Raw genomic sequence first — 60,948 nt, 5'->3', positions numbered from 1 at the left:
TCCTTTCCTGCAGAGATAGAGCTGCTCCACTCTACATTTAATGAGCAAAGTCAATGACCAGTCTCATACAGGCAAAGAGCACATTACTGAGCCTGCCAAGGAAGACAGGCTCACTGGTGGAACAGCCAGGTGCTCCAAGCAGCTACTGGAACAGGGACACAGATACAACAGAATCACACAAGGCCAAAGAAGAGCTGTTACATGACAGAAGCAACCTGTGCAGGGCCTACTGGGGTAACGGTGGGCTCTCAGGAACAAGCCCACAAAACCCTCTCTGCAACCAGCCACCTCCAAAAGCAGTAAGTTCTCTACACTACTTGTCCCCAAGATGCTTCCAAATAAGATCCAGGACACACCTTTGCTTTTTGTTTTTTCATTTATTGTTCAGTACGGGACACAGGTGAGGTAAGACATCTCACAAGGGTTGAAGCTGACAGGTTCCTTGCTGATGGAACTTTAGGCTGCAAGAGACTGTGCTTCCTTTTTCCTTCCTGCAGCACCAGTGGCCCCCTCCCCCTGCAGGGCTGCAGGGCAAGGGAGAGATACTGGCCAGGTGGGCTGTGGGCTTTTAACAGGTCAACGTGAAACTGAGGATTCAGCTCCAAGAGAAGACTGTCAAGACTGCTGAGACAGACTCCTGCTAACAGGACTCCAACATGGTGAGGGTGGTTAGCAGAACATCTAGAACAATGACTGTGAGGGGGAAAGCCTCAAGGGAGGCGTCCGTACTGAGAAATGTGCAATGAAAGGTCCCTTCTTGCTTCCATTTCTTAACCACAAGGGACAGCTCCTCATGGGGTGCCTTCAGTGTTCGGCATTGATAATATCCACAAACTCTGGCTTGAGAGAAGCTCCACCAACAAGGAAGCCATCCACATCGTGCTGAGAGGCCAGCTCCTTACAGTTGCTGCCAGTGACAGAACCTAAGGAGGGAGCAGTGTTTAAAGGTCAGATGTGCCAGCTCTAGGAAAATGGAGCCAGGGCAATGGCAGGACTGCTAAGGTACCAGCCACCTCTTGCAGACAGCATGACTGTCTCCCATTCATCCAAGAAAGCTACCCAAACAAGTTAGAATGTGATTTTTATGCTCTAAAAGTCAAGAGTTTCCTTGCCAGAGAGAGAATGATGTACCACTGCAGCAACAGGTAGAGAAACTAAGCACTTCCTGCCCTGGAAAGTCACTCCAGACTCACCTCCATAGATAATCCTAGTTGACTGAGCAACAGCATCAGACACGTGGCTTTTCAGCCACCCCCGCAGCTTCTCATGAACTTCCTGAGCCTGCAATACAAGAGTCACACTGAGGCCTGAGCCATTCTGCACACAGCTCCTTTCCAAAGATGAGGGAACAGTGAGATGTTCCCTAAGTCAGTAAGAATCTCCAGGAAATTCTCAGTAAGGAAACCTCAGGAAGGTTTCCTGAGGGGGAAGGGTCAGTTGGTCATTTAATCAGCCACCTCTCCTGCTCGTACCTGTTGGGGAGTTGCAGTTTTACCAGTTCCAATGGCCCAAACTGGCTCATAGGCAAGAACCACTTTACTCCAGTCCTTCACATTATCTAGGGAGGAGAGAGAAGGTAGAGGTGAGCACAATACCCCCAATACTGGGAAGAGCAGAGCTGGAAAAGTGCTTAAAAAAAAACCCAAACCAACCATTTCTCTTTCGTCTTACCAGCAATAGCCTTGGTCTGTTCAAAAACCACCTTCTCTGTTATGCCAGCTTCTCTCTCATCCAGCTTCTCTCCAATGCAGGCAATGACTCCAAGGCCCTCAGCCAGAGCATGAGCCACCTTCTGCCCAATCAACTGGGAACGGAGAAGAAACAAGAATAGGTAGGAGGTCTGGTTTAATTGCTTACTTTTCCAGTCTTTGCAGACCTATCTGAGCTGGACCATGTCTCCATTCTATGAGGCCACTCACCTCATCAGACTCTCCAAAAACATGCCTTCGCTCTGAGTGACCTAGGATGACCCATGCAGCTCCAATATCCTTGATCATTGCTGGGCTGGGGAGAAAGGAGGTGACTCACTGGAGGAAATTTACGTCCCAGAGGCATCTTGACTTTACTCTCTGGAGCTCACCTGATCTCTCCTGTGAAAGCTCCCTTTGGTACCTTGTAGCAGTTCTGTGCTGCCACTCCAATCTTTGCATCCAGCTTCTGACGGGCAAAGTCAAGGTAGATGGCAGGGGCTCCACAAACCACCTCTGCAAAGCAAAGCACATAGCTACCCTTGTGACAGGCAAAGGACAGAAAATGTACCCAGCCACTGATCCCAAACCTGAGCGCCAAGAGGTCATCCCTCTCTCCTAGGAAGGCACGGCGTGCCCCTCCTCACTGACATTTGGGGAGCCCTCTGCCATAGGGCAATCCCTGCTATCCGATGACTCAACTGCAGAGAAGAGAGCCTTTTCCGGGGGCTGGACAGGCGATACCAGGCCGACGGCCAGGTCACAGGGGTCGCTTGGAAAGGTGAGAATCCCACCGTGCAGCCCGGGCCTGGCCTGGCCGAAGCGGGAGAGCCGCACCGCGTTGTGCCTGGGGCCGTACCCGGGCAGGGCGGCGGGCCAGGGGCAGGGGCGGCTCCGGCGCTCCCAGACCCCGCTCCCGGGGCGGGGATGGGGGCGCGGGTCCCCGGGACCGCGGGCTCTCCGGGATGGGCCGGGAGCGCCGCGGGAACCCGGATCCCGTTTCGCGGGTATATTTAGCGCCGCTGCCGGGGGTTATATTTAGGCCCCCGCCGCCCTCTGACATTTGCCGCTCCCCCGCGCGGGCCCGGGCCCGGTCCCCGGCTCCGCAGGGCCGTGTGCGACGTGCGCTACGTGCGGGCCGCGCCCTCACCGGTGTCGGCGGAGAGCTTGGCGCCATTCAGCGTGTGGATGAGCTCGCCCAGGCTCTTCTTGTCGCCGTTCATCTTCCAGTTGCCCCCCACGAAGAACTTCCTGGGCGCCATGGCGGGAAGCAGCAGAAGCGAGGCCGAACCGGAGGAGAGGCGAAGGTCAGCGGCGGCAGCGCGCGCGGAGACCGGTGCCCCTTTTATAGCCCGGCGGCGCCGAGGCCCCGCCCCCCGCGCGCCCCGCCCCCCGCACAGCCCCGCCCCCGCCCCACCCGCGCTCCCCTCAGCCAGGCGGGGCGCAGACAGGAGCCGGTGGGTATTTCCACTTTTATTTTGTCCCTCGTGTATTTTGGCATGTCAAGGGCACACAAGGGGAAGCGCTGCTCGTGGCCCGCCTTGCTGCCCGCCCCACGCCCCCGCCCGACAGGGCCGGCAGGAGGAACCCCCCCATTAACAAGCCACACGTACACACAAGCCCCCTCCTCTCCTCCCGGACAGCGAGGAGGTGGCACCGTCCCACCAAGCAGCGAAGCACTAGGGCTGTGTGTCACGGGGGTGGGGACAGTGAGGACATTTCCTATAGAAAGAGATATTCCCAACCCCCCGAACCCCTTCACTCATGTCCACGGGGGCTCCAGCCCCCAGTCGATTAGTCAGTGAACTTTTGACTCTGCCTGTGTCTCCACAGAGAGGCCGTGAAGGGACTGGGGAAAGGAGCAGGGAAGAGAGGGACCCTGCTCCCACCCTCACTGCTCCCACCCCTTTCCCCCCCACACCTGCAGCCCACTCCCCCCAGCACACACAGCAAGAGGATGTTCTAGCTGGGAATCCGCTGATAGAAGTAGATGTAGCCCAGGTCCTTGGGGGGCTTCTCAGAAGCACAGACTTTCTGGTCGTTGTAGATCACCCACCTAAAACAGGCACAAGAGGAGCTCAGGAATGCCATTCCATGGTTAAGACACAACTCAATTGCACTCACATGCTCTCAGCCCCAACCCCCCAAGACCTCTGAAGAAACGGGAAGATGGGGATTTAAAGCAGTACCTCAGTTCCCTTACACTGTGGAAATCCTTACCTGCCATCTTTCTTGATGTGACAAACATAATGTCCACACATTGTTGAAGTGCCCATGTGGCTGATGAAGGCAAACAGCTGATATTCTTCAGAGAAGGAGGGAAGACAGGATTGTCAGGGAAAGAGGAAAGATGTCTTACTCCCTAACACCCTGTGCAAAGCCTTCTCTAGAGAAGGATCCCTGAAGGAAGCTCTGCTGGGTAATAATTTAGAACTGGATTCCCATCAAGCGTGACTGTGTCTTAAGGCCAAACATAGAGAGAAATGGGAGATGCTAACTTCCATTTAGCCTTCTCTCTTCCAACTATTTATTTGGGTGTGGGTGCTGGATGGGCAAGGCATGGATTCTACCTCCTTATGTCACTCAGCAGCCAAACACCTCTGGCACAAATTGTGTGCACAGACTGGAACTGCTTTTTTCAGTAGTAACCAAAAGAGCAAAAAAGCCTCCCAGAACCACTGGATAAAAACAGTACAGCCCTTCCTTCCTTTCACTTGATGGCACTTCCCCAACCTCTCTCTTACTGGCTTCCAGGTAACATCCAGCCAGAAGGGTCTAGACTACTGCCATTCCTTCCCCCTTCCTCCCTGCTTCCACCTCTACAACCAGACCAGCTATGCAATAGCTGCTGCTGCTAAAACCTGCAGTACTGCATGGATCAGGAATGACAAAGTCATATTGAGTTTGCACCCCAAAATCCACATTCCTGTGGCTTGGAACTCACTTCCAGGCCCATCGCGCACTTTGGGACCCACAGGGACGGATTCAGAGATGGACTCGGCTGCCGAGCGCCCCTCTGAGATATCCATAGCAGCTTCTGCATCGAGGTCATCAATGTGACTGAAGATCCAATCCACAGCACGCTCCAGACTGTTGTTCTGGAAGGAAGAAGAAGACAGTGAATTCCAGAGCTCCTGTTCCTGAAAAAATCCTTGCACTCCGATGCCACCCATGCCTCTCACCGTGGCTCGAAGCGCCTTCATTGCCTGGTCCCGGGAGAAGCCCATGGAGACAATGGTGGCTACACTGTCTTCTGAAGGAGGGTCTGGGCAGGCAATGGTTGACCCTGGTCCACTGGATCCAGGGAGAACTAATGGGTTAGCAAAGTCTGCAGCAGGAAACACAACACAGCTCAGAGTAATTCGATCTGGCCAAGAGGGTACAGCCCAAGTCCAAACTACTACAGTTTTCCACTGTGGTAGTAGGACACGAGCACAACAGCCCAGGAGCATAAGCTTCACCATGGCCATGGCCTCATACCTGGATCGTCCATATGTGACATGACCCAGTTCATGGCTGCCTCAACCCCACTATTCCCTGTGTAATACACGGCTTTGCGGCAGGCATCCATGGGAAAGCCCATTTCCACCAGCTGGATAATCACCGACTCATCCAGCATGGGTGCTGTGGGAAGACAGAAGTTAGAGCCACCCACTCCCACCCATCTCTGCTGGCTCCATTTCGTCTCGTGTCATGCAGCCTCCAAGCCACCACTTCTTGGCTTTATTTCACACCAAGTTCCATCACTCAGCTTTTCTCAGGCACCTTTCTTCTTCAGAAGAGCAGTCTCACACACAGGCAAAGAACAAAACTATTCAACCCATGAACTCAGAGCAGTGGGTGTTCTGAAAGCTCTGAACCTGACCTCCCATTGTGGTTTGTGAAAATTAAGTACCCCTACCAATTAAATCCTGTATAAATCCCATCTCTGCCTCCTCTAAATGCACCGGACACGCCACCCCCCATCTTGCATGGAACAGGAATCAACAAACCCCCTTGCATAACAGGCATGCAAGGGAGGCAGCTGGCAATCGCTGACAAAAGGACAGGGAAAGTCTGAGCAAGTGGGAAACTGCTAGCATGGGACACAAGGCAAGGAGAGCAAGGAAATGAGTCAGGCATCAGGAAGAGAGGAGGAGAATCACTAACATGTCGGAGAGGAGAAGTGAGGGGAGCAGAAGGAGTCGTCGTCCTCGTTGCCATAGAACCCCAGGCTACCTTTGGGCTCATCTGGTGTCACCAGCGGGGGTGCGATGTCTGGCATTTCTTCTTCTCCTTCCTGCAGCCCCGTTCCCTGCAGTGCAGAGATATCCAGCTCCTCTGGCATTTCAATGGAAACATCTGCAAGATATGGTCTTACTCAGCCTCTGTGCAGGGGCAGAAACAAAGGACTCGAATGGGAGATCTAGAAGGATAAGTCTCCGGGGATGTCTGCAGCAACTTTTGGGATAGTTACTTTCCTCCTATAGTAATGACCACAACATCCATATGTCCCCCAGTACCTATATGCTCTGTACTTCTCATCCTCCTTACCGAGCTTTTTGGGCACCCAGTCCAGACCAAAAGTGAACTTCTTGATCTGGATGACCAGATAATCTGGGAAAGAGGCGAACCGTGTCGTTCTGAAAGAGACACATAATATTTTTAAATACTTTATCAGCAAAGATCAAGGGTGTCTAGCTGTTCCAGGAAATCAGTGAGTAGGGCAGAGCCATGTGCTGAGCAGGCTGGGGGATACACTGGTCTGTGCAGCTCTCCTGTGCTGAGCTTAAAGCTCCTCAAACACAGAACCATTTCTAAGGCAGAAGCCCTAACAAGTTGAGATGGAATGCAAATCTTGGAGATGAGAAAAAAAATAGTACATATTTTCTACCTTTCAATCCTGTATTTTACAAGCCTGGTCAGATTTTGTTTCATTAAAGGTCTAGCCCTTAAGGAATGTAGTGGAAATAATATCTTTTATTAGACCAACAGATACACCTGCAGGAATGGACAAGCTTTGAAGCACAAGAGCACTTTTTTGGATACAAAACAGAAGCAGTGAATTTTAAGTTAACTGAATTTGATTAAACATTATTTAGTTATACAATTTGAGAAAGTGTCTGGAATTTATAAAACAGAGGGGAATGTTTCTGAAAGGAGAAGCACCTGTGAGACAGTTACTCATTACCAGGTGATAATTGCAACATGCTGTGGAGCTAAATTAAGTAACAGTAAAGCGTTTTAATAAAACTCAGTAAAAATTAAAACAAAATGTTATTTTTCAATGTGATGTTTGTTTATAGTAGCTATTGCTTAATAATGGAGTATTTGTCATAAAAGCACTTCCAACTCTTTGAGGACCTTCATTGCAAAACAACACTCAGTAGCATCACTGCAGAAAGCTGCTTACATTTATAATCTTGTCACTGCAACTTTGCAGTTGCATGTGCTACATGGCAGTGAGAGCAATTAAAGCTGTTTTTAAACCTTGCTACTAGCATTTAAGATAGCATTCTTTCAAAGAACTCAGGCATCTGTTACACTTGGTGTTCTGCTCAAATCTTAACAGTTAAAAAATGTGAAGAAATTTTAGAGATGGTGCAAGATCAGTGTCATCATACAATCAGTACTGATTCCAAAGCTAAATTTTAAATTTACAGTAAAAGCTAGTAGTTTTCTGAAATATCACTGTGTTTTTGTAGCCCCTCAGCAACTGAAATCTGATGGCTAGGACTTCACTAGCACTGCTGTTCTGCCCACTGAGGGCAACCATTCCAGCACTGATAGACTGATCCCCTCTATGCTTCAATATTCTGTGGACCCAGGGTATGGAGGACTACAAAGCTTCAGTAATGGTTCTTCCCCCAAGCCACAAGGAGTCCCCAGAGATGCAGCTATGGCCAGTTCATCACAGCTCAGCTGAAGACACTTACTTGAGAGCCACAGACTTGGCCTGCAAGGCTGTGCTCCAGAAATCATCCACCTGCTCTGGAGCTCCATAGGCCTCAAGGCAGGAGCTGAAAGGCACCTTGGCTCGCACCAGCTCAGGCAGCGGCTGCTTCTCCTCCTCTGCCTGCCTCTTCTTCTCCTCATATTCCAGCAGTTCATCTGGAGAATAAAGCACAGGAGTCAAGGATCACCTCTAGGTACCTACAAAGTGACTGGTGTAAGCTACACCCAGAGGCAGAGCAGGCCTATAGATACACGCCATCGAGAACGGAGCACAGCTTCCAGAGCACAGTTCTGCCACTGCAGTCACTCCTGTTTTGCTGCTGAATCACAGCCCAGCTTGTGGTGTCCAAGGGAAAGGCTCTAAAGGGCCATCAGCCTGATCCCACAAAAGCAGGAGAAGGATCTGGCCTCAGAAGTGGCAGAGAAGTCCCCTTCTCATTTAAGGAGTTCTGTAAGAACAGTACAATATACAAACATAGGGTTTGCTACTGTTCTGGTCTTGGCACATTACTGACCTTTGTTGAGTGCAGCATCCATGGGCACAGGCAGCTGCATAATATAGTCCACTCGCTGGGTATATTTCACCTTTTCTGTGGCCAGGCACTTCAGCTTCTCCTCCACCAGAAAACGGAAGACCTCGTTAGGGTTCTCCGAGCTGCGGCAGTTTCTCTGAAGAAGATTAGAAGGACAGACGTAACATCAGAATGGCAGAAAAAAATATCTGCTGTAACACTGATGTCACACTGCACGTGGCTGAAGAGTATTCACTTCTGTACCCAGTCCCTTAGAAAAGACAGCAAAGAGGAAACTAAAGCTGACTTCTGTACTCTAGGAAGCCATGATTTTCCTTCTCCACCCTGGCAGGTGCTAGATGGCCCATCTTCCTGTCTTCTCTCCCTCTCTCTGCTTCTCACCCTCACTCCTCATCCCTTGCTGTGGGAAGAAAATCGAGCTGGACTTTTCCATGGTAAGACAGATAGACTCAACCATTACCTCCACCATGTTGATGAAGTGCAGAAAGAATTCCTGGGCATCCTGCTGTCGGTTAGTGGAAAATTCTGGGTGCCCCTTTCCGATGAGGGACTTGAACATGCGTGGAGCAATGCCATTTTGCATACCCTGCAAATAACAGTGTGGAAGAGGAAGGTGGTCATAATTTGCCAAGCATGTGTCCTGGAATGTAACACTCTATTCTTAGCCATGCTTTTCTTCAGGTGACAGGCCTCAGAACAAGCCCCAGCACATCCTCAGAAAGGGTTCTCCCTCCTTTGCATGCACAATACCCCATGCAACACATGCATCAAGACGATGCCATATCCAATACTCACCTTCTGATCAGGCTGCTGCTCCCCATCTGCAGAAGCTGGCTTTGAATACTCCCCAGAAAGCAGTCCATGGCCCAGTTTGGCTCTGGAATGACAAAGTCACTGTTAGGATCAATGTTTCTTCAATCTCACATGCTCCAGGAGCCACATCAACCTATCCAGCTGTAACACTGCCATGGGCTGTCAGTCTCACAGGTAACAACTATCTCTGCTGCACCAGGCAAGATTATCTTATTGTGGTCTGCTCTCTGACTCCTGGAAACATCACTGCCTTCAAAGTTACCAGGGCTTTAGGGTGCCAATCTCAACCACTGCTTGCACACTGAGTAGAACATGAAGGAACAGCTGTGCTGAGCCACACAGCAGCTGCGCAACAGCCAGGCTGAGCTGCAGCCTGTGGGGGAGAACAGAGACAACAGGGCACACAGAAATTGTCTGAGCCAGAAATAGACTGCTGTGAGCAGACTGATCACGTTTTCCCAGAGGAAGATTGACTGATGAGGCACTTAATGGACAACAGTAAGTGTTCAGCGATTTCCTCCTATGCCCAGACCCTCCTGCTATTCCACTTCACTGCATCCTTCCCTATCATTATCGCCATTTGTCTGGAACCAAACCTTACTAACTCCTGCCTTTGCCCAGGCAATAATCATTCTGGCTGTCTCACCTTAATCCCCTCTCAGTGAACACCTCACTCCAGGCTGCTCAAATTTAGAATCCTCCTGTACCACTGAACTCTCTGCCCACAAATGCCACCTTCCACTCCTCTACCCAAAACCTCCACATGCTTGTTTGAGAGCAGGTGTACCACAGATTTAATGTACTTAAAATGCAACCTCCTCTCAAATCTTGTATTTCTCCTTCTGCATATTCTCCTGCACAGTACCTCTTGAGGGAAGCCTCTTTAAGCATACATAAGTTATCCACTGAGAATAAAGCTGCCTAAACCTACATATCCCCTTGCTCTTTGCCATCTCTCTCCAGTGCAGACAGCAAGCCTCTTTTAACTGTTAATGAAGACAGAAGCTGCCTTCCAGAAATCCCCCCAGTTTAACAGGCATAACACATGTAGTAGATTTCAGAGCCTCTCATGCATACAAGGTCCACTCTGTCCTCTCCACCTAGGGCATTCAGCTGAACTTCCTTGGCTTAGATCCTTAATGATCACTGAGGATCAGTGTCTCTGGTGACAGGCAAGGAAAGAGATGTGAAGCTTGAGGGAGAATCCTGGAGCAAAGTAGCACAGAGGGGATGCATCCAGGCCTCAGCCTTCCTCCTCTCACCAAAATCCTACGTACACTTGTGTGCTGAAATCCTGTGTGGGGTCAGAAGGTGCACTTTGGAATATCTTCTCCAGCTTGTCCACATACCTGCAGAGCAAAATGGAGCAATCTAAGGCATATGCAGCTTCATCTGGTAAAAATGCAGTTCTGAGCATGATGACTGCAACAGAAGCTCCCCTTTCTATGAGACTTTTGTACTGATCCCAGACTAATGGAAAGGAGTGATTAAGATCACTTACTTTCTCTGGAAGTCTGGGATACTGAACAGCACCTGCATCACAGAGTTGAGGTAGCAACTGTTGCCCAGGTTACGGATACCAGTGTACCCAGGCCCATAGAGGGGCTTGAGCTGAACGCCAGACTCCTGGATGAGCTCCCACTCCCCAATGCGCTGGTTCATGTCTATTTCCAGTTCTGTCATTGTCTTGTCTGTCTGCAGAGGGAAAGAACAGGGAAATCCTCAAAGACTCAAGGAAACATCAGAGGTGTGAAAAGTGCAAAACTCTAGAGAAACAGAGTCAAATCCATTTTGTTTTATTCTGTAAGTAGAGGAGGAAGAAACAGGAGTTGTTTCCATATATATGAATACCTGGGACAGAAAGAGGAGGGAAAAGAAATATGGGAGAAATCTGAACCATTCCCTATAAAGAAGCATGGAAACCACATACTAACAAAAAAAGCTCAGCACCTGGGAGTCTCCCTGCCCACAGTACTGACATATAACCCCAGGGAAATAAACCTGAGGGAGATGAAAGAAAGGCAAAAAAGGCAATCAAAGAAGACAGGCAGAAGAGACAACTCCCTGTGTGACAAAAATCCCCAGGGTTTCTTGACCATGAATTGTTCAGCATAGAAAGCTGGAATCCAGCTAAGACACCACAGAGCTGCTTCTCTCTTCTTTTGGGCCTATGGAGGACACCACTTCCTCCTCACCTTCTGCATCTTGAGCATGTCAATCCCAAAGTGTGCCAGGTGCTCTGCTAGGTTGGGATCCAACACCATGTCATCCTCATCATAGGAGTAGACATCTATGCAGGAAAACAGAAAAAAGAGAAACTTATAATGGCCTGTGATCTCAAATTCACAGCTGCATAAAGAAACTGCTCAGAACTGGGGGCTTTGACAAACTGAGCCATTGGGGGTTTTGCCCTTTCTCAGCAGAATAACATAGACAGAATATTGAGATTCCTCCTAAACATGTGACAAGACAACTTTGTCACCCATCAGGGTACAGAAGTACATTTACACCAGGAGTAAGGAAAGTGGGTTACTGTGTCATATACTTTTCACTGAGGATTTGAACACACAATTCTTTGTGAACACACCCCAAGACAGAAAATCACATGGCAACCTGGATAATTATTCTAAAAGCTCCCAATTACAAGGGAGAGGCTGAGGAAGGCAAGGTTCTTTTATCAGCTCGTTCTTTGCCTCACACAAGAAGCAAGTTAGAGTGGCAAAGTTGACAATGAGATGGCACTGCATGTTCCAGGTCACGAGATGGCCAACACCACCCTGATACTGCAAGAGACCTGCACCAGCCTGAGTGGAGCCTGGCACCCCTAACCCTGGGAGGCTCCCCCTTCTCACCAGCCCCGTCAGGAGTGATGGTTCCCAGTTTCACAGCCAGCGGGTAGCCGGTTTCTCGGTAGTGCTCGACCGCGTGGTTGTTGCCGCCGCTGCCATCGAAGTAGCGCCGCCCACAGAGGATGGCTCCGTCAGTCATGTTCAGCCACAGGTTCTCCTTCATGTCACACTTGCTGCACTTCCAGCCACTATGGAGGAGGAACAGAGAAAAGGAGCTCACAGGGAAAGCCTCTGGCTTCTACCTCCCAAGCCCTTGCCATTGCTGCCCACTGCAACTTCCGCTGTATGAGGATCTTGCTCCTCTTTTACTACAGAACACTGAGAATCCTGATAGACCTTAGTGTGCCACCTCCCCTGCATCTACTCTGACAAGGCACACTCTGAGACTCTTTACCACAGAGGTCTCATCTGCTGCTGCAGCCCAGCACAGGAGAAGGGCCTGGGACACAGTGACACAGCAAGCTCCAGTACTGTGCTCACCACGGCGGGATGCGGACGTCATTCTGAAGCTGGTGCAGGGAGAAAGCGTGCTTGGAAACACGTCGAACCTCCCCATCCCAAGCCTGCACCTCCTGCTTCCGGGAGGCTGAATCTGCTGTCAGGATGGCCTCAATAGCACTGGCAATCTGGAATCAGGACAGAAGGAGAGAACATGAAGGGCTGGCCTACCACAGTAAGGGCACAAGAAGCTTCCGGTGCCACAATACTGCAAATTTAGACAAGTCGCTTGAGACTTTTGGGAGCTTCAGTCACACACAAGTCAGGACTCTGTAATATAAAGCACTGTGTAAGTGCAGAACAATCCTGATGACTGCCAGCTGAGACTCCAGAGCAGGATCCCTTTTACAGGGCAGTTTCCTTCTCTGTAGCAGTACATTTCCTCACCAACAGTAAACACAGCCACCCAAACATACCCTGTCTTTGACCATGTCTGGTAGTCCCTCCAGCCCATCACGTGGAATATCCAAATGGTCTGGCAAAATTACTATTTTTACATCTTCGTCATATTCAAACTTTTCTTCTGTGATGTCAAATCCACCTTCTACACCTACAAGAAGAAAAAACATTGTGGTAACAGGTGAAACCAAAGACCTTAAAAAGCTTCTTTCCTCACAGCCTACATGAAATAAGGCACCATGACTAAGACAAAGATCTAAATCAGTGATCCACAATCTTTCTACCGCTTCTGGATCCCAGAGCTTCTGCTAACGGTGTGGACTTCACAGGAAAAATCATAAGCATAGTGAGAACAGGTTTATTTTTCCCAGCTTTTTTTACAGATGCTTAAAAACAATCTCCATAGTCTGGTTACAACCAGGAAGAAAACCCAACCTCCTCTAGAGAGGCATTGGCCAGATAAAGCACTGGTGTCCATCCTTTACCAGAATACTCAAGACAACGAATGGAGATGTGCATGAAGAGATCACCTTGGAAGCCAGGACAAAGGTCAGGTTACCAGCATCTTTAAGAAGCCTGCCTTTCTTTCTCGCCCTTTCCAGAAAGGATAGTCTAGAATACCACACTCAAGCAAGAAGAACCAGGAGCTCCTTTGGAACCAGAATATCCAGAATTGCAGAAGAAGTCTGAACTATAGTGATAGTAGTTTCTATGCCCACCTAGCTGTGCTTTCCAGAAACTGGTGCTTTCTGCACCAGAAACTGGAGAGCCATACATAAAAGATTATTTGCCAATTGTAAAGAGTCATCATGGATGCTCACCAAAACATCTGCAGTTTCTGCAGGTTCCCTCACCTACAGTTTTTGGATTATGTACTCAGAGGAAAAGCTTGGCCTTCTCTGTTCTGCAGATATGTCCCAAAAGGCAGAAGATACATGGCTTATCAGCAACCTAAACTCCCTGTGTTTTTAACCTTTATATTTGTAAAAACTGCATGTAGTGTCTGCAATAATCACAGAAACAAGTATCTGAACATCTACAGCTGCAACAAATCTCTGAAGGGAATAAAAGCTTTTGATGCTCAGTGCTTCTGCCTCAAGAATCCTGTGTGCAACACAGTTCTGATAACCACTACTGTATTTCCTTAAAACATTCTTATCAAAAATATCCAGTCGTATGCTATCTCCTGCAACTCCCTCTTTAGATACCTACAATTTTTACACTATGCACAAACTTCTACATATGAACACAATGGTTTTAGAAAACAGTCACCAGCATCATGCAAAATACCTAGATAATCCTCTTCTGTGCCTCTTCAGCACAGCCCAGAGATTTCCTGTCACCACTTCATAGAGTAAAGCAATACACAATCCCCCAGGGCATAACACAATTCCTGAACCCTAAACCAACTAAACCAGACTGGTGTGGTCCCCTCAGGTAGTTAGGTGAACCTTCTGAGGCTGCAGATGAGGAAGAGGGTCAATAGCCACCATCCTGGCCTGAGGCATGCTGCCTCCCTTTCCATGGTGGTACCTAAGCACTACACACCACAAAATCCATCAAACAACATGGAGGCACAGGAGGCAGGCACTGTCATTGGCAGGGGAAAGTGAGGTACTGAGAGATCAAGGGCCACATTCTTTTCACAAATCTTTCTAGCACTTTAAAAAAAATCTCCCATGTCAGGATCAGCTAAACCACCACAGTTCAGCTAAAACAAAGATAAAAAAACCCCATCTTCTTCTGAACTTGAGACCATTGTCTCACAGGGCTAATACTTCCTTTTATTCTCTCCTGCTCCATTCACACCACTAAGCTGTTATTTTGCCAAGCCACAGACACCACTTGTTGCAAGACCTTTGTTGAATTCAGGATGCAGAAATAACTCAAAATGCAGACCATGCCTCATCTCTCCCAAAGCAGCATAATTACACATATATATATATATATAAAAGCATTGGCTACCTGAAGAAACAGAGACTCCAGGCTCAATTTTTCTAAAATTGATCTTTGGGGTTTTACTCAGCTCACCAGCAAAACAGAGAGTAATTGACAGTCTTAATAGTGGTGCTTGTGCTCTGGCAGCAGACGAGTAACCAGAGAAAAAGTGATCCAAAATCAAGACGTTCATGGTTCAGTTTCTGGATTTCCCTCTAGTGGTCAGCTTCCAGAAAGCCAAGAACCTGTTACTGCTACAAATGTTCCTGTCCCTTCCTTTATGTGTCTCCTTAATGGCTCAGAAATTACCAGCTGAGACTGCTCCAAATAAGCAGCATCTCCACTGATTGCCATGACAGCCCTCTCAGTTGGTGAAAGACAGTAATGGAACACCAGCCTTGTTCTTTTAAAAAAAGGAAGATTTAAAATATTTTTTATGCTTTAATGCTCATATGTATTTCCTCCAGCATCAGCCTTATAAGACCTAATGAGCCAAAAATCTTAATGCATCATTTACCATTAATTTCTTTCCTGTCTATATCAATAATGCTAGTTAAATATCAGAGTAGTTTAAAAAATAGTTTATCTGCCAGGAGCTAAAAACTTACTTTTCTCGGACATATATTTTCTCAAACTTACTTCAGCTTGATGTTGAACTGTTTAAGCAACAGTTCCAGTTTGGTGATCCCCACACCAAGCTGAGCCAGACATGCAAGGTCATGGCAGAGGATAAAAAACATATTTATCCATGGAAAACAAGATGCAACTTTGGACACAGAACACCTTAATGACTGTTCTACAAGAACTGCTCATCCAAGACACACTTGAAAACATGAATTTGGCCAGGGATACTAGCCAAAAGGGACAAACCAGGCAGCTCAGGACTGGCTGAACACAAGTAGTTCAGGACATAGGTGCTTCCTTACCAATAGCCAAGCGAGTTGGTTTCTTCCTCGGGGGGTCCCCAGCACTGGAGTTGGTGTCCTCTTCCTTCTGTGGCATTGAGAAGAAAGAGGGAAATAAGAGGTAAGGGGACAGGCATGCTATGGCAAGCCTTAAGGTTGAAATCAAGCTACTCTGAAAACAGCAGGAAACTAGGCAGAAACAACAAGGGCAATCCATACAACAACTCTGCATAAGCAGAACTGAAGCATGAGTGTCCCTCAATTCACCAGGAAAAACAGCAGCTGTATCTCAGGAGAGAAAGCTCTGTATCTTATGGAGTGCACAGACACAGCCTGCCTTTTGATCTCACAGCATGTTTGAGCACACATATTTTCACTTTTTACCGGTTTACGTGTCCTTTTGAGGTGCAGGTAGACCCGCTGGCCTGTTTTCTGATAGTGCTTTTCCACATACTGCTTCCCAAAGCCCAGGAACGTGTTCATGCAGATATACAAGCCGCCATCTGACTCCTGGAAGTAAGGAGGGACAAAACTGAAGGGAGGTGGTAAGGAATGCCATTCCAGCTGCTAGGATAGGCATGGCAAACTAGTCATTATTCCTTAAGTCATGGCAACAGCTCATTTCTACATAGCAGCCACAAACAGCTAGCAAGAAATAGGGTGGCAAGCCCCAGCCTGGCTGTCCCAGAAGAACAGGTACTCCTGTCATGATGATGTATTTAAAAAGCTATTTGTGTGTTCATTTATGGCAGGTTGCTACCAAATCAGGAAGGCCTGAGTTTCCATGAGTTTATCTCGTAAAATGCCCTTAGCATGCACGGTTTACAAGTTCAGAGCACAGTACAATCATTACCAGCAGAACTGTGGCACCCTGTCCAAATGCGTGACTCCCAGTGCCATAGGGAACGCTGCCAAGCTACAGTGTGAAAGGAAGGTTAACAGACCACTGTTTACTTTGGGTGTTGTGTTCAAAAGCCTGTGAGCAGCTTGGAAATGGATACAGAATGCACCCCCACCATCCCACCAGCAGCAGGACAAGACCACATTCATTCAACAGATATGCTTTATAAATTGAAGGGGCAGGGGACCCAAATGCAGAGGCTGGAAAGGAGAAAAACCACTATAAAGCTTTCAGAAGCTGCTGGGATTAGACAGAGTGGGCAGTGCAGGGTCAGGCATCACTGTGGAGCTCGGGGAGGGAAAGAGGGTGAGGATGCCGTGTGCCACTTCCTCAAGGACCCGTATCTTCCAGCCGCAGCCCATGTCTGCTGGGCTGGGGCTCAGCCCGGACGGGAGCCACAAAGAAGCTCAAGGGGGACCTCGCCCTCCCGCTGCCTTCGCCTCCCCAGGTCCGCTCAGGCCGAGCGGGGGTAGCGCAGGAAGCGCAGAGATGCCAGCGGGGTGGAGATGGCTGGAGAAGGGACCACTGCCATCTTAATGACACAGCACGGCCTCGCCCCCCGCCTCCCGGGCCACGCCGCGCGCCGAGGCCGGAGAGGCGGCTCAGACCCGGGCAGGGCGGGACCCCCGGCCCGCCCCTCGTCGCTGAGGGCGGGCCCGGGACGCGTCCGACCCCCGCCCCCTGCCGGACAGCAAATGCTGGCGAGCCCCGCAGGAGGGTTCGGGCCAGGGGCGCTCTCTCTCTAGGGGCTGCCGGCGGGCCGGGCCGCCGCTGGCTGGGGTGAGCGCCCTGCCCACGCCCGCCCCGGCCCCAGAACTACAGTCCCCAGCGCACCGCGGGCGGGCGGGGCGCGCCGCGGGGCACGCCGGGTGCAGTAGTCCGCGAGGGCCCTGCGCGTCGCCCGGGAGCGGCCGCCGCGGCCATCAGGGAACCACAAATCCCGTGAGGCCCCGCGCGGGCGGCGCCCCGGCTGGCGGTGAAGTGGGAGCCGGCCGCGGCGGGAGTAGCCAGGGCGGGCGAGCGGGCCGGCGGCGGGGGGCGCTTACCGGCGTGTCGAAGGAGAAGGCGCACTCGTCCTTGTGGACTCGGTCGCCGGCCTTGGGCACCCGGATGGACGGCAACACCGACAGCAACGCCTCGCTCAGCTCCGCCATGACAGCGGCTCACAGCGGCACCGCCCACAGCCCCGCCCCGCCCAATCGCGGCCCTGCGCGGTCAGGCGGGCCCTGGCCAATCGGCAGCGAGGCTGAGGGCCGGACTCCCCGTGCCGACCCTCCAGCTCGCCCAATCGCAGCCGCCCTCTGGCCACCGCGGGAGGCGGTGCCGGGCTCCTTGACCAATAGCGGCGTAGAGAGGGGCGAAGGGGCGGGTCTGTCCCTGAAGATTGACAGCGGGGCGAGGCGGGACGTGACGGGCAGGGACTGCGGCGCCGACGGGCTGGCGGGGCGGGGAGGTGGGCGTGACTCGGTGAGCCCCGCCCCTGCGCAGCGACCAATGGGCGGCGGCACCGCCCGGCACGCGGGAGATTCGAACGGCGCGTTCTGCGGCGCAGGGGTGCAGTGTGGCCGCCGCCGCCATGGGGGCCTCCGGCAGCGTCCCCGCCACCCCGGGCGCGCCGCGCAACAAGCACCTAGCGCACGTCAGCGACCCCCGCTCCCCCACCGCCGGCATCCTGCGCACCCCCATCGAGGTAGGCGCCCTCCCGCCGCCGCTTCCCCCGGCGCGGCTCCGGCCCGCCGCCCCCACGGCTGCCCTCTCCGCAGGTGGTGAGCTCGCCGGCGGGCAGCCCGCAGCCCAGCCCCGCCGAGTCGCTGGCGGGCACTGACCAGGAGCGGGACCCGCGCTCGCCCACGCCCGGTATCTCCCGCACGCCCATGCGAGCCGTGTCGAGTGGTGAGTGGGGCCGCCGTGGGTGGGCGGGCTGAGGGGCGGCCTGACTCGGAGGCTCACCCGGCCCCCTCCGTCCCCGGCAGACAGCGTGGACCGCCTGGTGAAGCAGCTCAGCGAGGCCTTCGGAGCCGAAGCCGCGGCCCCGGAGCCGGCGCCGCCGGGAGCGGCGGGCCCCGCCGACGAACCGGCCCGGCGCCGCTCCCCGCCCGCCGAGAGGCCGCCCTCTCCCGGCACGGCCCGGCCCGGCCGCCCCTCCGGGCACGGCCACTCCGCGGGTAAGTGCTCGGGGTGGGCTGGCACGGCCCCGTGTGCCCGCAGCGCTGCCCGGGATGGCTCCGGGCAAGTCGGGGCTCCGGGCCCCGTCTGGCTCGGGGCCTTCTCCAGGCCTGCGCCCGCCGGAGCCGGTCCCTAGCCCGCGGTTCGGCTGCGTCCCACCGCCGGGGCACCGCTCTGGGAACCCTTGTGTTATCAAACCGAAATGGTTTTCAGCCTGTATTGAATCAAGAGGTATATGACAACTCTTCCTCTCTCTGAGATGGGTTTGTGGCTGTGGAGACCTGCCCAGAGGGACCTTCTAGTTTCTCCTTGGGAAGGGCTATGGAGCAAGGGTGGGCAGCACACCCCTGAGCTATGGCTGAGCAGTGCTGGGAGGCTGTGATACAGACTGTGCTTTAGAAAGCTCCGTGCTGAGCACTGCTCCCTGGAGGAGCAACAGGGACTGTTCAACATGGAGGGGAAAACGCTCAGGGGATATCTTATTAAGAGATAAACATACCTGAAGGAAGGCTTTAAGGAAGGGAGAGCGAGGCTCTTTTCAGTGGTGCCCAATGATGGAACCAAAGGCAAAGGGGAGAGAATGGTACAGGAAGTTCCTGAACATCAGGAAACTTTTTTTTCCACTGTGAGAGTGACCAAGCACTGGAGCAGGTTGCTCAGAGAGGTTGCAGAGTCTTTATCCTTTGAGATATCCAAGAGACACCTGAACATGGTCCTGCACAATGGGCTCTAGGTGGCCGTGCTGGAGTAGGTCATATGGAGTTCACTTCCAACATTAACCTTTCTGTGATCCCTTTGCCTCAAAGCCCTTGGGTAAGTCTTTGATAAAGGCCAGGAGGCATTTAAAATCCAGGACCTTTGAGCCTTGTCATGATGCACTATTGTGTTTCCTTTTGCCAACTAGTGAGCAAGCCCATAAGACCCAAGCCCAACAACAAATTCATGGTGACACCTGGAGGAACTGGCCGCTCTCCCCTCAGCATTCTACGAGATGATAATTCTCCCAGTGCTCCTGTCCCTCGCCAGGTAAAGCTTAATGGGTCATACTGAGGGAGGGAGATTGAGCTTAAAAAAAAAAAAAAAAGCCAAATCCTTTCATTTCTGTGTCTTGTAGGATCCCAGTTTAGAACTGTGGCCTCCTAGGCCTGTAGAGACTAGTAATTTACTAGTAATTCACAAATGTTTGTCTCTGGGTCAGTCTTGACACTAAATGTGTCTGAGTCTTGTTCAATGTGTGTCTTTGGCCTGACTGTGAAATTCCCCATTTCAGTGTATTTCTCTTCAGGCTGTAGGAAAAAGTCACTCTTGTATGTTGTCACACGAGAGTCCAAGCTGCATGACCTGAAAATAGGCTACATATTCTGTTGAGAATTAACTAACCTTCAATTAACTTGTGTTTTACACTCTGTGTTTGGGTTTTTTATTTCTCTAGGGCAAGAGGCACGTGTTGGGAGAGAGCCTTGGAGAGAAGAAGGAAGTGGATCTGAGCAGGAGCCTTAAATCTGGGAACTGTGCTTGGAGTGACTTGAACAAAGAGAACCAACAGTGTCCTTTTGTGGAGAACTAAACATTTTTCAGGATCTTCCTATAATTTGCTCCTATGTTTTGAGAATTTTCTGGTGGGGAGAAATGCTACAATAGACTGAATCCCCAAAGTGGTCACATTTTTCACCTATCCCTATTGGGGAAAGATCTCTCCCTCCTCTTCCTAACTTGTCAAGTTTTATGTCCAGCACAGACTTTGTGTCTTTTATTGTATATCATCTGTATTGATTTTTCCATAGAGTTTTTATCTCTAGTAAATAAATTTGTGTTCAGCCTTTGCTGACTGTATGTCCTGATAGTGTGCTTGCCCAGCACAATATTTTCTTTGGGACAAGGGTTCAGGAACAAATGGTCCAGCTTTTCATTATCCTTAAAACTGCCTTGTCCCCTGCCTGGAGCATGCTGAAGGGTGTGGCCTTGAATCCACACAGTGTGAGCTGGGGAGCTGCAGCTCCCTGCAGGAAACCAATGTATATCCAGTGTCACCCCTGGAGCTGTACTGCTCCTACACTGACCTGAAACTGAGTTATGCAAGGGTCTGTCACGAGGGTGAGATCCAAAATAATGTGAGATAGCATTGCCCATTAATATTGACGTTCTGTTGATAAGTTACTAGACCTTGTAGAGCTCTACCTCTCCCTAGCAGAGCCTTGGGATGCCCAGGATGTTGCTGTGAGCCAACAAGTGCAACAGGGGCTGAAGAAAATGGCTGTGTCTTGTAATTGAGCTAAAATATCCAAGCTTTGAAAGGATGCTTTCAGATGGCTATCCTACTTCAGCCTCTTCTCAGCTAAAACATGAGGAACACTCTCCTCTGGGGGCTGTGAGCTAAAGCAAGGTCTGTGGATGAGGTGTTGACTGGTTGAGACCAGCAGGTAATATTCACAGGAAAGGAGTTATGTTTGCAATAGCTCATTGCAATGCTGGAAAGAACACAGCCTGCAGTGCTTCTGTGAGCTTTCTTTATTTGCCTGGGCTATGAAGATCTAAACAGACTTGAAAACATGGGCTGATGGCTACTGGTTAGATAGGGTTACCATACAATGCAGGAGTGAGGCAAAGAAGGAAGGAACAGCAAGAAGCAGACAATAAATATAATATTCCCTGATATTCTGGCAGGTCTTGAGGGCTACCTTTCTGCCATTTATGCATAGATAAGACTTGAACTAAGAAAAGAATAAATATATTCCCTGCTATTCTGGCAGGTCTGAAAGCTGCCTTTCCCCCCTTTATGCATCAATAGGACTCGAGCTAAGTGTTCCCCCATGGAAATGAGCCAAATTTACACTAGCTTTATGTTTGAGGTGGTGCCATAGAAATCTCAAACCCAGTGTGTCTCTGGGGCTGTCTGCAGGGATACAGGACAGCTGCACAGAGAAGTTAGGCAGAGGTAAAGCAGGGACAGAGCTTAGTCTGGGGTGGGTGTTGCATGAGAGGTCCTCTGGAGGAGGAGGATGGTGTCAGTATGGGTAGAGGTGTTTGAAGGAATGTGCAGGGTGTCTGAATTGTACTGCAAAGTCCTGAGATGTAAAGAACTGGTCTTCAAGCCTGCACAAGGCTAGAATCTGCTGGGGCTGTTTAGAGGTGGAGAGAAGGGCCAGTGCATGTGCTCCTGCTCCCCAGCTCCCCCTGCTTCTCCTCCCTGATCTCCTTTCCCTTTCACTCTGGGAGACTCCTACAAGTGACCTGTGTCTAGAGACAAGTGGGAGTGGTAGGTAGGCGTTTCTGTTGTTCTCGTCTGATGATGCTGTTTTGCATGGGCTCGGGCTGTGTGCTTCCGCTGCTCTTCCCCTCTCTGCTGACGTCCTCAGTTCCAAATCTTGAGGAAACTGTCCCAGGAGCCAGTGGCAACAGCCATCCCATCCGCCGTCACCCCCAGGCAGCTCACTCTGTTGTCATGGCCAGAAAGGATTCCTGTGAAGGGAAAGAAGAGCCACAGGTAAGACTAGGACAGGATGGGGTCCCTGTTATGTCTGAGAAACAGCAATGCTGTTGGTGGGCAGTGTTTCATGACTTTTCAGAGGGTAGGGGTCACATCTGAAGGAAAAGTGCTGTGTGCTCTGGGTACGAGCTTTGCAGAGTACCCAGACGTGCTGGATGGAAGCCCAGGTGCACGGTTGGCTTGGTGCCTGGCCACCAAGTAGCACTGTTAGTACCCAGAACTGGCAAACAGCAAACCAGGGGAAAGGAGGATATTCTGTTGGTGGTTGTGAGCAGTTTTAGCTAAGAGGAACCTTCTCACCCCACCTTGAAACAACATTGTTTAAAGGCTTGACTTCATAACAATTCATAAACAATTGCTTTTCTACACCAGTGAGAGCTGTCCCAGTTCTGGTGTGCTCCCTAAGTGCGAGGGAGCTTTGCTGGGTTTCACTCAGTATTGGATGTCTTCTGCTTAGAAAAAATAAGTATCCCTAAGGAGGCCTTGCAGGGAGTGAAAGAGGGACCTCGAGGAGCCACTCACCCACACGCTCTCCTTTGAGGGAGTCCCAGATGTTGCAGTTGAAGTCATCGTAGCCGGCGAACACGAGGCGGCCGCTGCGGGAGAGGGCGATGGAGGTGATGCCGCAGATGATGGTCTCGTGGGAGTAGGTGATGAGCTCCTGGTCCGCCCGCAGGTCGAAGAGGCGGCAGGTGGCGTCGTCGGAGCCGGTGCAGATGGCCTCGCCGTTGGGGAAGAACTGTGGAGGGAGAGCACACACCGCCTCTTAATGAGGTTTTCCTCAGATCCCCATGGAACTCCTCAGCTCGTCACCCCCCTGCAACCACCAGGAAGCCATGGAGGCAGGAGAACCTGGTGGGACCAGACACTGGATCGTAAAATTTGAGTCTGCTCAAGGGGGAGACTGATACTTCTCATAAGGTCTGATAAACCCCTTCCACTTCAAGAAAAGAAGTGGCCTAAGGGGCTAGAGCTGTTGCAAGGTATCTCAATGCATGAGGAAGGATTATTTTTTTCCTCATATCCCAGCCTTCTCATACAGGCTCATTTTATGTGGTCTTGCTCTGAGGAGTAAATAAAAGGCTCCTCAGGAGCTGGTACAGCAGAAAACCATGTGGCTGGCTAGGTAGCCATTGGGTAACTGAGAAAGGTTTTGCTAATGGACATGAGTGGAGGGTGGTTTGAGTGGCAGACTGCGGGAAGCTGGCAGGCTCATTTGATTAGCTGCAAGGATTAGTCTGGCAGGTTTCTTGTCCTGCCATCTCTGCAACTCTGAGGGAGGTGCTTCCTCCCAAATGTCTGAGCTGCCTCCCATGAAAATTCAATCTTCAGAAGAGCTCCCTGTGATCCTAAGTCCTCACCTCTTCCATCTGGAACTGATCTCAGAGAGTTAGGTACTCCTGCTGCCTCACTTGTGTCTTGCACCAGGGCTGCTGGAGTGTGCCTGAGCCACAGTTCCCAACAGCTGCTGAGCAGAGCTGAACCAGCACCTGTGTCAGGGTGCTCAGCGCCACAGACCATGGTGTGCTGTCTGCCCAGGACTCGGATGCTTTGGTGCCTCGGGAGAACCTTCATCCAAACTTTAGTGAACTTGGCCACTCCCTGCTTCAGGCTGGGTCATGGGGCCAAGGTCTAAGACCCTTGCTCCCCTTATGACTGTGACACTCCTTTCAACCTTGTCCCAAGGCTGTTTTGGAGCTGTTCCCCCCATTTTCCTCCCCAGCAATGTGCAGACAGCATACGTACAGAGATGGCGTTGATGTCGGACTCGTGCCCTGAGAAGGTCTGGCGGCAGGAGCCCTCCCGCACATCCCACAGTTTGGCAGTAGCATCACAAGCCCCAGAGATGAAGAGTTTGAAGTCAGGGGAGACAGCCAAGCTCATGCAGTCTCCAGTGTGACCAATGAACACAGTCTTCTGCTGCCCTGTCTCGATGTCCCAGAGTGCGCTGCAGGAGAAGGGAGGAGAGGAGAGAATGTCTCAGGGCCAGCCCAGGCAGGGCACAGCTCAGCAGGGCTGAAGAGCTGTCTCACTCACAAACAAAAGGAGGGAAGCCTTGGCTACAGCATGGGAAATGGGTGAGAGCATCCCTGGAGTCAGCTGTATACAACAGGAGATATCTTCACAGCTGTTGTTGGCAATACCTTTGTCAAAACAGACTTAGTCTAAGGCTGGGGGTGTGTGAGGTTTGGCATATTCCCATAAGTCTAACAGCTGAGGGGAATACTGGGAGACAGCAAGAGGGACACAAACTTCAAAAACCAGCAAACAGCTGAAAAAGGTCTTCTGTGTCCACGTTTGTAAGGTACAAAGCTCTTGTTCAGTGGGATCACAGACCACAGTCAGGCAAACAAACCCTGCGTAACCCTGATCTCTGGCTGAAATGACACTTGTTCTTGGTCAAGAGGGTCTTCCAAAGCAAGGATTGGGATGGGTTGGGGTGAATAAAGACAGGACTGTTCAGAATCACGGCACAGCAAGCCCTGAGAACCAGGAACCAAAGGATCCAGGCACTGCCTCTGCAGTGTCCCTTGCACAGAGGGCAAGACTTGAGAAGTGGAGAATGGATGCATGCTCCACATAAAATTAAAACACTTTCTGTCCTGGTATAAGTGACACTGTTCTTTGTGATAACTATTGACATGGTCCCTCCTGCTTGACCTAGCCACAGCTGAGAAAAGAAGAATCTGTTCTGCCAAGGGAGGAAGAATGGCTGGGGCTTCCTAAGGCACTCTATGTGCCTTGTGGAGCAATTCCTCCTTAGACAGTGGGGTGCTGAAGAGCAGAAGGACTGCACTTGTTGCTGTGCTAAGAGCAGAGGTCACATCATTAGGACACAGAAGAGAGCACTCACCATGTGGTATCTCCAGAGCTAGTCACAATATTGTTGTCATCAAGAAATCGGCAGCAGGAGAGGTATCCTGAGAAGCAGGAGCAAGCAAATATGAGAAAAGGGGCAGGGATAGAAGGGTGAAGTTTGGAAGCAGGGGGCACCCTGCTGCAGGCAGGCAGTGCACACACCTGTATGGGCTGAGAGCTCCCTGCTCACTTTGACACTGCCTTCACGAGACTTGAGGCTGTAGATGGAGCACATGTTGTCAAGGCCTCCACAGGCCACAAAATTGCCAGAGGGGGCATAGGCACAGGTCATGACCCAGGAGGAACGCAAAGGGATGGCATGAACCTGGGGGGGACCAGAAACCATGTCAGCACTGTTGGCAGCAGAGAGAGCAGGTCAAGGACACCAGCTACAAGGGGAGCCACTCCAGCATCCCAGTCTGCAGCCACCTGACTCCTACCTTGTTAGTTGTGTATGTGTCCCACACGATCAGTTTCCCATCTTGTGAGGCACTGACCATAAGTCTGTGAGAAAGGAACAAGATCACGTTAGTAGCTTTCTCCCCATCAGAGCCTTCCTGCCCATCACACCCATGTGCTGCCCTGCACCCAGAGATCAGCAGCAGTTCTCTCACTTGGAGTCTGTGGACCAGTGCAAGGCGTAGATCTTGGCCAGGTGTCCCCGCAGGGTCCTTCGGGTCCGCATCTGGATGCGCCCAACAACCTCCACTCCAGACACAATCTAAAGAAAGAGTGGTGGGAGAGAAAATATTTATGTTGGACTACCAGGAGCTTTACTGGTTTCCACATTTCTGCCTCCTAATTCCTTCCTGACTGGACAAAAGGCCCCCCTGAGTGGTGCCAGCTTGTCCAGGCAGCCCCATCCCTTACCTGAGCAAGCGTTGTGTCTGCACAGGCTTTCCGAGCATCCTGGAGAAGAGACAAGAGCAGATGAGACAGATTAAAAATGTGGGGAAGGCAAGGACAAGTGAAATTAGCAGTCATTGTCTGCAGGCTACTGGTAAATAGGAGCTGTGGCTTTGCTGTGTTTGGACTGTGGCTGGCACAGGGGGATCTTTGTCTGTGATTAGAGCACCAGTTAAATATAGGAAGGTTAACCAAAATTTGCTCAACTTCCTGTTTGCTATGCTACACCCTTTCCATAGGCTGAAAGAACCTGGCAGAGCACCAGCTGTCTCTGGGACAGAGGAGATCCTGGGGATCCACTACATGGTTGGAACCCCTGTCCCTTCTTCTCTCCCTTTCCCTACTGCTCTTTCCCCACATGGTGTGAAGATCTCCATTAGTATTTAAGGGGCTGTGCAGAACTGCAGAGGGCTCCAAGTATGTAGCTGGAGAAAGCCCAACTCCGGCTTGTGGCTGAGGAGGAAAGTTTGGACATGCAGTGGGGGGGTAGACACGCTCTCAGCAGTCTCATGACTGTTGCCAGCATTTACCGCAATCTGCTTCTTCAGCTGCTCAGCCTCCTGCTTCATCTGCTCCATTTCCCCCATCCTTCTGACCTAGGGGTGGCTCCTCCACCTGGGGCAGCCTGGATTCTGGGGAGACAAATCAGAGGAGAGAGGTGTGAGTTAGCACACTAAGGTGACTGCTCAGTTATGGAAATGCAGGTATCTCTGATAAAGGATTGGTGACCATTTCCTGGCCAAACACTCAGCCACAGCTCTATCTGGCCATAGCCCTTAGCATTTGGAAGACTGTGCTGGTCAAAAGTCCATTTTGTCTTGGAACCTGCTTACACATACACATGCAGAAGCTAAAGAACTCCAGAGCCTCTTGCTGAGATTCTGGCCTCACCTGTCAACTCATTTTTAACTTCTCCATTCCCAACCCTGGGTCCTCTTCATCAGCTTCTCCCTGTTCATGGCCCAGCTGTCTATCTCAGCTCCAGGAGAAAGAAACTTGATGGGAGGAGCCCATTGGTTATTTCCTACTCTTTGTCCTGAGCAAAGCCTCACCAGGCAGGACCCACCAACTCTCTGACCCCCGAGGGTCTCCTAAGGGGAGGTTGAGGTGCTCTCTCAGGGCTCCCTTCCAGTTCCACATCAAAACCAAAACCAAACCAAACAAACAGAAAAAACCCAAAAAAACCCAAAGCAAACCAAAGGAAAATTTATAAAGAGGTGGATGCCTAGGGAAGGATCTCAGAATAACATAGGCTGATGGGGGTACATCTCCTACTTGCCCAGCCCCAGCTTTTCACTGATGTCCAAAGCTAGAGCAGCATTACTGCATGCAAGTCCTTGATGGACTTTTCTTCTGTGCATTTGTCCACACCATCTTTGTGCCCATGCCAAGTTCAGCCTCCTCAGTACCCCATGGTGATGGCTTCCACAGCTGGGTGGCAGACTCTGCAAAGAAGTTCCTGCTTCTATCACTTCCTGGTGGCTGTAGTTCCACTTGACAGTAGCTGTATTTTGAGTTGGAAGAATCAGCAAATATCTGGTCTCTATTCACCTTTGCATCACTAAGTATTTTATACATCTTTGTCATACACATCTCTTTTCCAGACTGCAGAGCAAACTTAGTTATTCCTCCCATGTAAGCTGTTATGTCCTATTATCTCTGTTGTTCTGTGAGCTTTTGTTCAGTTGTTTACAGAGCAGAGATGATGTGCTTTTGCAGGGAGAGTGGGGAACCAGAACTGTAATCCATATTTAAGATGCAGGTGCACTGTATTGTGGTACAACAACTCTGTTTTGTTCTTTCTTGTTATATGCACTTAAATCTTCACCAGTGGTTCTAGCATCTCCCACTTTTGTAGACAAAACTATTATTAATTGCTCAAACATTTCACCTGGATAGATGTGAGTGTCCAGATGTGCTCCAGGTGTAGCACAAGAAATGTTCCAGAAGTATTTCTCCTAGTCCCTGTGGGTCACATCACTTCCATCCCTGTTGCCTGGAGGCCTCATTTCCTCTGGTCAGAGAGACTTTGTGTCCTCCCATGCCACACTTGCTCTCTTGCTGTGGGCAAACAAATCTAGACAGCTCCCAAGTCCCACCTTTGCTTGCTGCTTGATAGAGCAGTTTGAGTTTCCTCTAAGAATTCCTTCCCTTGAATGTCTCCACGTCTTTCCTTTGATGCCCCAGGCACAGTGAGTTTTTGCTTGTTCAATGATTCCTGAGGCATGGCTTTGAGTGGAGGAAAGAGAACGAAGTACAGGTTTCCCCTAGCTCCTGGGAGGCCATCCCAGCAGGAAGCTATTTCAGGATATACTTTGCACAGAGAGACTTGTGCCTGCTGCCTGCAGGGCTGGATAGAGCCACAGCACTGCTGACTCTTCCCTGCTCTCTGCCCATGCTCTGGATGGGGCTGCCAGGAGGGCAGCCTGGGGCAGCACTGCCATGGCCCAGAGGAATGTGCACAGCCATGGCCTGGGCTGCCAGCCTCAGCCCCCTTCAGCTACACTGAAGAATGGGAACAGACCAGCACCTGAGCTGGGCCCATCCCACTGGTTTTTCTTCTCTGGTTCTAATAGAGCAGCAATGAGGGGGCTCCTCCCAGAAAGGATGCACAGCTGCACCTCATTGAGTGACCCTGGCCATGAAAGCCCATCTTCCTGCACTTCCCCTCCTTTGGGAAAGGGCTAACATTCCACTCCACCTCTCAGCTGACTGACAGAGTGGGGAAAAGCTGGGGAAAGTCTCCCAGCTTTCAGTCAGAGGCTGCACATCCCCCTTATCCTGTGGTGCTTGTCCCTCACTACAGTCAGGATGCAAGGCTCCATCCAGCTCTGGTCACAGCCTGGAGCACACCAAGTGGCACACCTGAACTTTCAGCCACCCTGTGCAACCAGCACAACCATTGTGGCCCATACTTTTTCCTTTCTGGCTTTTGTTAGGACTGATCCATCAATCCCAAGCATTGGATTGCCTTTTCCTGCTAGGTAACCTCCTCCCTCTCACTCTCTACTTCCAGCCTTCTTTGCTTAGTTCCCAAGTTCTTCAGACTGTTATCCTTTGGCTATCTGAGATCACTGTCCATCAACCTGGCCTAATTTTTCTTTGCAAACTACTGGTTTTGCCCACCCAGGCCTGCACAGAGATGGGAACCTTATTCTCCCTTCCTTCCAATTTCTGCTCCAGATGAAGCTGGCTGCACACATCCTCCTCATTATCTGTCAGATTCCAGTCTTCCTTTCATTGCTTCTGGTTTTTTACCACTCTCTTCCTTTCTCTGGTTGTTTCTCATCTCTGGCACTAGCAAGGGAATGCCAGTTCACTGCTCTGTGAAGCTGCACAACCAGATGAGGGGCTTTTGCAGCCACAGGCAGATCAAACAGCCGGGGCAGGATGTCGAGGACGGATAAAAAGGGCTAAATATAGAGAAGGTGCAGCTCAGGACTGTGTCCGAACCTTTAAATCCCTCTGAGGGAACACTCTAAATGAAGTTGGGAATTGTTCTCAGCCTCAGGACAAGGAGCCACAGATGAGTGATAATAATAGCTCCATCTTTGCCTGTCACCTCCATCCGTCACGTCCCAGTGCAATTTGTGAGTGAGTTACCTGATCCCCAGCGTGCAGCTGCCTCCCAGGAGGACCAGGGCAGCTGTGCAAAAGAGCAGCTTGTTATGGTCAGGTAAATTTAGGGCAGGAAATGGGAGGAACAAAATGGGGGAAGAACAGAGGAAAGGGAGATGGAGTTTGGCCAAGGCATGTTCCTGCCTTGGCCAGCAGGATCTCAGGGATACACATTTCTTGTGGATCTGAGGGTCAGCTCACAGCTGCTCAGGGTGGGTGCCCAGGCTAGTTTTAATGGGAAAGGCTTCTAAATGGTGCACACTTGGTGCTTTCTGGAAGTAAGTGCTCTTTCAGGTGAATGCTAAGCACTAGAGGAAATCAAGTCCTTAGGTACCTTTGAAAGAAACAATTAATCACTCTCAGCACAGCTATTGACAGAAGGACCTTGGCAACAGCACTGTTCCAGAGTTTTGCCTCCTGCAAGCACCACCAAGGAGCAAACACGGCACAGCCAAACAGAACCTGGGCTTGGTCAGCTCATGCCAGCCCTCTTCTGAGCTTTGCCTTAGCTGTGCTCATCCAGTTCACAGCTCTTGGCTTTGGAAATCACATTTCACTTCTCTCCAACATGACAGCTCTTTTTTCCTCCTGCCTTTTCTAACAAATTTCTTCCTGCAGCACTCCTGTGTGTGGGCAACCAAGCCCATCCCAAGTCCTTCAGTGTCTGCCCATAGCAGATCAAATGCCTCTGCTGTGGTGCAAGGCAGAGGGGGATCTGGAATAATCCATCTTCTGCCTTTTGCTGCCACACCCTGACTTTTCAGAGCAGTGGCCATACCCCTTGCACAATGCCATGGAGGTGGCCCAGCTTGCTCCCTGGGAGCTGTCCCTCCAAGTCACCTGCGTCACTCCCTGGTGGGGATAAGGGTGCAAGTAATGTGTGGGAAAAAGAAGCAAGGTGAACCCTCTTATTATCTATTCCTGGGTAGCTTCCCCCACACTGTGGAAGGAGTGGTTGCTCCATGAAATGTTGGGAGAGGGCTGTTAATGGAAAAGGGAAAGGTGCAAAAAGGATTCAATGTGAATAGGCAGTGTCCCTGGGTCTCTGTGTAATCCCTGACCAGCTTCACAGGCTCGCCCTGGTGACCCTGGACTCCTTGCAGAGCCGGATACAGAGATGATCCCTCTCTCCTGTGATGGAGATCAAAGGTCAGGATAAAATTACCCTGCTCTGCTCCTTGCATTTTGAGGGCTCCTTCTCCACCCAGAAAAGCAGCCAGCTGCAAAGAGGTGTGCACAGGGTGCACTGGGAGTGCAGGGCTGTGTACAGGCAGCAAATGCCAGGTTGCTCAGGGGAGGTGGTACCCTCCCACTCCAGTTTGGAAGCAGGTGAGATTTACCTGTTGAGTGGAGAACAAGCAACCCCACCCCAGTGCATACCCCCCTCATCACTGTAAAGACACCTCAGTGCTAACCCCAACTCCTTTCCATGATCTTACCCTCCCTCATCCTTTGATGGGATGAGCCCTTGCTCGAAAGGCTCCCCACAGAATCACTCCAAGAAACTCAGCATCCCAAATGGCAGATTCACCAAGGTGACTTCAGGCATTGCAAGGAAGCAAACTTACTGCGATCTGCAGAGCAAGGTGGGTTGCAGCCCCCTCTGGATGGGACCCTCACAGCCTGCCTCCCTTGCTGAGAATGGCTCCTCACTGCCCAGAAGACCCGTGTACCTCTGCAGCCTCCAGTCAGTGCCGTTGGTCCACTCAGCGAGTCCCCTGCTCCCTCTCTGCTCCTCAGCCTCTCCCAGGACTGATCTCCCCATGGGGAGCTGAAAGGCTGTGCACGGGAGGGGTTGGGGGAGGGCTGATTCCAGGAGCAGCGTCAGGCAAATTAAATCAGACACCAGAGACTTGGGGAAATCGGATTGGGACGTAATGCAAAGCAGGTGGATGGGGAGGGGTGAAAAGAGAGAGTAGCACACTGCTCCTGAAGGGAAAGAAACAATCCCAGGCGGATTTGACTCCCTCTGTTTATATCAGCAACAAACTAATAAAGTGAAGATTAGCCAGAACAGCCTAGGATTATCAACCACCAGGGCAGGGCTTGCTGTACCTCATAGTCACAGGAATTCCTGTTTTCCCAGGGACAGCATGCCACTTGTGTCCTGGGCAGGGCAGAAAGAGGGATGATGCCACCACAGAGGGCCTGCAAAGGGAAAACCAATGGCAGGGTCACCACACCCTCTCTCAGCTGCAAATGGGGCTCTGGATGGGGAAAACAGAACTGGGCACAAGGGCCAGGGGTGGCAAAAGATTTGGTGGCATGCCTTTTGGCAGCCACTTTAGTGGGATGCTTCGAGGGGATTATCTTGGCCTCAATCTCTTTTAATCTCTCCCGCGGCTTTGGCCCAAGCCTGAGATAAATACCTTTTAACGGATCTCATCTGACGTCAGGATGCCATCAGTCTAATCACCCAGGCCACCTTTGGGCAAAGCAAGGCAGAGATGGACACTGGCCCCTCACCCCCCAATATGACCTCATCAAACAGCAACCACCCAGCACCCCCCACAAATCGCTGGGATGGACCTTGGGTGTGGGATATGACAGGCCCCTCGCCAGGGACAGGGAATTGGAAATGCACACAATCAAACTTTTTCCTGCGACCCTGGGGAGGATGGGAAGCAAAAAGGGTTGCCAACACAGGTTTCCCAAGCCTGTGTGTTAAGAAGTTTGAGGATTCGGATTGAGGAAGGACTTCCCTTTCCAAGGAGCGCAGGCCTGTGCCAACAGTGACAAGAGGACTACACCCCCATCTCTTACACCACTGGCCCTGGACCTACAGATTCCTTCTACCTGAACTGCACTGGGGGTCTCCATACACAATTCACCAAGGCTTGAGTATGTCATGACCACAGACTGATCTCTTGCTCTAATGCTTCCCAGGAAAAGGGTCACTGCTCTTTTAGATACTCCATATCCACCCCATTCAATTCCTATTTGGCTACAATATAATCCCATCTCGGGACACTAATCCCCTGGACAGTGACAGCAGATTGTCTATCAGGGTGGAAAATGATAAACAAAATCTCTCTTCTGCTTTCAGGGACAATTTAGTGCATGGAGAGGGGAAAAAAAAAAGAAAACAAAAAAAAAAAGGTCTTGCTATTGGGAAATGAGTGTACAGTGCTTTCACTTAAAGGCACTCCTCACCCTTTCCATGTTAGTCATGACACAGCTGACTTTATCTCTTGGTCTCCCTTATTACAAGTAGTGACATCTGGGCAAATACTTTGTTATCTTTCACTGAGGGCTCAATCCCTTCCCATCATTTGTTAATTAAATTTCAATCTGAAACAAGAGTGCAGGTCTCCCTGGTATCCAGAGTCAAGCTCCCATCAATATCTGTGTCCAGCATTTGGCTTTTATTCCATATATTCACAGTCCCTCACTTTTCCTGTCTCAAGTCACTTCGCAAGGTTCTGGAGCTTGCAGGTGCTTAGGAAATTCAAAGGCTTTCATTTTGAGTTCCTGACTGTGAGACAGACCAGCTGAAAAGACTCCAAGCTCCTCCTCCACGTCTCAGATTTAACCCTGGATGGCCAAGAAGTTGGCACTGAGAGGGATGGGGTGAGAAGAGCTTGTCTTCTTACTTCTGAGTGAGACAAGCACGGTGAGGCAGCAAAGAAAGTTCCTGGTGTCATTGACTCCCACACTGTGCCCTTCTCCCGTTTTTCAGCTGCTGGGACACCACAGAGAAGAAAGCTGCACCCTCCCCATCACTACGGCTCTACCACTCTAATACACTGCTCCAGGCCTCCCGTGACCTGCCAGGCCATGGTGTGTGACAGTCCACAGGGCCCCTGCACTCAGAACTCATCTCTGGCCCGCAGCACCCTGGGGTGCTGCTCCCTGTCCAAGCCAGGCTTCTGTCTCTGCTCTGCAGGCTTGCTCGCACGGCTGGGAGCACGAGGCACTGAGGAGGATCTGCTGCGGCCATTGGTCCCCTGATGTCCATCTCCATCAGGCTGGTCCTGCCCCGCAGCCCTCTGCTCCATCAGCTCCTCTGCCTTCACCCGATCCTACAGCCATGGAGACAGAAATGATGTGAATCCTCCCTGCTGGGTCTTGACAGAACACATCCACCCACCCTCTCCAGAGCCCAATCCCCCTGAACAGGGCCCAGCACAGGCTGGCCCCTCCACCAGACATTTGTCAGAAGGCAACTCCCAGCTGCTGCCCCAAGGGAAAGCCCAGAAGCTGCTCCTCAGTGGGATGTGATCTCACTGGAGGCACTTGCATTTGTCTCTTCACCTGCTCAGCGTGCTCCTGGGAGTGCGTGTACCAGAGGGCAATGGCGCAGCGCCTCCCGCTGCTCACGGCCCACACGCCGTGGGGGTTCTCCTTGCCAGAGCTGAAGGCCACCAGCCTCCCACACTTGGGACGTACCTCAGCCTGCCAGGAGAGAGACAAGAGACTGTGAAGGCAGCAGACCCCTGCTCTGGAGTACACAGGCCTCCCGCAGAGGTGACACTGCCTCTGGGAATGTGGAGCAGAGAGCTGCTAGGCATCTGCAGCCAGTCTATGAGCAAGGCAGGCTTTGGAGGGGGACAGAGAGAATCAATGGGACAACAAAGGTCACAGACACCCACAGACTGGAGAAGTCTGGAAAACCTCAGCTAGGAAAGGGTCAAACTCTCCTCTGCCTGAGATTTGCCTCAATTTGCCTTTAGCTGCCCCCATTTGAATCTGCCACTGCTCCAGCACGGGATTGTTTTTGGAACGGTGGGATCCAATAACCAACCAGTTTCCTCCTGCCCCGACCAAGTCTCGCCCTCAGTCCTCTCTCCCTCTTTTGGCTCGTCCCAGACTTACTGTGACAGTCACAGTGTCCATCTCAGTGAAGAAAAGGCCCCCACCCTGGAAGTCATCATTGAGGTAGAGAATGCCACTGTGGACAGAAAGAAAGAGTACGTATGTATGGTGAAGCTTATTGCTCCCAGGTGCTTCCCCACACTCCTTGTCACAGGTTCAAAAGCAAGTAGACCAGTTAGCAGGAGAATCCATCTGAGGTTGTTAAATACAGCAGTGCCTAGCTCAGGGGAGTCCCTGAGCTGCAAGCCACAGGAGGCTGGGAGAGTATGTCAGGGAATTAGCTCCACACACTTGTCCCGTTTTATTTTGGTTTGTTCTTAATCTCCTGCAGCATGCATCTGTGGCACTGTTGTGACAATGCCCTGGGCTTGATAGACCTTGTTTCTAACCTGTTGTTTGTCTTTCAAGGTCGGGAATAATCCAACTCCTGGAAGAGGAGACTGATCAGCAAATAAAGCCTTATCTTAACAGCCAAGGAATTTCAGGGTAATACTAAAATTAGAATGATCAAAAAGAGAACTGGTGCATGTAGAAAAGAAAATTAAACCAAGAAACTTTTTTACTAAAGGTATACAAAGAGAAGTAGTGAGGCCTCTTCACAGAACAGGTGAGACCACAGTCAAGTAGGTGAAAGAATGAAGCACAAACTATCTGGGTTCCTCTTGGTATTCAATTAAGCTGATAAAGAACACCAGAGGAACAACAGAGGCTCTTAATTAATAGGACTGAGAGGAAGAAATACAAATCAACACTGTGGTTGCTAAAGCAATGTTGAAGTACATAAGGGCAGTGAGAGGATTACTAGCCCTGAAACACAGGAAGTTGTAGCTCTTCTTCCAGAGGGTTTTAATAAAGCTGTGAAGCCAGGGTGCTGACATGAGTGAAGAAAAGCAAGGACAGCTCTCACACGTCCAAAGGGACAGGAAGGTAGGGATAAATGGCTGAAGCATAAACAGTGTTATCCTGACCTCAATAGTCTGCAGGGCTTTAGACTCCATTTCTGAGAAGGTAATTGGAGGACAAGGAGTAAATGGAAAATGGTCTTAAAATGTAATGTGGGGGAACTAAAATTGGGCTACCCACACAATGTTTGAAAAAACAGTGGGTTTTCCAAGGAAACACTACCTGCCTAATCTCAGCAGTTTGGACTCTGGTAAAAGGACTCAGAATGGTGCCATGGGGGAAATTTCTAACAAAAAGAGAAGGTGAAGATGAACATGAATAGCACACAGGGACCAGAGTACCAGTGACACCCAAAGGAGCACTGTGCACCTAGAGGAGCATCACTGGAACTTGTGTGCCCCTGGGTCCAATCCTGTTCAATACTGTCATTAATGCCCATAGCACAGATCCACAGAAAAGATCCAGGAAGTCTGGAACACAGGGACTTTGTTCAAAAGGACACTGTAGGAGCTCAGCCCTTGAGCTGATTGGGCAGTCACAACTCAAGCTGCAAGAGGACAGGGATACTCCCAAAAATAGCTCAGTGGCATAGATTCTAGGAAGGTATTTTACCATCCATTCAAGTGGAAGTCAGAGAACTCAGGGAGCAGTGAAGGGACAGGACAGCTTTCTCACAGGAGGGACAGAGATCTAACCAGTTACACGACAGTCTGGTAACTTTACAATCTGGTTATAGCATGTAAACAACTCTATTGGAAGGGAAACAACTCAATGATAATGGAATTCCCTCTAAGTGCCATATCCTCATCATAGCTGCTTAGAGATTTCTGCTCTGGATACAGCTACCATTCAAAGAAAAGACAAGTAACATTTCTGGATGCTCAGGGATAAGATGGAAAGCAGGAGGAATCAGCTGTAGTGAACTGACCTCATCTGGCTGCAGTGTGCAACAACTGGCATCACCATTAAACTATATTTCAGTGTCTTTCACAGAGGAGTAATAAAACCACCCACAGGCTGGAAAAAACATAAACTCTCACGTGGAATGGAAAAACCCAGCACAAAGTACTTGCAGTGAATCTTGAGAGAATAGTCACTGAAGTACACTGACTGCTCAAACAAAAGGAATCCAAGGAGCTTGACTATCCCTTTCCTGTAATTCACAGAATTCTGTAAAATATGGAACTTGACTACAAGAAACAGCCTGTGAAAAGGGCTGGCAGCTAACTGTAGTACTGTGGTAGACCCACAAGCTAACAGTTTGATATCATGGTTCTAATCTGTGCAGCCTCCCAGCCTCATTCTGCTCTGTTTGAAGCAAGGAGGGAAAAAGGGCAGGTCTTCCCAGCCTAGGGAAGGTGTTTTACACCTTGTTCTGAAGATGCTGATGCAGCCTTCTGCCTGATGTCCTGGATGGCTTTGAACCAACCATCACCCAGTTTCTATAAACTAAGCTCATCCTCTGATGGGGCCAGGGATATCTTCACATGATCTAATGCAGGTGCTCTTACCTGTAGTCCCTGTACACATAGGCAGGAGGTTCCTTCCAGCACTCTTGCCCCTCAGGATCCAAGAGACAATTATCAGCATGGACGGGATGACTAAGATCCATGCGGCCTTCCTGTTCCCCTGAAAATATGTAAAAATGAATATGGGCATTTTCAGTTTCAAGAAAGAATAAAGCAGAGAGAAAGGGAAAAGAAAAATAGAATAAAGGGAGCATAGTCTCTGAGAGCACATGGCTAGGAGTGAGGAGACTCTCTGGGAGACAGGGACTAGCAGGATGAAAGGTTCTTTACCATCTACAGCTCTGCGACACACAAGGTGTGTGAATGAAAAATGGAGTTTCTTTCCAGGAGTGAAATAGGACTCTATGATTTTCCGAGATTTCTCACTAGCCTGCAGAAGCAATTTGGCGTCTCTCCATTCCACGTCCCCGTTTTGGGCCAGCTACAAGTGAAAAACAAGTCTGTTACAATACTTACAAAGACACTCTAAGAAATGATACACGTACGCAGCACAGAAGAAGAGACCTTTGTAAAGTCCTGTAGTCACTCAGGCAAGAAAAGAACACATTTTCTCATTTAAATGTAACTCAGGAGTACAACTGTACAGCACAGCAGTTATTTCCTTCTCCTTAGCCCACGAAGCCACATCTGGAAAGCTGCATCATTTTGGGTCTCCCACTACACAACAGATACTAGGAGGCTGAAGTGAGTCTTGAATAAAGAGTCCTAAGATGGCAGGAATGTTGGAACACATGACTTAGAAAAAGAAGCCAAAAGAAAAAGAGGCTTTCTTCAGACTAGAGAAGAGAAGGCCAAAGGAACATCTAAGTACAGCCTCCTGTCACCTAAAAGGCTGTTACAGATGAGATGGAGACAGAGTCCCCTCAGAGAGACACACTGAAAAGATGCAGCAGACAAAAGCTGCAAGCAAGGGAAATTTTGGCTAGATATGAAGAAAAATTTCACCCTCACAAGACTGGTACAACAACAAAAAAGGTGCCTGGAGAGGCTGAAGAATCTTCACCCTTAGAAATGTTCAGAACTTGCCTACACTAAGAATTAAGGAATTTCATCTAGCTTTGGAATTAGACATGCTGGAGGTCAGATTAGAGATCTCAACAGGCTCCTTCTACCTTAATTTATTCTCCAACTCTAAACTAAGCATGTTTGTAAGGCTACCTCACAGGGTCAAGCAGTCCCAAAACCCTGCCTCACAGAAGAGGAAGCACCTGTCAAGCCCTCCATGCACAAAACCCCTGAATGTGATTGAGGAGGAAGCAGGTCAAAGGAGACCACAAGTGTTGTGAGGGAGACAGCACACCCACGGTACCACCCAGAGTGCAATTCACAGAAGAGAACACTCAGGTGGCAAACTCTCTTTCTGGACAATTAAGAATGCAGCAGACTCACAGATGCATTTTACCTGCATGGCCTTCAAAACAGTTAACCCTTCAAATCTCTCATGTGGGGTGTGAGGTGACCGTCTTGCCCGGTATCCATCTCCTGCTTCCCCTGCTGCCTGGAATAGAAGGATACAGACAACATGCATTAGGCTGCCACCTCTCTCCATAGAAACCCTACTGCCCTGCCTGCTGAGGAGGAGAGCACACACGGGAGTTCTTAAGGGATCCTGGCCTCACCTTTGTCAGCCGGAGAAGGTCCTTACACTCAGACTCTGTCAGCACTCTGTCGAACACAACCCTCTGGGTTCCATTCATCTGCTGGGAATCCATCGTGACAACAATGCCCTCAAAAGGCAAAGGACCTGTTGAGAAGCAAGCACAGACAGGCATGAGCAAGCTTTGGACAAGAATCCCTCAGACACCAACCCCCAGCCTGGGTAAGGAAGTGGAGTGACACTATACATTCTCTGAGAAGACAGGACAGTTCCCCAGAAGCGCCCGCTCCTCGCAGACCCCTCACATGCTTCAGGGGACCCAGAGCACCAGCTGGGGAAGCTGGCCTACAGCATGTGCTTCAGGAGCCAGCAGAGACTTGGGACTTGCTGGGAGAGCAGCAGGGAGCTGGGGGAAGATGAGTGCACTGTGGATTGCAGCAGCAGAACAGGTCCAGCCCACTGGAGTGAGGCTCTGGAGAAAAGAAGCAGGTAAACACCTCCATCAACCCTCCTTTCAATCACCTTTCATCTACATCTTATCCCAGAATTATCTCTGGTGAATATTTCTGCTTTATTCATCCCCAAAGAGAAGCACTGGATATTAGCTGATGATTTAGCTTTTTGGTCTTTGGCCTTTTTCCCCACCCCCTCTGGCCTCTGGATGATGAGGAACATCAAGGCTCAGGCCCTTAGAAGGCTCTACTCTCACAGGTGCCACAGCAGGGAACAACTTGGGGTCATTTTAAGCAATGACTCCACGACAGAGCCTTCCAAGAGTCTCTGTATCCACACATAACAACAGGGGACCAGCAAGAACATGAGGCTCTGTACTACAGTTTGTATTATTCAGCCACCAACCCTTTGGACTTCTGTTTTTCAGGGAAAGACTTGCCCAAGCTACATTGCCTGCTTCCAGTTCCATTTCCTGGCCCTTCCCTTCATGTCCCTTTCAGAAAAATGTTGATTGAAGTTGGGCTGGTGGAGCTGAATCAGGTATGGTGTAGACACTCCTGGCACACTGAACAGGGATCTGCAGGTCCACAGGCTTGTCACACACTCAGGCTGTTCTCAGCTTCTCCAGCCACAGTGCCCTTTGAGTTCACATGCCAGAGACGTGGGGAGATTGTGCAAGATTACACATGCATCAAAGAGGAAGAAAAGAAGAGTGAAAAGACTTGCCGAGCCATTCAAGTCAGTCTGCATCTATGGTTGCATTCAAATGTCTGAGGGTGGAAGACAGCCCTTAGCCTGAGGAAACCTGGCTGACTGCATCCAAGACCTCCTGCAAGCTCTTTTACTCACCCCTCTTCTCCCACTCTTCCACATCCAGAGTTTCCCGCTTTTGCTTCTCCTGATCCTCTCTCGGGAGCAAGGGAACAAACAGAGACCAGGGCTGTCAGTACAAGTGCTATGCCCAACCCTCCTCTGTAGCAGCATTTCACATCCTTCCAGTTCCTTTTGGGCTCACTTCTCTATGTATTACTGTTCCTTGTACCACCTCTGCTTATATTGCAGTCCTAGCTGACATGCCCAATCTTACCTGTGTTTCTGCTTTAGGTTTTCAGGAATCAGCTCATCTGGAGTCCAAAGATCCTGTAGGAAAAAAACACAGGTACACAGTACACAACAAACCTTGCACTGCTTCTCCAGTGAGTACCAGACCAACCACTGCTGCCCACTTCTCAGGACAGATAAATTGAGCCAATGTATATGGTTACAGCGGCGATTTCAAATTAACTTCAGTCCCAGAGCAGCAGAAGAGCCTTACAGATCCACCTCTTAAGGACTTGGGGGTCCTTCTCATCAGCATCTGATGCCATCTGGATCATGGCCTACTGAAGTGAATTCTGACAACTGTGATTGTGAACAATTGCTGAAACCATAGCAGGAAGATTAAGACAATACTTACAGGGTCATTAAAAGTTTCTCCCAGATGGTCCACTGCATAATAAATCAACTTCTTCTCCATCAAAGATCTCTGCACATAAAGCTGAATACTCTAAGGAAGCAAAGAGACTTGTCAAACAACCACCTCACACAAGACAACCCCATCCCTGTCCCGGGCAGGGGCAGTAGCCTGTCCCATCACACTGCACAATAAAACCCGTTCTTGTCCTGAAGGGACACAGACTAGAAGTAAACTCCAGTTTATTCAATCCTGGCCTTAGCACATGTCTGCAGTGAAACAACTTTCCCTTTTTGTCTCTTGGACTGTGACCCTGTCCTGTGGGACAGGGGAGGACCAAAAAGGACAGACCTAGAGCTGTAACTACCTGTCTGGCTGTGACAGCTGTGTCCTCTCCCAGTTCTCTGTGATACTCTTTCATTTTCTCCAACATGGGCTCATCCGTGGGATAGAAGAGCAAGTAGGAGGCAGCACATTCAGCAGCTAGTGTCTGGTTCCCAACTTGAGGGGGGAGAGAACAAACACACACATCTCTGAAAGACTAGAGCAGTGAATGTGTACAGGCCAGCAGCACCCAGTGTCCCTGTCAGGACCTGGCAGCTGGCCTTACACCAAGCACACAGCAACCCCTGCCTAGTAGGGCCTCCACCCAACAATGGGAATGAACCTGAATAGAACAGGCATGCCTTTAATACTTATTGGGAGCTGGTTTGGAAGAAACAGATTAAAATTAAGTATGTTCTGAAAGAGCGATGGTTTCACTTCCTTCATGCAACACATGAGATGAGGGGGCTAGCAGCTTCTCTGAGACACAAGTTTTACCAGGCTTCTGACAGAGAACTAAGAAACAGTTGGGTCAGCATGGGGAGGAGCAGGGCTGTGCAAAAGAAGGGTTGAGGGATGTGTGAAAGTGACAGGATGACCAGTGTCATGACAGGCCATTAGTTCAGCAGGAACAGGTAGAGGTGCCTCAGAAGGAACACCACTGCTGAGGTGAGATGCATGGGCAGCCTCTAGGCAGGAAGTGAGAGCCTGGTCTGGACCCATGTACAGAAAAGGGTATAAAACACTCAGCAACATGGGAACAGCCTCATATCACAGAACCTGGCAATGAGACTGAAGAATACCACAAGGGACATCTCCCAAGGTGGCCACAGACTTGAATAGAGGTTCTGGGAAGAGTTAGAGGGCAAACAGAAGTAGAGCTCAGGTCAGTGTGCCCACTTTTCTCCATGACAAGCTGCCCTCCAGGATCAGAGACAAAGGGCAAGTGTAGGGGTGCCACAACATATTGGTTTGTGGCTCTGCTCACCCTGGCTGTAGGCAAACTGCAGCAAATCAAGATGAGATGGTATGAAATCCTCTGTGGCAGAAATTCTCCCTGGCTTTGTGGCAATTTCCAGGACACACTGCTGTCTGCACTTCAAAACCTGAATATAATGGGCTGCAAGAGAGAGGAGCAAGAAAGTCAGTAGGTCACACCTCTTCCAGGCAGGAGTGCTGGGAGGTGGGATGTGTCCAGTGTGGGGAGGATAGCCTTCCCACCCAATCCTCCACACCTCTAACACTACCTGCAATGGCTTCATACAGGCCAGGCTGCATTTTCTCCTCCTCCTCATCCTCATCCTCCCAAGGCCCTTCACACAGGGCACGACACTCTTCCAGGGCTGACAGGGCCTCTGAGAGTGACTCCTCCAGCCTGGCCACGGCCTGCAGGTACTCATCCGCATCATAGTGCTGCACACCAGTCTCATATGCTTCCTGTGAAGGATAGATCCAGGTCCCTTCATCAGAGTGAGTGACACCAAAGGATGCCCTGAGACTTCTGAGCTGCTCACAGGGTGATGCTGACATACAGGGGCCCGCCTGCTCATGCACGTTCAACCACACAGTGACAGCAAATCCTAGACTTAAGCCAAATAACTGTCATCAAAAAGTCTCTCGCCACACTTAAGAGTGGTTTGTCCTCATCTCGAAGAGAAGGCTGCAGGGACATCTTCCTGCAGCCTTTCAGACAGAAAGGGGTCTGAGCAAGACTGCATCAAGGCCTGCAGTGACAGAACAAGGGGCAACGGTATTAAACTGGAAAAGCATTTTGATGGAATATAAAATATTTGTTGGAATGGAGATAAGATACTTTTACACTTTTACTGTAGTGAGACACTGAAGCAGGTTGCCCAGAGAAGCTGTGCATGTCCCATCCCTCAAAGTGTTCCAAGGCCAGGTTTGATAGGGCTCTGAGCAACCTGATCTAGTGGAAGGTGTCTCAGGGAACTTGGATTAGACGATCATTAAAGGTCCCTTCCAGGCTGAATCTATCTACGGTTCTGTCTTTGGGGGCCCTGTCTCAAGCCATGGCCTTTGTGTAGGAAGACATCAGGGTCCCAGACTGGTCTCTAGGGTGGAATAAGAGTGGCTCATGCGTGGCTCTGCACTGAGCCCTCACCCAGTGCGGCGTGGCCTCCAGGTCCTGGAAGCTGTCTGACTTCACCCCTGACATTCGCCGGTATTTCTCAATGTCCTCCCGCATTTGGAGGTGCTGGGGATTAGCGACAAAGAAGGTGTGAGCGGCAGACACGGCCTGGTCCAGCTTCTTCAGCTGTGGAGAAAAGGTAGCAGTGCCTGTCACGCTCCTGCAGGTCTCTGCAGTTCACACCCACCCCTCACCCCAGCTGCTTCCCGGGTTCACAGAATCACAGAATTACACAATGGGTGAGATCGGAAGAGACCACAGCGGGTCATCTGCTCCAACCTCCCTGCACAAGCAGGGTCGTCCTGCAGCACATGGCACCAGATTGCATCCAGATGGTTTTGGAATGTCTCCGGTGAGGGAGATTCCACAACTGCTCCGGGCAATCTGTTCCAGTGCACGGTCACCCGCATAGTAGAATTCTTCCTAATATTCCACCTAAGGGTGGAACTTCTGCGCATCAGCTTCTGCCTGTTGCCTCTTGTAGCGGCTGGCACCAGTGAGAAGAACCTGGCTCCATTCCCTTGGCAACCCCCTCGCAGATATTTCTGCGCATCAATAAGGTTCCCTCTCGGCCGTCTCTTCTCGAGGCCGCGGAAAGGCGTTCACCCCCCCGGCCGCCCGGAGACCCTGCAGGACAGCACCCCGGAGGCGGCAGCTGCCACCCCTCCGCGGCGAGCCCGCCCGGGGCCGCTGCCCACCTGGAAGAAGGCCACCTGCAGGTAGTTGTAGGGCTCCCTGCGCTGGAAGTCGCGGCGCACGGCGCGGCTGGCGCGGTGCGCGGAGGGCGCGGGGCGCAGCCGCCGGCCCAGGCAGCGCTGCAGGCACCCGGCGCGCTGCAGCACCGGCCCGAGCAGCGCGGCCTCCCAGCGCCCGGGCCCGCCGGCGAAGGGCTCCTGGCGGGCGCAGGCGGCGCGGCAGGCGCGGCGGGCCGCCCGCAGCCCCGAGTAGCTGTGCAGGGCGCGCTGCAGCAGCTCGGCCGCCCGCGCCCAGTCCCGCGCCAGGTACGCCCGCACCCCGTCCGCGTACAGCAGGTCGAACGGCACCAGCCGGCCCGGCGACGTGGCGGCCGCGGCGGCGGCGAGCAGGCTGAGGCACAGCAGCGAGGCCATGGCTCCGGCAGGAGAAGGCGGAGGCAGAGGAGAAGGGGTCCGGGCCGGGCGGGCGTGCTGGCGGGCCCCGGGCTCGGCCCACCCCCGGGGCGGCGCCGGTCCGGGGCCGCGGTGGGCGGGCGGGCTCGGCCCGGGCCCTGCTGCGCCGCGGGGGCTCCCGGTGCTGCTGCCGCTCCCGCTGGCTGACGTGGCCCCTGTCCGGGCGGCCGCCCCAGCGCGAACCCTCCCTTCGGCGTGGGTCACCCTAACGCCTCCAACGAGGCCTCTCCTTGGAGTCACGCTTGGACACTTCATATTCCCATCACATGGAGAACTGCTTTGGGGGTGAGGGGCTACCTATCTCCCTCTGACACTGCCTGACCTTTGCCCATGGCTGGAACCACAGCCAGCACCAGCCAGAAGGTCCATCTCCCACACACAACTCTTGCATCTCCCTGACAAGAGTTGACCTCACCACTCCCAGCTTTGATGGTGTGAGCAGTTGAGGGAGCCTTCCCCCAGAAGCCTGTCAGTTTTCCTGTTTGGCTGAGAAGTTCAGGTCATCTCAAGTTTCACACAAAGTCTGCACTGGAATCAAGAGTTTGCACTGGTAAAATAAAATGTTAAGGGTCAAGGTCTTCTTGGAGAGAATTATTTCCAAGCCCGGAGTTGCCTCAAAGCAAAACCTTTAGCTGAGCAATGTTAGAAACCCAAGGCCTCTGCTTAGCACCACTCTGAAATGGACAGAAGACCTTTCATCCAGTCTCCCACGACAACTCCTCTAAGGGCATCACTCCCTTTCCCAGGCTCCTAAGCATCTGTTGCCTTTCAGAGGAACTGACAAGAAAGGATGAAGAGGGAGGAAAGGAGCCTCGCACATTCTGCATTTCCCTTCCAAAAGCCTGTGAAGCTTCATTAAACATCGGGCCAATCATTTTGTTTCTATGGAAACAAAATTATTACTAATATAGTATTTTAAAAACAGACACACGATTGACACTCCAAATATAGAATTTTAATACCATTCTGCGTCTGCCTCATCTCTTAGGGCAGAGCGGATGCGAGGGTGGAGTTCACAAAGGGACGGGACTGGCAAGGGTGCCAAGTGGCGGTGGCAGCGGTGGATGTGTTTGTAACCTGAGAGCAGGCACAGGCTGTCTGTCCATCCGTCCCTTCTGCAGGTCTGTCCCACTTCTTTTTCCCCCACCAGCATGGGGTGCCTTGTTCTCTGCCTGCTGGCGAGAAAGATGAAAATGCAAATTAGTGATTGGGTCCCGGGACAAAGGGAACGCTTGAAGTTTTATTTAAAAACTGTGATGGCACTGAATGTTTTTGATGCTGTCTCTCATAGTTTGGGGTCCTGGAAGGTCTGTGGCTCGCAGGCCTCTAGGGTCCTTTCACATGGCGCCTGCTCTCCGTCCTGCAGCTGCCAGACTTCATTGCCAAGAACGGAGCAGCGCCGTGGCCGGTCGGAATTCTCCTCCTCCCTGCTGCCGAGGGAGAGGCGGCGGTCGCGGCGCGACGCGAGCAGGAGACGGGAGTGCCGTGGGCTGCAGGCTGGGGTGGGCTGTGGCGTCTCGTCGATGAACGTGGTGATCTCATCTCGGAAGAAGCAGGCGCTGGAGCTGGAGCCCCGGGGCAACAGCCCCCCCTCCAAAAATTGCCGCAGGGTCGTCAGCTCATCTTCTGGGGGCCGCCGGCGGTGCTGGTAGTCGTGCAGCTGGGGAGGCAAGAAACCAGGGCCTCCGGGCTTGCGGGGGGTGGGAATGCGGATGTCGTCAGACGAAGACCACTTGTGTAGGAAGGATGGAGCAGAGCGGTGGGCGGAGAAGATGTTAGTCTCATCATGTGACATTCTCCGTGAGATAGGGACCTGGAAAACAGAGAGGGGGGCAGGTGATGGAAGACTTGAAGAGTCAGAACAGGAAGGGAGTAGCTGAGGTTTTCTCAGAGAAGAGACTCAGGAGGACACAAAGGCGTGGGAAACTGACAGAGAAGGAAGTGGGTTGTGGGGCTGCCCCGCTAGCTTTTGGCTCACCTGCAGGTAGTGCACCTTGTCCTGGGGCAACAACATGTGGTGCATGGGCAGCAGCTTGATGTCCCGCGAGTCCCGCTTCGCAGCTGCAGCGCCGTTCGCATCGAATCTCACTTTGCAGATCCTGCCATCACCATAATCATCACACACACCATCTGTTGGCAAAGACAAGAACGGCAGTCAACACTTTTCAGTCAGAAGAGGAGCATTATCAGGGCACCTGGACACCATCCTAATGCTTATCTGACTTGTGCTGCCCTACTTGCAGCCCTCAGGGCTCACCTCTGAACAAGGACCTCATCTTTCTGCTTGCATCAGCACTAAAGCAGCCAGACAGTGCCCTATTTCTTCTGTCTTGCCTTTGAATCGCTCACTGCCAGGTCTTGGGACCCTTGGATCAGCGAGCTGGGCTGAGGCCAGCATGTCACTTCAGTTGTGGCTTGGCAGCCACACACACAATGTATCTATGCTTGCAACTAGTGAGGAGGATGTCACACTAATGCTTCCTGGATGCTAGTCCTGAGGCTGCAAGTGAGTGGCAGAGCCTCTCTACAGAATAAATTTTCTCATGGTTGCTGACCCCAAGCTGAATGTCACTGAGCTACTCACAACACCACAACATCCTTTTCTCAAAGACTCCCTCTTTCCTCTGTAGTATTTTGGGGCGGTTGGTTAGTGAAGAAAGGTGACTGTCAGATGAGGAGCTCACCATCCTCTGTGTCTTCCTCAGACATGATAGCCACACACTGCTCCCACACGGTGCGGAGATCTGCTCGGTAGCGCTCGCAGGACCAGATGAAAGAGGGCAGCAGCAAGGTCTGCACCATGGAACACCAGAGCACAGCAAGAACCATCCAGGTGGGGGCCGTATCATAGCGCAGGCTGAAAAAACTCACGACCTTTAAGGTAAGAAAAAGCGATAATGCCAAGGAGACAGAGGTAGAGATCAAGGGACAAAGGTAACATGAATCAATTCTGTAGTAGAACATAATCTTCTCTAAAGGATTCATCAATTACCGTGTGTCCCTTTGAAAAACTGCTCCCGGGGTCTTGCCCCAGGTTTGCTGGACCATATTCCAAGCTGTCATATCTCTAACATGAGACCTGGTGCTAGCATCCCTTCTTCCTGTGCTCATTACCAGCTGGAGCTAAATAGGTGCTAACAAAGGACACAGCAACTGGGGAAAAAAATAATCTGTGACTCAGCCTCTCCTCTTTTAAGGGTTCTTTTTGAGAACTTCTCTAGCTCTTCAATTTTGCACAGAATCGATCGGCTAGCCAAAACCTGAATGCAGCCTACAGCCATGCAAGCAGAAAGAAAAAGACAACTGGATTCATCGGCTGTTAAATCTAGTGTGTCAGTTCTCCAGAAGGAAACTGGAGTAATAGAAATCTCATTGTTTTCACAAGTAAGTTTGCAGAATAATTTCCTCTCTTCTTAGCCACTTAAAACTTGCACAGTGGTTTTAGCTGTGTGGTGTGTATTCCCCAGGCTTAGACTTAAGAAAATGCTGCTGCGGAAGGATGAGAGAATTACTGCAATCTTTTTAAAACCACCGCTCAGAATAACACAGATTCAGATGCGGCAGTTCTGCGGCTGGTGGGACAGGAGAGATCCTTCTCTAAAACTTGAGAGGAAAGCAAATCTGGTTTAACTGCAGACTCTGAAGGGAAAGGGGGAGCTGGATGCTTACCAAGATAGGCACCCCAGTGAGCGTGTCATACAGGAAGACAATGGCGCTTATGAGGTTGGTCATCTGCAAGGAGGTCTTGGCTGACTCGGAGCCGTCCAGTGAAGACCTCCTTTTGCCTCGTACATCCTCCACCACAATGGCTGGCACATTGAAAGTGGTGTGTGCTGATGAAGAGCAGGATGACGCTTCTTCCGCTCTCTGATGGTGGCACCGCCGGCGCCTTCTGTGTGCCCACAGGGTTTGGTAGAAGGTGATACCCACGCACACCAAGCCCATGACGATGCCTCCAAGCAGCAGGAGGCTAAAGCACACACCGAAGCCCAGCCCTATTTTGCTGACAATGAACTGGCAGCCACGGGCATAGTAGCGCTCGCCGTTGTTGTGCCAGCCGATGGAAGGCAGGGTGGAGAGGATGAATGACACCATCCAGATCCCCATGACGGCGTGCAGAGCCTGCTTCTTGGCGTTGCTCAGGCGGTAGTTGACAGGCCATCTCACCATCCACATCCGGTGGTAGGACAGGGAGGCCACTGTGAAGCAGGTGGCCAGCGCCAGGGTGTAGTACGTGGAGACAAAGACCTTGCAGATGCTTTCATTCCAGTCGTAGTCGGAGGACTCGCGCCGCAGCTGCACCACGGCATAGGTGGTGAGGGGTACTGCTGCCATAAGGATGTGCGTGCCAGCAAGGAAGCACAGCAGCAGCTCCAGAGGCTTGTGTTTCTGTTGTTTGGCCGTGATGCTGAGGATAATCCAAGAGTTGGCCAACAGAGCTAACATCCCACATGCCAGCCACCACAGTGAGTTGTTATGCAAGGTGGACTCTGATTCAGAGTCCCCCATGCTGCCACCCCTGCTAGACTGTACCCTGCCTCTGCTGCTGGGATTTCATAGGAGGGTGAGTGGGACTCTGCACTGGGGGAGCCACGTCTCTCCTCATCTGCTGCTGCAATATGAGTTGTTTGCACGCTGGAAGGGTTTCTCAAGGCATTGCCACCAGGTGCCAGGCAGAACAGCCGTCAATTCTGTCTCGCTTCCAGTCTTCCCTTTCCCTTGTATTTGATTATATTTCTTCCCCTTGTTCTAAGTTATTCATCTGGGTTTTTTTTTCCTCTTGTTCTCTTTCTTCCACCTTTTTTCTCTCTCATGAACACTTGCCAGTGCTTCTTCCCTCACTCACTTGGGCTCACTTTTTTTTTTTCCTCCCCATCTATTACATCACTCTCCTTCACTCTTCTCCCAAATAAAAAACTCTCATTACTTCATGTGGCCACCAGATACCTTCTGACTCAGAGACCACCTTCTGCTGGGAGTGGTGAAAGCTACACACAAACAGGGACTTCTAGGGACTCCAAACAGTTTGGCAGAAGCAAGTGCCTGCTACCCAGTGTCCTAGGGTATGAGGAGTTAGGCAAGAGTTTCACAGATGACAGAAAAAAGAGCAAAGGTCCCGATGAAAAAGTGAGGGCGGTGTATACAGTGTGTAATTCCCCTGTCACCAAATGCCACCGTGCTCAGGGCCAGGTAGAGGTTCCTGCCAAGGCTGTCAGAGCTATCAAGGAAGAGGGAAGGGTGAGAAACAAGATTCAAAGAGCTCCCTATCCAAGACCTCACTGCACTCTCACTACATTGTCCTTTTTGCTGTGCTCTTTTTGCTGGTCTTTAAAGCTTTCCTGCGCAGGGCACAGCTGGCAAACAATAAGGAGATGGCAGGGAGGGGAAGATCCTTTTCAAAGGTTCCCTTGGAGATTCAGGGCATGAGTTTCACTGTGGAAGAGAGAAAAAAGTAATTTAAGATCATTCTATCTTCCCCGATCTCTCCTTCTCTCTCCCTCTCTCTCCTTGCCCACACTAACACCTTGTCATGATTTAGACAGTGTGGAGCATTCCCTGTGTCTTTCACGGAACAGAAGAGCCAAATTTGCACCAGTCCCTGCACAGCTCAGGCTGGACTCTGGTTCCCATCAACTCCATCCAGTGCTGCTGAGATACACCATGCTCCCTGCCCTTCCAGTCCTAGGGTGCCTACCCAAAATGTTACTAATGTAATTTCTGGCATGGAAGGTCTGACCTGCATCATCCCTCGCAATTCCAACCCTGCCATCCCCATGTGTGTGCTGCTAGACCCCTTGTTTCAGCTGTTCAGCTCCCACAGCTCCAGCAGTCTTTGGACCTCATCTTCTCTCTGCCAATGATCTGGCTTTTAACCTGCTGCTTCTATCCTGTCCCATCCATGGGAGCATTCCACCATTCCAACAGTACCCTGCCATTCAACATTGGCACACAAGTCTTTCAGCCATATGTTTCTGCTGGAGCAGTTCTGGTCTCCAGAGACCCCCCCCAGTCACAAACACAGGGAAAAAAACTACTAACCTATTCCTGAGACTACTTACCTTTGCCTCCCCGGTCCTACCAGCTCAGACCCCCTTCTCTGTCTTCATCCACACGGGACACCCAAGCAGTACATTCCAGGAAGGTACAGGCCTGCTCTGTGCCTTGACCAGAGCAGATGTAAACTTAAATCTCTATGTGGATGGCTCAGTACCCAAGCCTGAGCTAGCGGGTCAGCTCCCACTCCCCCCTCCCTTCTGCTTCTCCCTATTTTCTCATCCTCTCGGTGGCTTCCACATCCTCACCTGAGGCTTTGCCTCCTTTTCTCCGTGCTTGGAGCAGTTTGCCATGACTGGATTGGCAATGCCCCCATTCTACTCTGTTTCATCTTTTTGCCCCCCGCACCACCACTCTTGCAGTTAGGCCTGTGGCCTCTGGAGACAGTTACAGAACTACCCGTCGCTGATAATCCCAGGGGAACGAATTTCCTTGCAGCATCTCCTTCTGCCCTTCCCAACCAGCTTGTTCTGGTGGCCCACACTGATCCCTCGATGAGGCTGGAATCCTCCCGCTTCTGCTGGTTTTGGGGCCCAATTCTGCTTCGAGCTGTGGTCCTGCCGCTCGCGGAGACCCGAGCGCCTCAGAACTAAGGCAGGATGGATGCCCAGGTCGGGGAAACCCGCCGGGCTCCCTGGGCGCACCCACCGCCCATCCCACCAGCGGGGGAGAGCGCAGGAGACGCCGGCGGGGCTGCTGATGCAGGGGGAGGCGAGGGAGTGGGCTCGGAGGGGAAGGTGACCCAGAACGATGGCAAAGAAGCGCGCAGAAAGCCGGGGTGCCCGGAGACGCGGCCGGCCGGGCCGAGGTGCGCCGCTGCCCCGCCGCCCCCTCCCCTCGCCCCCCGCTCGGCAGTCCGGGCACGGCGGGGGTCTGGCCGCCCGAGCCTCGCGCGGCGGCGGCGGAGCGCAGCGGCTCGGCCGGGGCTGGGCTGCGCTGGGCTGTGCTGGGCGGGAGCCGCGGAGCCCGCGGGGCGCCCCGGGGCGCGGCCGTGCCCGGCGGAGCGGGGGCCGCCGGCGGCGCAGCGGGGGCCGATCGCGGCGGCGGCGGCGGGGGCCGGGGGGACCCATCTTACCTCTCGCCGGAGCAAGCGCTGCCATGGCGACGGGCGCCCCGCGCGGCTGTGCGCGCCTCTGCCCGGCCGTGCCGGCCCCCGGCCCCGGCCGCCGCCGCCGCAGCTCCGGCCGCCGCAGGCAGCCGCCCCGGCCCCGCGCTCCGGCCACCGCCGGGCGGGGCTCGGCGAGGAGCGAGGGGCGGGGAGCGCCGGCGGGGGACGGCGGCGGGAGCACCGCCGGGCCGAGCAGCCAGGGGGCGGGACGGGCGGACGGGCGCGGAGCCGCCGCCCCGGCACCGGCCCCCGCCCCGGCCCCGGCACCGGCCCCCGCCCCGGCCCCGGCACCGGCCCCGCCGCTGCTCCCGACGGGCCGCGGCGACGGGGCGGGCTGCTCCCGGCCGTGCTCCTTGAGCCGCGCTTGGCACGGCCCAGGCACGGCGGGTCCCCGTCGTGTGCAGCCCTCCTGCCCCACGGGCCGGCACGGGCCCACCCCACGGTGCCGCTGGCGGGACAAGAAGGCGCCGGGACCCTTTGCCAAAGAGGGACATGAGGAGGCGCCCAGGCCGTAGGAGACGTGGGGATCCTGGGTGCGAAGTGAGGGGAAAGGCCGGGAGCTGGTGCTGCGAAGGGTGCTTGGGGGGCAAGGTGCCTCGGGCATAGGGTGCCCAGGGTGCCTCAGTTTGCACAGCTGCTGTGGTGGCCTCATCACCAACCTACAGCCTAGTCCTACAGACGGGGGAAAGGGGGAAGAGAGGAGGGGAGATAGAGTGGGAGTAGTGCTCAGAGGAATTATTTGGTCATGTCAGAGGGGTAAATCTCCCCCTCCAGCTGTGTCACCTCAGCCAGGGCGATCCTGCCTAGAAAGTCTTCACAAGAACATAGACATCTCATTTTCCTGTTACCCATCTTGCTGCTGAAGTGAAGGCCCCAATACCTTCCTTGTCTTCATTCGTTTTAGGGCCTGTTGTCTGCCAATATCGTGCTCTTTTCCTCCATCAGAACTGGGATAGGAGTCCATTTTGGTGGACAGTTAAGCTGCATTGGCACCTCAATTTGGATCAGGAGAACATGAACAATTTAGGTGAAATGACCTGCAAGATGTGCAGCAAATGTGCTCTGACCATTGTGAGAATTCAGCTTTGATTTGGGCTAGGGCTAGTCTGAAGTAAGTCCCCAGACATTTACCATGTGGCCAAAAAGTCTTTGTCATCGTCTTTTTCTCTCTACATATCTGCTCCTGCTTCATCACCCTGTTTGCTAAAGTGGACCTACGGTTCCAGGATCTGCTCAGATTTATCACCCTGCTGACAGGGCGGATTTCATTTCTCATCCTCAGTATTGGCTGAGGTGACCCCAAGTGTCTTAGATAGCAGATTTCATCTGAGATTTGTAGGATCAGCACAGGGAGAGACTCCTGAGGAAGAAAGCTGGAGGTACTGCTGGTTCTTGGGCCCAGGAGCAGCAGTTCTGGAGGTAAAAGAGAGATTTTGCATTGCAGTAGCTGTTGTGAGTGAGGTCTGTTTTGGAGACAGTGAGTAGAATGGGAAAGCACTAGAATAGATCCAGCTTTGTGTCTGGTGGGTGACAAGAGTTATTTTTGAGGAAGACAGGTGGTGACAATGCTGCCATAATCTTGCTATTCTTTGGCATGAGGAACTCCCACAGAGGAACAGTCTTGAGGTGGTTCAGCTCAGTGGCTCGTCCAGCAACAGCAGGAGCCAAAGATGTGAGAAGGGACAGTAATGGCCCCCTCTGTCACTGTTCAACCTTTATTGTTTGTGGGAGGGTTATCCCTTGAAATGAGAGGATCCGTATCCACAAATGTAAACATTTGTGCAGCTTCAGTTGTGTCATTTGTATGAATTGCTTAATGTGATAACTTCCACATCACCATCCTCTTCTGATTCAGGAGTTGAGTCTCCTTAGTCTGAGACTTGCCTGCTTGTTACTTTGTGCCTATTTGGTGGCCTGCTTGTGTGGGTGAATAAATCCTCGTGTTCTCTTAGGGAACCAGCAAACCAAGCTTACAGCACTTTCTGTACTGTCTACCTGCCTCCTCTCCACATGGGAAGGGACAAGCTGCAGCCCAGCATCTCTTCATGGCTTAGGCTACACCTGACAAGATTGGTGAGCAGAGCTGGATGGGAGCAGTCCTCCAGTCTCAAGGAAGCTTTTTGTGTTTGCAAATTAGTCTGGGTTATTACTTTGAATGAAAGCAAAAAATTGAAGATTTACTGTGAAGTGGAACAAACTGTTGGAAGAAGAGCTCTTACCCTAGGGCTGTCACACTCCCAAGCAGATGCCTGTCCATCCATGTCATCTAAATGTATTTTAAAGATTTCCAGACATCTGGTTTCACTGGTTTTCATAAGAGGTACTTTGCAACTGTGTATATGCTGCATATTGACAATACAGCTGCAAAGGAGCACCAATACTCACACCTGGAATTCCTGAAGCCTCACACTGCAGGGTTCCCTGTGTATCTAGGAAATCTGGGCTAGAAGTGTGACCCCCCCCCCCGCCTCCAAGACTCATCTCTGAGGAGGACTCACACAGCTGGGAACCTGGGAACATTTTTTAATTCCTGCAGTCAGGCTGTACTCCGACCAGCAACCTGCTGTCTGAAGTCTCAGCTCACTAAAATAGTCTAAGGCATCCGGGTCTGAAGAAACAGTGCTGTTACAATGTCGGGGTATGAAATGGTTTCTGGAAGAGTTCACTGCATAAAGATCAGTTATTTCTGGACAGCAGCTCTGCAGGTCCAGGGAAATGCACTTCCCAGAGGTAACTTGGATCCTTAAAGGAACAGAGCTCATTAACCAAGGAACAAACAGCAGAATCCTAAAAGCAGAAGCATTTACACGACAACCAAATGCACTTCACAGGGTTTTGATGGTTTGTAGCTCTTACTCAGGACTTTGATAGGGGCCATGGGAGGTTTCATACGTTTCTCACAGATCATGGATGCAATTAAATCCTCCCTCTAAGCCCAAACATGGCTTATGCAGCCTCCTGTGAGGCTACATTGGTGTGCTTGCAAGCAGGTTTCCTGGCATCCTTCCTGGCTCTCTGAGCAGGGTGTGGTTAATGGCTAACAAAAATCCAGCCAAGCATCTCCCTCCAGTGACAGCGACTGCAATGTAGATTTGTCATATCCTAACCTTAGGTTCTATTTCTAGCACTGTATGGCAAGATTTAGTGAGATTTCTCGGATATTTCATCTGCAAAATGGGCAATTGATAATAGCTCTCATCAGGGGACAGATGACTAGTGCTGGTTATGAGCTTCACAGAAATATTTAGGGTTCACAATGTATAAACTAGGATTTGGACTTGTGGATGCCTGTTTACCATTGAATGTTTTTACTTACACAGCTGGGCACCCTCAAATTGTTTCTTCCTCTGTCACATACAGAAATATTTGTATATGATATCTACCATGAGAAAAGGAATTGCCAGGGTAGCTTTGTCAAATATATGATGTAATGCTGCGTGCTGTTTGGCAGAAGGGGGTACGTCCTCCTGCTTTCCCCCCATCCCCCTTCCCATCCAGTACAATGTTTTGAGTGTTCTTCTCTTCTGAGTGTTAGGGACCCCTTTTTCATTGCTCTTGTGGCATCACTGATATCCCAGCTCAGTGAATTCCAGTCTGTAAAAGATGTAAAACTGTCATTTCAGAATTTAATTATGCTGCTTTCCAAAATTACCGAACACTTACTTGTTTGTTCTCATACACAGAAAAGATAATTAGGAGCTCTTGAATCATTAGTCTGGGAACCCACAATATCTGGAAGGAGCTGAAATTACTTCTTTGCTTTAAATTTGTAACACTGAATTGCAATTTTTGTTTTACCTCTGGCTTCTCTAGGCATGTTTGAGGTTTCCCAAGGCCAGAACAATCATTTAATTCAAAAATAGCCTGGCCTTTCAGGAGCCCTGCTGAGATGCTGGATGCTGCTCTCTGGCTCCCCTCATTGTTTTGGGTGGTGTGCTGGCCCCTCTGGAGCCACGGTCCTCACACAGCCAGCATCACTGTTACTGCTGCTCACCTCCAGAGCCTCATCTCCACACAGCACACGGACAAGCTCAGAGAAGGGACTTCCCAGCACTGAAACAGGCACCTTGACACAAGCCAGCTGGTGCTGAAGCACTGAGGAGCTGGGGTTTCTCCTTTCTTCTTTTTTGATGCCTTGCCAGCGAGGCAATCTCTGCCACCACCTCTTATTCTGTTGTTCTTTGATTCTCCAAATCTGGAAGCACCTCTAAGACTTGGCCAAGCTGGCTGGAAAATGAACAGAAGGAGAGCCAAAGGCTTCTTCGGGGGGATGCCAAGGAAGGATGCTGACATGTGTGAGGCAAAGGCTGTGGTTTGGAGGTGTTGCTCAGAGGTGAGTGCACTTGCAAACCCTGGGCTTCCTCCTTGGAAATACACACTTGGGAATACTCTCAGAAAGGAAACCAGTCCAGAGCTGAGCATCTTGGAAGAGTCTGGTACTCAGACTATACCCTCACCTTTGAGAAGGGTGGATGGAAGCTCCTCTTTCTCTGCAGCTGCGTGAGGCTGGGTGATGAGCCATTCAAATGGACACTGCCCTTCCTCTCCCCTCCCCCCACCTTCCCATCCCCAAGAAAAAAGAAATTAGAAGAGTCTGGAGTGCACAGCTTTTTCCCTTCTAGACCTTGGGAACATGCAGAGAAACACACAGGGTCATTTGGCTCTGAAGGCTGAGGGATGCGAGTGCTTTGCTGCAGAGCCTGCGGGGAGCATGAGTCACATGGATCGCCTCGGCAGATCCGGGCTGACAGCATCCACCAAATCACCGCTCACGCTGCACTCACAGGGCAGAAATAAACTGGGAAGCAGGAAGGGCTTGGGGAGGTAGCGCTGTGGGACGGGGTTATTTCTGCCCATGTGTTTCTAGCTCAGCAGAACTGGACAGGGCAGTATAGCCTCAGCTGTATCCAACCTCCTCCCTCTGCTGGAGCAGGGAGGTCTGTGGATCCTGACCAAGGGCCGTGCGTTGGAGGTGGGTCCGAAGGTCTGAAGCATGTGCTTTTCCCCTTCTGCAGCCCAGAAACACGGACAACAGAAGTATCAGAAAGACTGACGTAATAGGAGAAATCAGCACTTCACATATTCTTCCAAACTCATGCTTTCTGTGGTGTCTCCACATCATTACACAGAGCTCTTGCTGACATTGTCATTTTGTGAGAATGGCTATGTATGCCATCATCTCAGGGTTACTCTGATGAGCTGTCACCACATGATAAAATAAGTCTGTCATTGTGTTTGCTGCTTTGCAGAGTTGTTTATTGCTGTGTTTTGTGTCATGCAGAGGTATTAGTGCCATTGCATAGTGTAGATACACCCTTGTTACACCTAGCAAAGGGAGAAGCCCTCAACACTTCCTGAGAAGGAGGAGCAGAATATATGGAAGATAGCCTGTCAAGTCCTGGCTTGGGCAAAATGTAACTGCATTCCATTCCAGCTGGGGGCTCATTTACCTTGACAAGTTTTGTGCAAGCTTGTTCTTATCTGAATCTGAATCTTGAATCTCTACCTCTCTGCTGCCTTGAAGCCCACACTGAAGCTTTCAGTATTGCACTCAGGTGGAAAGCAGAGCCTAACTAGGACTGACTCTGTGGATGACTTTTCTCTCAATCAGGGCAGTCCATGCATCTAGGGAACAAAGGAGGTCATCGTATGAAAAGACAGACAGGAGAGCTGCCAAAAAATAGAGATTTATAAGATTAGAGCCTACAGTGGCTATGCTTGCAGATGAGCTTCAAGTAGAGTAGGGCAGGGTCACAACTTCTGAGATCAGGAGACCCACTGAGGAATTGTGCAATGTTGAGGAAGGCCTATCATTTTTGTTACACTCATGCAGATGGGAGAACTGGAAGCTGTGCATCTGTGGACGTGGCTGTGTGCTTACAGGCATCCCAGTGGCACCATCACATCTGCTGTCACGCTAACCAGGCCACCTAGAGGCAGATGGAGCCACATTCTGCATCGATGGCAGGGGTGTGAGCCTGAGTGCTCTTTGCAGGTGGGTCCCAGCTGTGCTTGGGGACAGAACCTTTGGTCACATGTGAGGACTCTGCGTGCCTCTTCCAGCCTCTGGAAGAGAGGAGAGCTGCATCCTGGCCTTGACAGCTGTCAGGCAGCTCAGGCACCTCTGTGTTCTCTGAGCCACCAGTTCTGGCATTGTCTGCTACCGATGCATTTTATCCTGGACAGGCCGGGTTTGATGGACCCTGTGCTGAGAAGAAATTAACTCTACACTGGCTGAAACTGGGGCACAAGGTTTTTAATAAGCCCTATTATCTTAGTCTTTTATTGTCAGGCTGATTCTCTTGCTGGAAAAGTCAGGGCTATTTTTTTTTTTCTGGTAAAGAGGTGGTTGGTTCGGCTGTCAGAACCTCAGGTACGCGTCTGAATTGCTGGAGATGGCTGCAGTGCTAAAGGAGCTCCCAACAGATGTTCACCCAGCCTGATTTTTATGTCCCATCTGGGTATCAGGTCGTACAGGATAATCTCTCTGCTCCAGATACCATGTGAGTGGAAAAAGCAGCTGATTTGGACACTCAAGCAGTTATTTAAGGTGAAGAGTCTGAACTGCAGAAACAGGGATAGTTTTTGTTGAGGGGACTGTGCCAAGCAGTTTGGCATGACCATTACAGAGACCACCACTGACTTTGCGCTCATTTTCCCACATACAGCTCCTAAAATGGACCTGTCCTTAAGCCATGATGATGCTTTGTTTAGCAGATTGATGGGCCACAGCTGGCTCCCAAGGTATGCTGGCAGTTCAAGAACAGGAGCAGGAGCAGAAGGAGCGACCGCATGCACCACGATATAGACCAAGGCTTTTCCAAAATTAATGTAGTTATGTGCATGCAAGCACAAGCTTTAGGAAGGAAAGTGATGTCAGTGTGGGCCTCTGTCTCTCCTGTTTGAGTGAGGATGAAGGTGGAGGAACAGGCCTGACACCACTGGGGCCCCCAGCTGCTGCCACAGCTGCCTGGGCTGTGTCCCCATGCAGGGGGTGTGGGGTGGAGGATTTCCCCCGGCTCGCAGGTGTTGCTGTTCCATTGTTGCCACCTATCTATTGTCTGTCAGTAACAGCGTGGTGCTGGCATGACTGCAGCACAGAAACCCCCTCCTCCAGCACCAGGCATCCCATGGAGGGTCTGGAGCACGGGGAGCCCTTCCCACAGCCCAGTGCCCCTCTGCCTGTCCCCAGCAAGGCCAGCACAGGCAAACAAACCGGGACTGCAGCCAGTGACAGCTGTAGGACCCCAAGGCCTGTGTGACCTGCCACTAGCAGACAGTAGAGCAACTTCTATAAACACAAGACTGCTGTGTACATATTTTAACAGCATTTTTCTTTCAGGACGTTCTGTCATCTCTGAAACATGCTTTTAGTTCTGTCTGAAATTTCTTGGGCTTTCCACTCCCTCTTCTCATCTCCTTGAGCCAAAAAAAGGGGTCATTTTGGTGAGAAACATTTTCAGTGGCTTTCTCAGAAGCATCTGCTCTCTGCACTCTGCAGGATTAGGCAGCTCAAGGCTGGTTTGTTCTCCTAGGAAATTATTTTCTCACCCCCTTCCCAAACTTACCTTCTAAATCAACATTCAGGACTTCTTTGGGCTTTGACTTCAGAATCTGTTAGTGTCCTTAACTGCCCTTTCAATAAAATTCATTCTGAATTATTCCACTGGCTGTGCTGTTTTTACTTATTTGTTGGCATGTTTACCTTAGGAGAGGTGAAAGCTACAGGCTGAGGGATAGATATGGGGGATCAGATATGTAGGTCTAAGGGTAAATATATAGGGCTCAGACTGTCCAGGAAAGGCAAATGAGCATGGACAGACAGGTTTCACAGAGAGCAAAGAGCTGGTGCGTTAAGAAAGGCTCATGGCAGCCAGGGTGGTTGGAGGTAGTGAGAATCAGCATTTCACATCCTAGCAGGAAGGAGAGAAATGTGAATTTGAACCAGACAAGGGTGCCTCAGAAAAAAATGTAGTCCAGCTGGCAAAAAATAACTCCCAACCCCAAAGTAATTTATTGTCGCTCAGACAGATAAAAGAAGCACGTAAAATTGGTTCCACAAGCAGGTCAAATTAAGTGCATGAACAAAATACAAGCATATTATATATGTGCATGTGTATATGTATATATATATATACACACAAATATCTTCTGTTCAGCATCTCTCATTATAGAACTGGGGATAAATCATAACCCCTCAGGGTTTCTTGTCTTGTCCTTTGGCTCCCAGCCAGACAACCTCCCTCCATGGCATTAGAGTAGGGGACTGATGAAAGAATAAAGAATTACATTAAAACAGGAGAAAGGGAGATGGATTCACAGAGCTTTGTGGGCTGCCAGGTGCTTAGGTACAGGCAGAGACTTCATCAGTCCTTGTGATGCTGGTGTTGCACTGCTACTTCTTCAGTCGGCTGCAGGAGAAAAGTACTACATGAGTACCACCCCCCGCTTTTTTTACATAGAGAATGACTGCCTGCCTCTGTAGCTGAGGATGCAAAAAAAGTTACTTGAGCATCCACATAGCTGCAGTTTAGGTTTCAGTTACACTGAACTGCTTACTTGGCAAAGAGAGTTAGAGAACAACTGTATCAGCACTTGTACTGCACAGATTTATCTAGATTTTGATGTATCTGTACAGGCTTTGTCCTCTCTTTATGGGGATTATTTTTTAACCTTGATAAAATGGATGTGAAAATGAGGTGAATTCTTTGACACATGTTATGCTCTTTACCACATATATATCCTAGCTGTGATGCAGCATTTGCCAATAAACATTCTCACTGAATTCTTGGTGACAGTGAAAATAAAATCAGGTGAAACTATCACAGTTTGCCAATGTCACCAGTGAAAATGAAGCAGAAGTCCTGTTTTGTACCCAAACATTCATTAAACTTGTTCATGCAATCATTTATATTTCCCTTTGTGCTCCATTTCCAGTGGCAGAAAGGCTGTCAGTGTTTCCAACAGCTGTTCCTGATGCCTGATACCATATAAGCTTAGACATGGAAAGAGAGCAGCTTTTCTGCTGAGAAATCCTTGCTCCCATGAAAAGGGTCATGACACGATGGTGTATTTCACATCACCCAAGGCCTTCAGGAAAGGGTACAAAGCAGAGTGTTCTATGATTTTTTTCTCTTCTTTTGTTACTCCTGGGAGGTGATTGGCAATTTGCACTAACTGCAGTCCAGCACTGTGCTAGCAGAGCTGGAATTAAATTGTGGACATCATGGATTTTTAAAATTTGAGTTTCATCCTTGTGCTTGGTTGTGTGCTTGGTGCCTTCCACCTCCACAACCTTGATATCCAGATCTCAGATTCACTGTGGACCTTCCCAAAGGACTTTGGAACTCCTGCTTGGGTTGGGCTAACATCTCTCAACATTAAGATAATTTGAGTGAAGTCACTCTGCTCAGAAGTTTCCCAACACAGCACTACCATGGGTTTGGGTTTTAGCATAGCTCATAACTCTTAAGCAGGATTTAACATAAGTTAGAGCTGAAAATGCTGAAATGCAGCTGTACTCTTTCACCAAAGAGGCTCAAGTTCAATTCTCCCCACTCAATCATCCAGCTCCTCTCTCTTGAAAACCATCTTTGCCCCTTCTGGGTGCTCTCATTGCCACTTACTGTTGACACTGACACGTCTTGTTTTCCAGCAAGTGTTGTCTTGCTTGCGCCATCCTTTTTGCCCTTTGCTGCCAGGAGAGAAGGGACAAAGAACAATTGGATATTTTTATGCTTCAAATGCTTTCCTCTGTAGTAAAGCTGTTTGACATCTGCAGACTGCCCATCTCAAAAACTTGCTTGAGTCTAAGGATTGGCCCTTTGTCTGTTCTGCCCTGCACCCAGACAGAAATCTGACTGCTCCTGTGGTTTGGAGAGCCAGTAATCTCTGCACTTTTCACAGGGACCATGGCACTCA

General features: G+C 50.9%; 7 protein-coding genes across 11 annotated transcripts in view; 1 reads left to right on the top strand and 6 right to left on the bottom strand.

The window, feature by feature from the left end:
• Positions 1–363: 363 nt before the first annotated feature.
• TPI1 (triosephosphate isomerase 1) lies at positions 364–3,174 on the bottom strand. Its single transcript, XM_079319664.1, has 7 exons — positions 2,839–3,174; positions 2,081–2,204; positions 1,920–2,004; positions 1,672–1,804; positions 1,473–1,558; positions 1,194–1,281; positions 364–923 (listed from the first exon to the last, which is right to left on the bottom strand). Exons 1-7 carry the CDS (start codon positions 2,948–2,950, stop codon positions 805–807), a joined length of 747 nt encoding a protein of 248 aa, XP_079175790.1. The 5' UTR covers positions 2,951–3,174; the 3' UTR covers positions 364–804.
• On the bottom strand, positions 3,149–17,664 carry USP5 (ubiquitin specific peptidase 5). Of its 2 annotated transcripts, none has more exons than XM_079319337.1 (20): positions 17,505–17,664; positions 15,942–16,067; positions 15,579–15,645; positions 12,732–12,865; positions 12,298–12,443; positions 11,821–12,005; positions 11,164–11,258; positions 10,470–10,663; positions 10,246–10,317; positions 8,951–9,032; positions 8,616–8,741; positions 8,138–8,291; positions 7,604–7,778; positions 6,222–6,310; positions 5,838–6,029; positions 5,169–5,312; positions 4,871–5,016; positions 4,633–4,786; positions 3,909–3,993; positions 3,149–3,744 (listed from the first exon to the last, which is right to left on the bottom strand). In XM_079319337.1, exons 1-20 carry the CDS (start codon positions 17,610–17,612, stop codon positions 3,651–3,653), a joined length of 2,568 nt encoding a protein of 855 aa, XP_079175463.1. In that variant the 5' UTR covers positions 17,613–17,664; the 3' UTR covers positions 3,149–3,650. The 2 variants fall into 2 exon arrangements, with proteins under 2 accessions (XP_079175463.1, XP_079175464.1); XM_079319338.1 differs by having other exon boundaries at positions 5,907–6,029; positions 17,505–17,663.
• Positions 17,665–17,799: 135 nt separating this feature from the next.
• Positions 17,800–20,447, top strand: CDCA3 (cell division cycle associated 3). Of its 2 annotated transcripts, none has more exons than XM_079319701.1 (5): positions 17,800–18,148; positions 18,222–18,351; positions 18,432–18,623; positions 19,529–19,650; positions 20,063–20,447. In XM_079319701.1, the coding sequence occupies exons 1-5, from the start codon at positions 18,035–18,037 to the stop codon at positions 20,189–20,191; spliced, it is 687 nt and encodes a 228-aa protein (XP_079175827.1). In that variant the 5' UTR covers positions 17,800–18,034; the 3' UTR covers positions 20,192–20,447. The 2 variants fall into 2 exon arrangements, with proteins under 2 accessions (XP_079175827.1, XP_079175826.1); XM_079319700.1 differs by having other exon boundaries at positions 20,057–20,447.
• Positions 20,448–21,248: 801 nt separating this feature from the next.
• On the bottom strand, positions 21,249–32,247 carry GNB3 (G protein subunit beta 3). Of its 2 annotated transcripts, none has more exons than XM_079319576.1 (10): positions 31,550–32,247; positions 26,407–26,508; positions 25,841–25,879; positions 25,585–25,691; positions 25,411–25,474; positions 25,133–25,295; positions 24,966–25,032; positions 23,858–24,059; positions 22,634–22,850; positions 21,249–22,083 (listed from the first exon to the last, which is right to left on the bottom strand). In XM_079319576.1, the coding sequence occupies exons 2-10, from the start codon at positions 26,461–26,463 to the stop codon at positions 21,977–21,979; spliced, it is 1,023 nt and encodes a 340-aa protein (XP_079175702.1). In that variant the 5' UTR covers positions 26,464–26,508; positions 31,550–32,247; the 3' UTR covers positions 21,249–21,976. The 2 variants fall into 2 exon arrangements, with proteins under 2 accessions (XP_079175702.1, XP_079175703.1); XM_079319577.1 differs by lacking the exon at positions 31,550–32,247 and adding an exon at positions 31,063–31,347.
• A 162-nt stretch (positions 32,248–32,409) lies between these two features.
• P3H3 (prolyl 3-hydroxylase 3) lies at positions 32,410–44,267 on the bottom strand. Its single transcript, XM_079319357.1, has 15 exons — positions 43,416–44,267; positions 42,691–42,843; positions 41,816–42,005; positions 41,557–41,688; positions 40,612–40,745; positions 40,248–40,337; positions 39,879–39,931; positions 39,641–39,699; positions 38,361–38,485; positions 38,144–38,239; positions 37,012–37,162; positions 36,724–36,841; positions 34,310–34,385; positions 33,749–33,889; positions 32,410–33,516 (listed from the first exon to the last, which is right to left on the bottom strand). The coding sequence occupies exons 1-15, from the start codon at positions 44,118–44,120 to the stop codon at positions 33,304–33,306; spliced, it is 2,436 nt and encodes an 811-aa protein (XP_079175483.1). The 5' UTR covers positions 44,121–44,267; the 3' UTR covers positions 32,410–33,303.
• Positions 44,268–44,798: 531 nt separating this feature from the next.
• On the bottom strand, positions 44,799–51,242 carry GPR162 (G protein-coupled receptor 162). 2 transcript variants are annotated; one of them, XM_079319519.1, is made up of 5 exons: positions 50,995–51,242; positions 47,535–49,298; positions 46,550–46,739; positions 45,844–45,995; positions 44,799–45,678 (listed from the first exon to the last, which is right to left on the bottom strand). In XM_079319519.1, the coding sequence occupies exons 2-5, from the start codon at positions 48,372–48,374 to the stop codon at positions 45,151–45,153; spliced, it is 1,710 nt and encodes a 569-aa protein (XP_079175645.1). In that variant the 5' UTR covers positions 48,375–49,298; positions 50,995–51,242; the 3' UTR covers positions 44,799–45,150. The 2 variants fall into 2 exon arrangements, with proteins under 2 accessions (XP_079175645.1, XP_079175644.1); XM_079319518.1 differs by lacking the exon at positions 50,995–51,242 and having other exon boundaries at positions 47,535–49,308.
• Positions 51,243–58,882: 7,640 nt separating this feature from the next.
• The window catches only part of CD4 (CD4 molecule), a 12,134-nt gene continuing 10,068 nt past the window's right edge, over positions 58,883–60,948 (bottom strand). Inside the window, exons 9-10 of the mRNA XM_079316656.1 lie at positions 60,654–60,721; positions 58,883–59,438 (exon numbers count right to left, since the gene is read on the bottom strand). Of these exons, the coding sequence (XP_079172782.1) occupies positions 59,423–59,438; positions 60,654–60,721 (84 nt within the window). The 3' untranslated portion in view covers positions 58,883–59,422. The remainder of the gene's footprint in view (positions 59,439–60,653; positions 60,722–60,948) is intronic.

This window comes from Erithacus rubecula (assembly GCF_903797595.1).
Source record: "Erithacus rubecula genome assembly, chromosome: 1".
Classification (NCBI taxonomy): Eukaryota; Metazoa; Chordata; class Aves; order Passeriformes; family Muscicapidae; genus Erithacus; species Erithacus rubecula.
Note: the sequence above shows the minus strand (reverse complement) of the source record. Positions and strands in the feature narration are given on the sequence as shown.

Bases quoted from the DNA above. Each gene is read 5' to 3' on its own strand.
- GPR162 (XM_079319519.1), bottom strand. From the start codon at position 48,374: ATGGGGGACTCTGAATCAGAGTCCACCTTGCATAACAACTCACTGTGG. The intron at 45,996-46,549 runs GTGAGCTCCTCA...CTTTGCCAACAG, and splicing joins TGAGGAAGACACAGAGGATG to ATGGTGTGTGTGATGATTAT. The intron at 45,679-45,843 runs GTGAGCCAAAAG...TCTGTTTTCCAG, and splicing joins ACAAGGTGCACTACCTGCAG to GTCCCTATCTCACGGAGAAT.
- USP5 (XM_079319337.1), bottom strand. From the start codon at position 17,612: ATGGCGGAGCTGAGCGAGGCGTTGCTGTCGGTGTTGCCGTCCATCCGG. The intron at 6,030-6,221 runs GTAAGGAGGATG...CATATCTTGCAG, and splicing joins CTGGGTGCCCAAAAAGCTCG to ATGTTTCCATTGAAATGCCA. The intron at 5,017-5,168 runs GTATGAGGCCAT...TTCCTGCTGCAG, and splicing joins GTCACATATGGACGATCCAG to ACTTTGCTAACCCATTAGTT.
- TPI1 (XM_079319664.1), bottom strand. From the start codon at position 2,950: ATGGCGCCCAGGAAGTTCTTCGTGGGGGGCAACTGGAAGATGAACGGC. The intron at 2,005-2,080 runs GTGAGCTCCAGA...CTTTCTCCCCAG, and splicing joins GCTTTCACAGGAGAGATCAG to CCCAGCAATGATCAAGGATA. The intron at 1,559-1,671 runs GTAAGACGAAAG...TCTCCTCCCTAG, and splicing joins ACAGACCAAGGCTATTGCTG to ATAATGTGAAGGACTGGAGT.
- P3H3 (XM_079319357.1), bottom strand. From the start codon at position 44,120: ATGAAGTGTCCAAGCGTGACTCCAAGGAGAGGCCTCGTTGGAGGCGTT. The intron at 37,163-38,143 runs GTAAAATGCATC...TTTCACTTGTAG, and splicing joins CTGTTTTGAAGGCCATGCAG to CTGGCCCAAAACGGGGACGT. The intron at 33,890-34,309 runs GTAAGTCTGGGA...CTCTCCTGGCAG, and splicing joins TGGACACTGTGACTGTCACA to GCTGAGGTACGTCCCAAGTG.
- GNB3 (XM_079319576.1), bottom strand. From the start codon at position 26,463: ATGGGGGAAATGGAGCAGATGAAGCAGGAGGCTGAGCAGCTGAAGAAG. The intron at 25,033-25,132 runs GTGTGTGCACTG...CCTGCTTCTCAG, and splicing joins GGAGCTCTCAGCCCATACAG to GATACCTCTCCTGCTGCCGA. The intron at 22,851-23,857 runs GTACGTATGCTG...CTCCCTCCACAG, and splicing joins CCGACATCAACGCCATCTCT to TTCTTCCCCAACGGCGAGGC.
- CDCA3 (XM_079319700.1), top strand. From the start codon at position 18,035: ATGGGGGCCTCCGGCAGCGTCCCCGCCACCCCGGGCGCGCCGCGCAAC. The intron at 18,149-18,221 runs GTAGGCGCCCTC...CCCTCTCCGCAG, and splicing joins TCCTGCGCACCCCCATCGAG to GTGGTGAGCTCGCCGGCGGG. The intron at 19,651-20,056 runs GTAAAGCTTAAT...TTATTTCTCTAG, and splicing joins GTGCTCCTGTCCCTCGCCAG to GGCAAGAGGCACGTGTTGGG.